Source organism: Sinohyriopsis cumingii, chromosome 17 (genome assembly GCF_028554795.1).
Source record: "Sinohyriopsis cumingii isolate HCF-2022 chromosome 17, ASM2855479v2, whole genome shotgun sequence".
Classification (NCBI taxonomy): Eukaryota; Metazoa; Mollusca; class Bivalvia; order Unionida; family Unionidae; genus Sinohyriopsis; species Sinohyriopsis cumingii.
Window position 1 is genome coordinate 73658388 of NC_142977.1, and position 72089 is coordinate 73730476.

Here is a 72089-nt window from a genome sequence, read left to right on the forward strand (position 1 = left end):
TTGCCGTTTTTTGGGATTGTTACACTGAATTTTGTAAAACTAGCTATAAACATGACCTAATTAATCGACTGAACTGCTAACAGAAACAGTCCAAAGTAATGTATTTCATTTCTATAGTCCGATGGATAAACATTATGTTTTTTCAAAGCTGTGCGCAGAATAGGCCGACATATCGCGAGGCATGAATACACGTGAGTGGTATCCTGCGTGCCCAAAAATATTATTTTGAACAGAATATTCTGGTTATAACTGACTCTTTTCAAATGGTACGCATTACAGTATTTTATTTTCATCAATCGGTCGTATTAAGTATGATTTTTGCTTCCGTGTTGGTGACGAAACTTTAGCTGCTTTTTGCGAAACATAGCAAGCAAAAATATGACATTGCTGTTGCAGAGGGTGCTTTTGCTTTTCATTAAGCCTAAACTCAAGTTTTAAAAAAAATCAATAAACTGCATATCAGTCTTGCTAAAAAAACACGTTCCATGATTCTGAAATTGTAACAACTTTTTCTGTGCAAAGATCAGAACAAATGCTATATATCTAGGTAAACCGAATACCGAAATATGGTGCGACTCTTTTTAGGATGCAAGATTTTTATATAGGTGAGCCGCATTTTAAGGCTGCTCGTCGTCTGGACCCGTGCACAATCTTCACTTTAGTTCGCACTTTCCTAACAAACGCTCTGCTTTTAATAATTAAACTTTAAAATGCCAGTCAAAACGTGGCATTAGTAGTCCTGGCGTCAGCTTTTTTTTATTCAAATAAGAACCCGGGCAGCAGATAAGAGTTTCATTTTGTACAGGATATTTCGCACTTTGTGAAATTTATTGAAATCCGCGAAGATCATCGTATTCGTTATGCATACACCCACCGGCATTACGAAGATTCAGCTCCCCCAAATGCTCTTGTTCAATCTGTATACTGAACATATTACGAATTTTACCTTTGGTTTGCACCAAATATTGCCACATTCGTGCTATGATTGCCATAAATGCATACTTAGTACCGGAACGGACTTGTCAAGAGCTTAGATATATTTATCTGTACAATAATGCTAAAATTATAATACGCCAATTGTTCTAGACACTTTTGCCCATACTTTTGCAACCAGCATGCGTGAACTACTGATGCAATACGTATCACACTCTATCAAAACAAGAAATATTGTCCCTAAAATTATATCCTGGATATAATATTTGAAGCGTGTCTTTACGCAATTTTCATTAACGTACAAACGTAGGTTAGGTTTCATGCGCGTCAGCTTTTATTACTAAAAGAAATATATATATATATATATATATATATATATATATATATATATATATATATATATATATATATATATATATATATACATGTGTGTGTCTGTGTGTTATTTAAATAATATAATTCAAGAAGTGATAATGTATTAAAAGTATATTGTGGGATTTGATCTACGCCGTCAATTTAAAGCAATCATGTTGGCATGATCATTAAAAAAATCACCACTAGAGCAGCAAGATAACTGGTATGTACACGTACATATGCACTCATATGCACTCATGCATACACAATACATACATATTTCCTTGTGTGTGTGTGTCTATATATATATATGCGTGTTCGTGTTTGTGTGTGTATACGCTGTATCACTTATATACTACGAGATGTGCAAATTATTATTAAAAGGAAACGTGGCTTGCCGAGTTGCTTTTGAAAGAAAAATTAAATAACGGGTCGTTTTGTACAACGGGTCATTGTGATTTTAATGGGAATGCTAGCAGAGTCATTAGAATCGTTTCTACCGAAAATAAATACAGTATTTGTTTGACCGTTTGCTACCTGAATCATGCAAAATGTGCAACACTGCTGTAGCTGATAAAAACCGTTTGCTTTTTTACATCATGGTTTATAAAGTGCGACTTTGACCAATGATGATAGACTGAATGTTTTGGACACAAACGTACCATTCAAATTATGAAAATTGACTGTGATGTATTTGATTTTGGTTTGCACGTACACCAGAACCTCTTGGTTCAATAGGAGAAGTACCTGCTAGCATGCCTGAGGAATTTTATTGTAATCTATCTGACTTATTCTAAGCGGATTTTGTATTCAAAACAATATAGTCGGTTAATCTGGTAACAACCAAGTGTATTGCAAGCTACTAATTTAAACCTACAGATGCTTATCTTTATGCCCCCTTTTCTATACATAAGGATAGACTGATTCAGTTTTGTATACAGATCATCTAAGATTATTATCTCTATATGAGACTTGGTTTCTCTGAGGGTACGTAGCTCAGCTAGCAAAAAACTGATTGCACTGTTCGTTTCTTTGATCATTGGTCCACACTGGCATTTTGTATATGAGTGCTGCGAAGCATCAGGATGAACTCTTTATATCCGTACCCAGTGTGTCCGCTATAAAATTCAGTTTTTTTGCTATTCAAAATCCCCTTTGCAAATTGATAAGTGTCTTCCTGCTATTTTTGAAAATTGGTTGTTCGAGTTATTTCATTATTTAATGCAGTTATCACGCTTGGTGCAACCCATTCCCGAGATCTCTTGTCTTGAATGAATTCCTTCGCGTATTGATATCCAAATAACCGTTCAGCAAGTGTTCGATTAAATCGTTCAACAATTGCCTGATCACGATGAATTTCAGTATGTCCTCGTCTGATGGTGACGTTATGTTGTTTCATCAACGATGATACTGCACCCTGAAATTCTTTGCCAGGATCAACTTGTAACAGCTTTGGACATTGCAAGGGTCCACGTTGATAAATTCATTTAAACGCAGAAGCTACTTCAGTTGCTGTCTTTGTTGACAACGGTTCTGCTTCTTTATATCTACTTGCAAGGTCAACTATAGTTAGCACATACTTGTATTTCATTTGACGTCTTTGGATTTTAATGGCATCATGTGGTAAAAATAATATATCAACTTGATGAACTTCATTAGGAACACTAATATCAAAATGTGCAAAGTGAATTTGCTTAGGTGGTGGTAGTTAATTTGCGATATTGCCTGTTTGGATAGCCACTTTTTAGCAGTAACACGCGTAACATGTGCTGCTTCAGCGAGTTTACTAATCGCTGCGATACCCTTTCAGTCTCCTCTTGGGGAATAATAGATCGATTCCATTTATAACTTACCAGCACCTAGCGCTAATTTACCTTTCATTGCGGATTTTATTAACCAACTAGCTAACCTTTCCTTGAAAGATTTATCAGTGATGGAATTTAGTGCATAATTAATTTTACATCTGCGAGATGTCGCTGCTGAAGATCCTTACTTTTATAAGCTACATCATGCGCATGACACGCTTTATCAATAGCGTTTATTGGTTCCTCGCCTAGTTTTGGTTGGTCTTGGTTGTCACGTCTGATATCAAGTCGGGTGCCAGGCCCGCAGTAATTATATCCTGGAAGATGTTTTACTCCTGGATATCTAGCCCACGGAGTTCCAGGTAATTTTCCTAATTTTGCTGCAATATCACCTCCGTGTTGCTTTTTTTTACCTGACTTTGGCTTATTGCCCGAGGAAATAAATTTAAATGTTTTTGTACCACATCGTTCACACTTACCTTTAACCGCTGATATGTTATTTTTTGTTGTAATGGATGTTAAATCACCTGTTGGGGTACGCTCCCTGCATTTCACACAATATAAATCCATATTATTTTATATATTTTCTATATGGAAATCACTGACTTTTCTGCAACAAGGAAACGAGAACCAGCTAAGCATCATGCAGCACTACCAAATTCTGTTCGTATGATTACTATAGGTCCATCTGGAAGTGGTAAGACGCAGTTGTTGCTTAATTTAATAACGAAGTGGATGAAGTGGGATAAGTTGCACTTGGTATCACCTTCAGTTGATGATCAACGATGCTACGATGTAATAAAGGATTTTAATGAAAGCGCAAAATCGTTAAATGAGAACGGAGACGATGTTGTTGAATTTATTACTGATATTTATGAAGCACCAAGTATTGATGATATAGATGGATTTATTAATAATTTAGTTGTTTACGATGATGTAATGTTGGATAAACAATCAAATCCACCTAGGATATTTTCCAGAGGTAGACACAAAAACACAGATGTGATTTATGTAACCCAGCGGTATACACAAATACCAAAAGTGATCAGGGATAATTGCAATATTCTTGCTGTGTTTAACGGAGTTGATACATACACGTTATGAAATATTCATCAGGCCTGGTGTAGCGGTGATATGGATATAAATAAGTTTAGAAACTTCTTTTCACGAGCGCAAGCTACTCCACACGGATTTATAACAATAAACTTACACGATCCTCGAGCACGATACCGAGTCGGTCATGATACAATTTTTGGATAATATCAGCAGAGAGGGCGCGCCTCCATATTGTCACCGACACAATCGCATATTTTTCTTCGGGGTATCGCAAAGAAAAAAAAACATCAGCGATAATCCGGTAAGCCAATTTGTCATCGACGGAGTTGTCTTACGCTGGTTTTCGCGGTTTTGGGTTTTTTTTTGGCGATCTCCAAGGAAGGCGTATTTTGCGAAAATACGGGTGAACCATTTAGAGTCTGTTCGCCCTCTCTGCTGCTTATATATATATATATATATATATATATATATATATATATATATATATATATATATATATATATATATATATATACATGTGTTTGTGTCTGTGTGTTATTTAAATAATATTATTCAGATGACGTTTTTCGTAAGAGGTGATAATATATTAAAAGTATATTGTGGGATTTCGCCGTCAATTTTAAAGCGATGACTTTTCATATCTTTACTTCTTTTTTACACGTGACTATTGGATAAATTATTGCTATTTATAGTAACACGGTTTTCCCATTTACACATATATTATTCCAGGGATTAAGCCTCAAAGCTAAGCTGCAGGACACTGTAATTATTATTACATGTCCTTTGCTAGTCCGATGAACAAGTTTTTAAATATTTGCTTTGTGATTACATGAGTTGTCATAGATGTGTATTGATTACACTTCCTGGTTAATAGTACAGGTACACACATGAGAGTATACAGGTGAGTGATTTTCTACCGTCACTTGATAACACCATTATGTATCTTCCATTGGTATATGTACAGTAATAACGTTTCCTTTGTCAACAATCACACTCTATCACATTTTTATATTCTGGTACGAATATATTGTGTATTGCAATATGTAGTAAAGGAAGTTAACAATTCCGAAAGACTGTTTTTCTTTGCGATAAAACCTCTTGTCTCAAGCATTCACACCAACCCCTTCCACTAATTAGTATTTGTGCCACTATATATATATATATATATATATATATATATATATATATATATATATATATATATATATATATATATATATATATATATATATTACTGAATTATATCTGGCAAAGGATGGCAGTCCTTTCTGTCAGATAAGATGAAAAATATAGCATTTAAAGTACAAAACGTGACAAAAAAGATACCAACACTAACATATCAAACTATTGTTTGTTGTGTCCCTTACGACGGGGACCTATTTACGTGTTAACTTCTTTGTTAGGTAAGTCAGTTTCATTTTGTCGCCGTTCTAACAACTGTGCGAATGTCGATTGAGAATAAACTGCATATGTGCAACGTAATGATCCACAGTGTAGAAGGCTAGAAAAGCTGAGTACAGCACAGTCATAGTGGTCTGCATTGATATGTATCATGTGCACGTTGTTTTTCGTATCAATGGAACAATTATGACAATATACTATGTGTTCATTATTCATTGTGCAGAAATGACTTTACTAATCCGTTGATAATACTGTATTTGCTACACATTTGCGGATAGATAGTAAACATAAAAAGCCACTTGAAAAGCACTTGTCTGTTCTACCAACACTCATAAAAAATCACAGAGAATAGAAGTGTTACCTTAATTCAGAACTTGCATATCAGTACTGTAAGAGACATAACACAAGGTTTGCGTCCACAATATGGGCCAATTTAGAGGCGTTTTCACTAATCAAGCGAACCTATCACGATCTTCTGAATAAAAACAGCAAAAAAGTACAAAAAGTATTATTATTATTATTATCATTATTATTATTATTGTTGTTATTAGTATTAGTAATAGTAGTAGTATTATTCTCTTGTTCAAACAGTTGTATTAACATAAAGATAGGTAAAATGTGTAATATATCATATATAGAAACAGTATTTCAACCACGTTTAAAAATATACGAAATTTAGGCAGTTATTTTAAAATGTGTGGTGTATCTGTCAGATGAGAGGGAAAATATTAAGAAAAGAAATATCGAAATATTGCTTATATAAACATGCACAACAAGTATCAGTGCAAGCATATGTTGGTATATTCATTAAAGAAAAAATCATCACTAGAGCACCAATATAACTGGTATGTACATGTACATATGACAGTGCATATGAACTCATGCATACACAATACATACATATTTATCAATGTATACATAGATATACACGCATATATGCACGTGTACATACATATGCACATGCATACGTATGTATTTTAAAGGCTAATATAAAAATCCAAAGCACTCTCTCCTTATATATATATATATATATATATATATATATATATATATATATATATATATATATATATATTGGCATACTCATTAAAAACATGTGTGTGTGTGTGTGTGTGTGTGTGTACGCTGTATCACTTATATACCACGAGATGTGCGAAGTTTTATTAAAAGGAAACGTGGCTTGCCGAGTTGCTTTTGAATGAAATATTAAATAACGGGTCGTTTATACAACGGGTCATTGTGATTCTAATGGGAATGCTAGCAGAGTCATTAGAACCGTTTATACCGAAAATAAATACAGTATTCGTTTGACCTTTCACTATCTGAATCATGTACAATGTGCAACACTGCTATAGGTCATAAAAGCCGTTTACATATTTACGTCATGATGTATAAAGTGTTACTTTGACCAGTGGTGATAGACTAAATGTTTTGGACACAATGGTACCATTCAAATCGTTTTCAAGGAAGGATTATTACCATTTATATCAGTTGATGAAAATTGACTGTGATGTATTTTGATTTTTGTTTACACGTACACCAGAACCTCTTGGTTCAATAGGAGAAGTACCTGCTAGCATGCCTGAGGAACTATATTGTAATCTATCTGACTTATTCTGAGCGGCATTTGTACTCAAAACGATTGAGTCGATTAATCTGGTAGCAACCAAATGTATTGCAAGCTACTAATTTGAACCTGACAGGTTCTTATCTTTATGTCCCCTTTTCCATACATTAGGATAGATTGATTCAGTTTTGTATACCAGTCATCTTAGATTATTATCTCTATATGAGACTTGGTTTCTCTGAGGGTACGTAGCTCAGCTCGCAAACAACTAATTGCACTGTTCGTTTCTTTGATCATTGGTCCACACTGGCATTTTGTATATGAGTACTGCGAAGCAGCAGGATGAACTCTTTACATCCATACCCAGTGTGTCCGCTATAAAATTCAGTTTTTTGATATTCAGATCCCCCTTTGCAAATTGATAAGTATCTTCCTGCTGTTTTTGGAAATTAGATCATTACAAATAAATGTTTAGCTTCTTGAACACTGAACGTTAAGCCACTCATGTAACGGCGATTGTTATATAAAGAAAGAACAATTACGAATCTATTAGAGGTAAGTCAAACATTTTTATGTATTTACCTGATCAACGTCATTAGTCTGTTTAATTTAACGTTACTACCAATCGTACATTTGTTTTTATCCAACATTTCTCTTTCCCCTTTTCGTTGAACAGTCTGACAACCTTTACCATCATTCATATTTCCATAAATAACATCGCATGACACTAGCGAAAATCCACCACGCTCGCCTTTACACGGATATTAGCCCGTAAGTTGCTACGATTGTCGAGACAGGGAGGGAATCTGATATGCTGACAGACAAACCAACATTGAAAGTGAGAGAGGCGAGAGAGAAAATGCGACAATGTGGTTAAACTGATATGCTGACAGACAAATCAAGAAGGGGAGGGATAATAAAATCAGATATGCTGACAGGCAAACCAACATTGAGGGTTAGGGAGCGAGAGAGACAAGGTGGTAAAACGTATCTTCTGACCGACAGAGACAGACAGACGTTGTTTGAGGGTTGTGGGAGAATTACCATAAGGGCATGCTATTGTTTATATGTTTCTCTGTTGGTCGATTAGTCTGCCAAGTGACCAACTAATACATTGAGAGAACGATGTGTGACTGAGCACCCTTCGAACATTGTTGAAACGTTACTATAGGTTTAAGAAAAGCATACATAAAAAACATGAAATAAATAACAGTATATGTGCCTCGTAGACAAAATATTTACCGTATAGTGTAGACAGGCTTTTGCAACACTGTATCAATGATATTCTGAGCACTGTATATAAATCCCATTGCAAATGTACACATACCTTTACAACGAGCAAATTCTTTTAGGTCACTTGGTGTTAGTTAATTTCAAGCGCTTCTTGACGCGCATTTATTTTCTCACTCCAGATTTTGTTTGCATTTTGTCCCTTATTCATGAGGTAGGGGGATGGGAGGGGGAAAGCGAAAGCAGAAACAATTGCGATGAAATTGTGTAGGATGTGAAGTTCATTTAGAAAATGGGGATTATGAATATTTTTATGATTAATTCCTTAAGTCTCTAATTTCTTAAATCTCTAATAATTCCAGTTTTTATAAATGAAACGGGTTTTCTGCAATACGATTGGCTCTCAACGGTCACTTGATATTGATCTGGTATTTTTTGCACATCGATAAATTCTGGGACTGCTTTCGGTTTTGGTTCTGCTTGCAATATAAATAAACATTAAAGACACATCATTGTGAAACGACTGCTTCATCTTTTAGATTTTGTATACAGCAAATAAGTATAAATTATACTCTTTTTATAGTTTTTCAAATATTCTTTGATTGAAATGCATAGTTTATAATTTGGCATTCGTCTGCTACATAGTCGCGCAAAATGGCCCATTACGAGATTGATACATTCCCTCACTCAGTACCCAATGACCTTAGTCACCTTTGCCATTCACACAAGAACAATAATAGCGTTGGAACTGGGCCAGTAAATTGTAAGGCCGCTGAGGGATATAAAACAACAGTCGAGAAATTATCTGAGGAGGACTTAAAAGCTATTGAAATATATCAATACTCAGAGGCTACTAAACCAAACACAAAATGGAACATTTACGTTTTCAATGGTAATTTTTTTCATTTTAAATGTGTTTGCTTATTAAATAAACGTGTGGGTCTTGGTGGTATGGTGAATATTACCACTTACACAAAAATAAAAACAAATAGTTATGAGACCATTATTCAAAGAATGAATACAGTTTTAAATGGTAAAATTGCCATCTCCACCAATGTGACTTAACACCATTTAAAAAGTATCGAATAATTCATAAAGGTAATTTCTGCCAGTACTCCGTTGCGCACCGTCTAGCAATGCGTTGGGTGGTGGTTTGGGCACTTATAAGGGCAGAAAGCATCCGTTTATTGAAGGATTTTAATTTGTCCTCAATTATTGGTTCCGTCCTTGAAAGGTGTGTGTTGAACCAGTCCTGGCTGGACCGTTCCTTCTTGCTAAACGTTGACATGGCTGTGCTGTAGATGGCACCTTTCATGGCGTTCTACTTGGCTGTGACATCGTGCTCTGGCAGGTCCTGAAGAGCCTGGTCCAGAGCGAACACACATACCTCCACCTTGGAGGAGACCGACATCTGCGCAGAGTTGTGCGAAGGCGACCTTTTGGTTTGGATCAGTGTAATGTGTTTGGCTGTAGGTGCACCCTGCTGCTCAGAAGGGAGTGGTCGGAGTCGCAGTCTGCACTATAGTAGCTTCTGGTGGAGAGGAGGCTGATATGGGCAGAGTGCCTAGTGGTGACCTAGTCGAGCTGGTGCCAGCGATGAGACCTAGGGTGTTTCCAGGATACTTTGTCTTGTGGATTACACTTGAAGAAGATTGTGTAACACACAGGTCATGGTAGGTAAGCAGCTGCAGCCGTCTCTGACCATTTTCGTTTGTTTTTCCAATTACATTGTGACCAAGGCAGGTAGACCATGACTCGTGGTCCACACCGACTATGGTATTAAAATCACCAAGGAGGAATAGTGGCTCGTCTTAAGGGCACCTTTTGATCTAATTGTCTAGTTGCCCATAGAACTGATTATGTTGGTCTTCTAAAAATATAGTGGTAGAGGCGTAGACACTGTGGATGTTGACAGGACCAGCAACAGTGACAAGGCGGATGGACAAGAGGCGATCAGTACCCCCTGACGGAGGCACAACTGAGGCCAGGAGGGTGTTTTAATGGCGAAGCCAACTTCGTACTGATGGGGCTCTTCATGTTCTTGACCCTTCCATAAGAAGGTGTAGTTGTCCTCTCTGAGGGAGCCGCTGAAGGCGAGCCTGATTTACTAGAGGCAGCTATTCTTAGATTTAGTCTGGTGAGCTGTATGTCGATGATGGCGGTCTTCCTGGTGTCGTCCACCTCTCTGAGGTCGTCAGAGATTCCTGTGCACATGGTGCGCACCTTACAACTTGCGAATCGAAGAACTGCAGTCTTCTTTGTTGGTTTATAGTTCACTTTTGTCTGGTGTGAAAATTCCGCCTGCGTGTCATGCTCAGCAGCACACTGAGCTCAAGACACACACTGGAGTAGGCAGACGGTTGCGGGCCAACATCTTACTGACCGGGGTCTGCCCGGCTTGAGGTGAGCGGTAGTTGGCCAGTGGGACGTGATGATCACTCACACCGTCGAAGCTGACCAGTGGCGCCCATTCCCTACGCCAATCGGGTGGGGCTTATAACCCGTAGACTGCCAGCTTCTATGTTGTTTCCAGCGAGGCTGAAGTGAATTCTCCAGGGCGCAAGCCTGGGAGTGGTGTATGTGAGCCTGCGCTGCCCTGACATCAGGTTTCCCTTTTTGTTCCCTGCTGGTGCGGTCCATAGGAATGCTGAGCACCAATTCGGATGCAGAAGCTGCCGGAAGGAAGTTGTAGTTGATACCCAGACTTCTTAGGAGCTCCACTCCGGATTTGCTGTCTGGGTTTACTCCCGTAGCCTTTCCTTCTCCCGAAGATATTCACAAGACCGGGGACCTTTGAATCAGAATTCCTTTCTCATAGACGAATTGCCTGACAAGGCATGGGTTAGGAATCAGATTGTTCCTTTTCTTAGACAGTCTGCCCACCCAGTTATACCGATGGGCACTCGGTCGCACCACACAACAGGCTCAGCTAAAACAGAGAGCCCCGCATAAACGTGCTGCTGTGGACAGTGTAGGAGAGGCCATATGCAAGTAACCTCTTGCCCAGCAGAGCCAAATGCTCACGTGGCACTCGCAGGTGCAGTACCTGGAACGAAGAGGCTTTGAGAGAGGTTTCACTTTTCTCTGGCGTGTGGGACATCAGGCCCAGACCTCGCACATCCCAAAAATCCATCAACTAATACAACTTTACTTATCTGAGATTAACCATCAACAACACTCTCTCGCTCAATGTTGAGCTAGACAGAAGGACTGGAAAGGCAAATAACACCATGGCCCGATTAACGAAGAGGGTCTTCTATATGGAAGTGAGACCTGGAGCACTTACATGAGGCTAGAGCGCCGGCCCAACTCATTATATATCCAGTGCATAAACCACATCCTGAAAATCAGCTGACATGACCGCGCCCAACACACGATATCGTGCAGAGTGCAAGTATCTTCAGCATGTACTCCCTGCCGAACGAACGCCGACTTCGATGACTGAAATACACATGGAGGATGCGAGGCTGCCAAAGGACGTCCTATATGGACAGCTGGCTGCTGACACCAGCAGAGTCGGTCGCCCTGTACTCGTTTCAATGATGTCTGCAAGAGGGACATGAAGGCATGCGACATTTCAATTGACGGCTGGGAAGTGCAGGCCGATGACTGAGGCATCTGGAGACTGACGGTCCGCAAGGGCGTAGCAGTCGCTAATGTGAGGAGAGGGCAGCTGTCAGCAGAGAACCGTGAGAGAAAGAAGAGTACATCTGTACCAACTGCAGTAGGGACTGTCACTCGCGTATAAGCCTGCACATCCATAACAGACGATGTCATAATCCCAGAGACAGACGACACTCCAAGGGCGCTACTCTCATGGTTTCCCGAGACTGGGCTGCCAACGATTATGAATTTTAATATATATTGTGTGCCTAATGTCTACCCGTGATTCTGGGTTGTGGATAGAGTTTTTGTATAATATCTTTGTAAATGATTTTGATTATGGGTTGTGAATGGCGCTTCGTCTACCTGACATATTTTATGTTTTAAATAGCAACCAAGATATTTTACTAGACTTTGAGGTGGCTAGTTTAGTAGAATCCTTAGGATTTAATTCTCAAAACTATAAGTGATGGTAAAATGTTATCTGTGTAACTTACACAAATAAATTATTTGTTTGAGATACTAACCGTGTTGGTTTCGCGTCTCTCTCTTGCAAAAATTATAACTGCGTCCATGAGCAAGCCATGCAACATATTACAATGCTTTGCAAATCAATTTTTACAATATATGATGCTGCTTGAATGTACACATTATTTTTAAGAACGTCAAGAAGTAAAATAACGTCTATGGAATACAACACCATGGACATGTCACAGTAACAACAATAACAGTATGTATCTATATATTTATACTATATCCAGGCCAGAATTCGTTTACGTAATAGTTGTTATATCTAAACATACGTGCTGACCAAAATCAGGTGTGGATTCTTCCAATTATGTAATCGGGACCTATCTTATAATACTATTTAACAGGTTTATGGAATGGCAGGCTTGCTAATCAACCTAGAGGAGAGTGGTCTCGGTGACGAGGATTCGTCGGATGAGATCTTCGAACCCGACGTCAACCATTATAGGAGATCTGTCATGCGTAGAGATGCTCGGGAAATGGAGCAAGAGGTAACATATCTAAGATGTTATTCAAACTGTCAGGAATACTTATATGTTACTGCAAAAATAAGTAAATTGTCCAAATTTGTATTTTCCAACCTCCGCTGTCGGTATACTAGAGTGAGCCGTGCATCAAAACCAAAATTTCGCAGCTGAACCTTGTCATGCAATTTCGATCCTCTACCGACGACCTTGAAGGTTGAACTGTGAGGCTAATTTTAGGCTCATAAATATATGAGATGAGCGTTGGGGGTACGTTTGGTTTAGTACATGTCATGTTGCTGCCGTTGCTGTTTTTGATATTACTCTTTGTATGATGATACACAGATAACTAAAGTTCAATTGTATTATTATTATTATTATCATTATTATTTCAGCTGCCCACATTAAGAGTGGAAGAAATCAGTGGAACTTCCAAGACGATGATGAAAAGATTTAACCTCTTACAGATACCTACCGCGTAAGCAATAATAATAATAATTATAGTAATAATAATATAATAATAATAATAATAAAATGTTTTACTTGAGTGCTAACATGACATGCAAATACAGTGAAAAGTGTCGTAATGGTAACGTCAATTGAAATGCAGTTGCATTTGATGGACAATTATTATATGCCCAGGTATTTCCCTGAAATACTTAACCACCATCATAAAGCAGATGTCCATAGGAAACGATATTTTGTTTAACTATCTGTTTCATGTTTGTCGCCTTATGCAATCCACATATACTAATGTTGTAGGTGAAAGACTGCTTGCAATTGAATTTCTTGTTTTCTAGTGCTTACCTTCAGCAAAATGGTTATATCTTGGACAAGCTATCCAGTGCTATTAGTTTAGGAATACATATCCTATATAACAATTAATACAAATATCGTATATTCAATGCAAGTCGAAACATTAAAGAATGTTTTAATTTCAGGTCAAGAAATACTGACGAGGAACCGATTCCGATTAACGGTCTGTAAACTTCTAAGTATATAATTACAACAACTTCTAATACATTTGCTACACATCACTATTGTAGTTGAAAAAAAACGACGTATGAACTGACTGACAGAAAACGACGCGAAATATTTGGACGATGGATTTATGGTTGATTACACAGATAAGTGTGTTGTGAAATATCGAGTTCAGTCCGTATTTCTTGGCAAATTGTGTAATTATGTTAATATGGAGTTTCATTAATCTGAAAAGGACCATTATATAACGGTTTGGCTACGATATAAATCTCCAAGCAGAGTTTTCTTTTTGGCAGAAGAAACGGTGGTGTACCATGATAAAGTAAGAAATTTATAAGAATTATCAAATTATATGCGACACAATGCATCTCTTTACTCCTCTGCCCAACCCCCTCTTCCTCTCTTCACGATTCATATTTCTGATTGTCGCGTTCTCTGCACACACACACACGCATATATACATATATATATATATATATATATATATATATATATATATATATATATATATATATATATATATATATATATGTGTGTGTGTGTGTGTGTGTGTGTGTGTGTGTGTGTGTGTGTGTGTGTGTATTTGTGCTTGACATTGATTGAGTTTAGATTGTAGCTTCAAATAAATGTTTAAATCATCCTGATGGTAGCAAATGCATATATAGATAGATGGATAAGTTACCCCGTGATAGCGACCAACTTCTAATGCACGCAGATGGAGAGAGAAGTAACCATATTTATAAATAATTCAAGTGAAATCTTGTAAAAACCGAAAATAAAACATAAAGACCATTCCCAACAGGATTAGTATTATTTATGTCTCGGGAAGAAAATGGATATTCATGTTTAGATATATCATCTGGTGTAAAACATCTGCGTATACCTACATGTAGATTATCTTTTGGAAATATATTCTGTAAGTGCAACATCTGTCTCAGTGTACAAAAATTAGAAGATATAAAATATAATTTGAGTTTTGATGATGAATAATGATCGGTTCGCTTACAGGGTCTATTGTCAACAGGAATATGATCAGTGTACATGATTAGACACTAATTTAATTTTTCAAACATATTAGAGACTTATACAAATGGATATGAAGACTTTAAAATTTGTTAATTCAATGTCTACCTAGAATTTCTCTATATCGCAAAGTGATTTTATATTTAAACACGTTACTTATCAGCTTACTAGTGCTGACGAATAAATTTAAAATCGTTATAAAAAAAATCACATTTGTTTTCTTTAAATATTTTTACTGGACTAAATATATGTGTTGCACACTATGTCTGTAAATCTACATATTCATCCAAATTAACATATTATTATAGAGCTTTCGAGAACAGGAGAAATCAGCAAAAGAATGAAAAGAGGAAAGCGATTCAGTTTGGACAACCATAACAATTATGAAAATTATGGCAATGCCTCCGCTCTGGTCGATACTATTAACAAGCTTGCTACTCGTATAGACACTCTTGACCATCAACTGAAAAAAGGACAGTTTCGGTTGTGTGATCATTTATGCTGCCATGAACATTTGAAAGGTGGGAGTGGTTCTGTAAGCTGCATCAACATCCATGAGTTAGCTGGCGACTGTGAATGCAGTGAAATTAAACCTGCACATCAAAGAGCGCGTGAGAAATTTAAGAGAGCTGTGGATAGGGAACCACGAAAAAACAAATCCGATGCCAAAATTGTGGAATCTAATGAATTGTTACCAACTGAAGAACCACATAGCTTAGACGAACAGAAAATGCATGCATCAGACATTGATAAATTGGCAGGAAAACCTCAAAACTTTGATGAAAATCAACCAGCCAAAAATATGAATTTGGTTAAAGTTCCGAAGCAGCTGGATATTAGAGAGGTTCGAAATAGAAAGGATAGTTCTACAGAAGGAAATTCATCTCTTCAGTTTATTCGCATTGATTCATTGGGTTTGAAGAGTGTAAAAACTGACCCACAAGAGGACAATAGACAGAAGAGAATTACGGAAGATGTTAAAAATAAAATATCTGCCCAAATTAATGTTAAGGAGCATAGAAGTACAAATCACAGTCGAAATGCTAATCTAAAGAAAACCGAGCATTTCCAGTCCAAAGGAAACACGACTTGTTCAAACAGACAGAAGAAGGGATTGACACTTTCTTCGAACTTCGTGAAGACCGATGACAAACCCATCACAGATGACAACTTAGTGAAGACCGAGCGCATGGAGGAAAGGAATAGGTTAAAATATATTTTTTTCCACTTGTTAGTTCCTTCATTTATCCTGTTGTTCGGATTTATTCACCTATACATGTATAGATAGCTAGGATTAGCAAGAACGCTGTTTGAAGAAACAAGCGAGTTTTAAAATCCATGCTTTAAAAGGATAACGTAATATATGAATAAAATACCAAACGGACGACACTTTTAATCTCTCAGGCATTTAGGGATAAAGGTGTTTATGAATCTGAGGAGCGACGCGTGACTGGAAGTGAGTAAGAAGCAGAGATGACATTAAATATGAAACATGTTGTAATTTGCAAGATTGCAGGCGATAATATGACCACTGTTATGCATTTGCTTTGAACTTCATCAAGGTCTTTTGTTTTAGATACAGACCAGAGATGTTCTTTACATCGTGGTCGGTCTTCTGACAAGGAAACTTCAATAATGTTTTACAAACACAAACTGTCGCAATTACTTACTAAACTAACCTCAAAGAACCTACCTATTTATCTTTCCTTCTGAATGCTGAATACAGGCATATATATATATATATATATATATATATATATATATATATATATATATATATATATATATATATATATATATATATATATACATGCGCCATTGTTTACGTCTGTATCTGTACGATGGAATGTTGGCCATTTTCAAAGACAACACCAAGAGATGGTTGTGCACAATATAAAACTAATCTCAAATGGGTGTCCGCCGCCAACGTTCTCTGTAAATGTTTCCAGAGATGATACCATGCAAAGTATTCTCTTTATGAATATTTACAGAATTAAACATCTGTTTACGCGTGTCTAAAGCTTAAGCCAGCTTATCCTGATTAGTGACAATGTTAAACGGCCAGATCACATCAATTACATACTAAACTGCAATGTTGTCTTTGGTAGACAAAATTATAAAGAATAAATAAACGCTCACGAACTTCATCAATAATAATATGTATTGTGCGAGTACTTTCAGCCATTCGAAGATGTCTTTAAATAAATGTTTCTTTGCATTTAAGATATGTGATTCGTAAATTAACCTATGTATTACTTTGAGATAGCGACCATATGTGGTCTTTAAGCCTTGATCTATTTTCTTACAAGGAGGCATCAATAACAGTTTATACACAATTATTTTCGTACATACTTGCACAAATAACCTTTAAAAACTTTTCGATCTGCCTTTCTTCATGAATATTGCATAAATGCCTTCATAAATGTTCTGTTGTATATATGTGTATCATTATAATGAAGAGTTGAGACTTTTAAAGGCATCACGAAGAGATGGATGTGCACAATATAACACTAATAGCAAAATTGTAACCGAGGCCAACGTTCAGACGCTAAAGGTCCCACATTATGAATCTCTACAGAACTAAATATATGTTTACGTATATATACACAGCATATACTCAATAGTGACAGCGAGGATTGGTCCGATCGCATCAGTTAGATGCCAAACTTTTAATAATTATGGCATTCAGCCATCACTCGTTTTTGTGTTTTCATTCACGAAGCTTTAGAAGGTTTCGCTTAGGTCTTTTTTAAAGTACTTTGTGCAATATGTTTGTGTGTCAAACCGTGTGGACACTTTTATTGACATATTTTGTCATGCTTTCTGATTTAATTATACAAGCGCACAAGCACAATGACATACATACATGCATACATACATACATACATACATACATACATACATACATACATACATACATACATCATTTAGTAAGAGTAAACGTCTTAAAATATGGTCTTCTCTTATTACAGGAATAAAATCGGAGGTGGTATCATATCTAGACCTGCTGTCTTTGGCGCTTCAAAGACCCTGACACAAGCAAGTTAGTCTCATTTGTATCGCTTGCTAGAATTACACTTAAGGAAATGCTAAAGAGAAATAACAAAAGACTCATGTATGAAAACAAATTGAAAATAGAAACAGGTAATAAATAATTTATTTGACTCACCATGAACTATGAGTCTGTCTCTGATCTAACTTTGCGAGGCGATAAGCTAATGCTCATCGTAAAGTTTACTTTTGGCTTCGCTTGAATCAACATGCTTAAATAAGTCTGAATATTTAAACGAGTATGAAAATTACTTTGATTAATGTGCGATTTACAAGATCATCTAATATTTAATTATATTTGTCTGCAAGCAGCCGAGTATAGACCTGGTGTTTACCTGTTTTCAGACCGTTCATCATATAATTTTTTCTTTTCTTCTATTATGGAAATATTGCTTGGACATTATCCTGTCATTAAATCATGCTAGAGTCCAGATTATCTCTCTACTTTTATTTGTAGATTCAAGCTGTTTTCCCATGACAATGAACGTATTTAGTTTGAGAGAAAGAGAAAATGTGTGTATGTGTTATGATAATATGGTTTTCAGCTAAGTAATAGAATATAGAGACAATCATGGATTGTTGCGAATTTCAACAAATAATTTATTTCTCTAGAATGCGAAATGAACTTTGTAAAGGAACTTACAGTATATGTATGCAGAGCGAGAGACAGAGGGAAATAGAGAGAGAGAGAGAGAGAGAACGGGGGGAGAAAAAGTTATGATTATATGGTTTTAAACTATGTAATTAAACAAAGAGACAATCATGAAATTTTTTGAAACTCAACAAATAATATATTTCCTGGAATGCAAAAAGAAAATTTTAAAGGAACTTAAACTATCGTTAATTTAATCCCCAAACGTCCGACAAATTCTATCACAATTTAAATTCACATTAATCCCAAAAGAGTGATTTAGTCCGAAGTTATTAATGAGCCTTTCGTAATTTCAAAGACTATGTTAAATACATAAATGATCTGATACATATAATTCATAACTTAAAACATAGAACATACGAAATAGTATTAGTTAGACTAAGCGTAATATTAAGATATTGAAATAATTTTAATATTAACAACCTTGATATCAAAATCTAAGACAATTCAAGGACAAGGTTTAGGGTCAAGTTAATGGAATTTTCAATCAAGCAGCAAATATAACTCGTTTGTAGAAACTTCCAAGGTCAAAATCAAAATATACATATATCAGCATTCAGTATGACAAATAGCACGTGCTTGGAATCTCAGTTCATACGTACCGTATGCTCGTTGCGCCAGCGGAGGTTGCAGTTTGTGACGAATTGACTTTTATATGTACGATGTATAATTTGAACACGAGGACTATTGTCGTTGCGGAAGCATGCAGAGAATTAAAACAGTGCTAACCATAATTTGTATATCTTTTAGATGCGTCATCTATAGTACCGACTCATTTACCAAAAGAATATTGGGACTCAGTTGGCCAGGAAACCTATGACAAAGGTATATATATATATATATATATATATATATATATATATATATATATATATATATATATATATATATATATATATATATATATATATATATATATATATATATATGTATGTGTGTGTGTGTGTGTGTGTGTGTGTGTGTGTGTGTGTAGTTCGTTGGATAAATTAGAACACGAATTGCATCTATATAATTCTCATTGTTTAAATATGAAATAAAATGTACATTTATCTTCGTAGTATGCGTATGAAATTTCTGTGGATTATATTGTCTTTCATTAGCAGTTTCTAAAGACCACTGGCACTGTCAATATTTTAAACAACTTATGATATCATTTGTGAATGAATAGACCTTTGTATATATGATAAGTAACGCCACTAGACATTTCACCACTGCTATAGTTATATCCTGTATCCTTAGAAGTCACTTAGGCTAGGTTGTCTGATGCACAGTCTAGTATGATTATGCATCGTGCTTTCATTGAGCAAAAGTCCTTGTGTCACTGCAATTTAAATCTGTTCCAGCAAGTAATAGTCGTGTGGTACATTATATACAGGTGTATATAAAGAAAAGGGTTTGAACGAGAGACGTTTCCGTTTAGAAACAATGTTCTACAGGACAAGATGGTTAAACATAAATTGCAGTGAAGTAGAGATCTGATGACACTGGTTTACAGCGAACATGCTTCCGAATTAAATGTAGTTAAACCTGACTAATTCTGGATCGCTGAGAACGAAAATGATGCTTACAATTGTTGATTGACTCTAGTGTGAGTCAGTATATACGAATATACGACCATTGACAATGAAATGGATGAGAATAAGTCAGTTATAAAAGGAAGGAATCTCCATTTAAACCAGAAATGACTAAAATACATATTTGATTGGGTCAATGAATAAATCTATCACTGGGTTTGGACAGTACTTGCTTTTTAATCAAAACAATGATGCAATCGGAAGTTGGTATTGCGTCATATATGATTTGAATTGCATTATGTTATTCATAGAAGTCTTGGATGATGCAATCATGACGAAGCTTACATCACTCTGCTGAACGAATTTCCTTATATCAGCTCTAGAAATCATACAGTGCCGTACCCTCTTATTTGTCAGTGTCTGATTTTGCAAAGGGAAACATTTCTGTTTAACTAAAGTGAGCAGAGATGCCTCGTACTTGTGTTAGCAATGCAGATAACTTCTGCTATGTTTGCGGTGAAGTGACTTTTGCATCACAAAAGCGCAGGATAACCACTGTGGTTAAGAAAGCCTATACCTTTATATTGGCTGAAACATTGGAGATCAGGGCAAGAGGTGGGCCCCACGCATATGTTGCAACGTTTGTGCAACAAATCTTCGCCATTGGTTGAACAGGAAAAGGAAATCTATGCCTTTTGCAGTGCCGATGATTTGGAGTCGGCCAACAGATCATATCAGCAATCTTTTTTTATTAATGGTGCTTCCATTTGGAAAAGGTGTATTAAAGAAGAAAATGTGGACTGTGCATTATCCAAACATTCCATCAGCTATATGCCCAGTGCCCAACAGAGAAGCAATGTCGGTTCCTGATGCACCAGGATCATTCTCACTTTAGTCAGACGAAGATAAAGAGGATGAAACTTCTAGTTCTGAATCATCAAATGTCAGATGACCCATATTTTCTCCCATCCTCCTCCTCTGAACCATGCCTTATAACACAAAGTGAACTAAATCATTTTGTCAGGGATTTGGAACTATCCAAGAGTAGGAAGGCAGAGCTGTTGGGCCCCAGACTACAACAATTGGATTTCCTGGCAGGTGACATTAGGGTTTCCATGTTCCGTGATCTTGACCCATCCTTCTTTTTGGAATGTGATCTTATAGCCTGAAACAACATCAATGGTTTGATGGCAGCCCTCAACATCATTCCTGTTCCAGATGATTAGCGACTGTTAATTGATTCATCGATGACGAGTCTTAAGCCTGTTTTGCTGCATAATGGCAATGTTTTGCCATCAATTCCTGTTAGTCATGCAGTCCATATAAAGGAAACCTATGAAAACATGAAATAAAGTTTGTGGTGCATACACTATGACCAACATCACTGGCAGGTTTGTGGCGATTTGAAGGTTTTTGCTCTGTTGCTTGGTCTGCGGACTGGATACACAAAGTACTACTAATTTTCCTGCGCATGGGATATTCGTGCGAGAGATTACCACTCCATCAATAGAGAGTGGCCACTCCGACAGTCATTGGAGCCTGGGAGGAAAGGTGTTCAACATCCAGCACTTGTTGAATCAGGGAAGATTTTGTTACCACCCTTCCACACGAGGCTGGGTCGGATGAAGAACTTTGTCAAGGCCATGGACACAACACAAGCAGCTTAAAAGTACCTCTGTGGAAACTTTCCTAGGTTAAGTGAAATTAAGATAAAGGAAGGTGTCTTCGTTGGTCCTCAGATTCGTGAACTTCTTCGAGATGATGCATTTGACCGTATACTGCGTGGTAGGGAAAAAATAGAAACAAGGCTGACAACTACACTAAGTTTGGGGAAAACTTCCTCAAGGCATACAAAACCTTGGCTGCAAAATGTCACTAAAGATACATTTTTGTACTCTCGTCTAGATTTGTCCCACCGAACTGCGGAGCAGTGAGCTACGAGCACTGCGAGCGATTTCACCATGGCATTGCAACAATTGAGAAACTCTATTTGAGCAAATGGAGTCCATGAATGCTTGCTGGACATTGACAAAATATGCTCCATTTGATGAAGCCAGAGACAAGCCATGAAGCACAGAGCAGACGCTGACTAAGGACTAAATTTTGTACTTATATAAATACATAAGAGGATTTTTACCTTTTGTTTCATAATGAATTGTATTTACATAACCCTTTTGCTGTTGTTGCTGTTCGGTTTAACGCCATTTTTCAGCACATGATAGACTATACATGGCGGCCAGTGTTAATGGTGGAGGACGAACCCGGGAAAACCCCGGAAAGAACCACCGACCCACTAGAAGCTACTGGCAAGCTTTTTCACATACTCACATTGGCTGAATCCGAGACTCGAACCCACGCAGACAGAGGTGAGATGGCAGTGATCCGTGACGTACAGCGCTTTCACTCGGCCACACGGGGCCCCCATAACCCTTTTGCTGTTAAAGTGTTACATAACTAGGACACGTGAAATATCACCATGTAAAGCAGCCACAAACACATGAAAAAACCTAGGGTTACAATTTATGAATAAAACTCTACTATCTACGCACACCGCTCCGGTGGCCTAATGATTAGAGCGCCCGCCTTGGATGCAGGAGGTCGTGGGCTCGATCCCCGGTCGAGTCATACACAGACTTATAAAAATGGTACTAACAGCTGCCTCGTTTAGCACTCAACATTAAGAGTGTTAGGACTGGTTGGCCTTGTGTCAGGATAATGTGACTGGGTGGGACATCATGATACGTGTCTGCTGTATGATGATCCAGTGCTAGACATCACTATAAACTGCCACACTGCAGACATCGTAGCGATATGACTGAAACATTGTTAAAACTACGTTAAACATCCAAATCACACATACACACTATTATCTACACAATATACATAGACGTAAAATGTAAAAAATTAAATATCTTGGAAACATTAACCAATCATTTGTTTTAATTGTAATATTTAAATTCAGCACATTGAAAGCCATAATAAATAGCACAACTATCTCTGAAGCAGACGACTTCTATACAAGTAGGGACCAGTGTAATGTTAGATTCACCGTTTGAGTGTATACTCTAATTACGAAATACACGGACGACTGCCTTCAGGCGTCAAATCTAATATGTTCCCTTCAAGCATAACTTGATATTTGTGTATGAAACAATATTGATTAATTGCTGCTAACTGTATTGCATGAAGTAATTCACAGATCAATATACTTTTCTTTCCTTTTGTAAATATACACTGTTTGTTCATATTGATGTTTTGTATAATGAAAAATTCAATTCAATTTTTTAATGCAAACATTCAAACAGAGAAATACATGCATACACGTACGAGCACTAACTCTGTTACAGCTGGTCACGAGCGTGGTGTTGTGTCATCTGCCAATTTAAAATAAATAAACTTTAATTTTGAACTTTATGAACAAAACATTTTATTTTTCAAACTCCTCTTATGGACATTTTGTTAACAATTGACTTCTTTAGTTTGGTTATGTAACTATACATAGACGACACAGCTTTCTGATCAAAAGTTGAATGGTTGGCCGAAACATTAAGAACGTACCTTCATGTATAAAATCTTCCTGCCTGTTCCGTCAAACTCAGCAATATACATATATATATATATATATATATATATATATATATATATATATATATAAAGGTGACAAAGATAGAGAGAATAAGGTTGGCATATTATTTGTGTTTCATCAATTGACCAGAAATTGCTTCAAATAGTAAAGTATTGAATGAAAAAAATATATGTTTATTTGTGACAAGTGCAAGGGGAACTCCATGTTAAGTACACACACACACACGCACACATACACACACACACACACACATCTCTCTCTCTCTCTCTCTCTCTCTCTCTCTCTCTCTCTATATATATATATATATATATATATATATATATATATACATATATATATATATATATATATGCTGTTTTGCTATCCTTACTTTTCTTATCTCATTCTAGTCATCTCAGACCAGTCGTCTCAGTCAAGTGTCCACGCGCTTAGAACTACTTTTTAAAAAAGAAACCCTTGTTTTCTGCTGTGCCTGACGTAGTTGTACTAAGATCATACAACAACAACAACAACAGCAACAAATCTATAACAAAAACATAGTAACTTAAGGTAAATCCATCTTTGAGAACACACCATAAAAAACATTTCGAGAGAGACAAAGACACAAACGCATACGATATGGAATTGTTTGATATTATGCTAGTTCGTGCCAAACAGCATGGTCAGTTTTATCTATATGCAAGCCTAGCTCAGTACGTTTTTCAGGTCAGCGTCATTAAATGTAGCTAAAGCTACCTGACTAGTTGTAAATACTTTGTGTGAAACAAGTTATATACTGTTATCTACATTTAATGACGCTGACCGGAAAAATGACTGTGCTACAGATAGGATAAAATTCTCAATGCTGTGTGAAATGAACTATAACATAAAACACTGATCCATGCACATAGACTATAGACCTATACACTTCATAGCCTCCCAAGTCTAAACAACTACGGAAAACTTAGTAACAGCCAGAAAAGTGTTATATAAAACATGCTATTTTATAATTTTGTTAGGCATTACCATTGTGCCCCGGCTGAATGAAAAATATACCTACACTATTTAATGACAAATAATGCACTTACCAGCCAGAAGGAATTATTTATCCGTCAACACATCAATCCATAAGCAAATTTCACTGTAGAACTTGCCATATTTCTAGGACAAAAAAATAAATGTTCAAAGAATCCCTGAACGTGAAAGTTTAGCACATGGTTATCCGCTAGATTCCGTTTTTGGATGGTCTGTTATACACGGGGGTAATTTTGCAATCAATATTAGGGACAACACAAGCATGTCACACACAGTTTCACCTCCTCTAAATAAAAGAATAGTTATATACGATCTCCAATTACCCATGAATAATCTAAAGAAAGATGTTACTCTTCGTTACAGCTTGTACTAAGTATAACTACAGTAGAGCTGAGTAGCCAATATCGTTTTATTATTTACAAAATAATTTTTCAAAATTGGAACCGATGAAAATAAAACTGTTTCCTGTAATAAATATTAATTATTTATTGTCAATTTTATATAACATCCATATATTAAATGTGATAATATCTCACTATTATGCGACGTTTGATGTTATTACTTTTCTTGGCTTACGCGTATAAACTGTGTACTTCGGACGCAACGGTCACACCACAGCCCTCATTAACATATTTATATTCATGCACCGCATGTAAACATTGGACATGAACACTAGTGAAGAATTCTTTTTACTTTAAAGGAAAATATTGGGTGAGAAAAATATTCTACGTTGGGGTTTGGACGGAGACAAGGAAATCCCAGTCGCGGGTTTATATTATATGTCTCCCTACTCGGGAAGCCTCGTGGGGAGACAAATAATATAAACCCTTGACTCGGATTTCCTTGTGTCGGTCCAAACCCCAACATATATATATATATATATATATATATATATATATATATATATATATATATATATATATATATATATATATATATATATATATATATATATAGACCACTCGCTCACTCTCTTGATTTAGTATATAGGCCTATGTATGTATATGTATGTATATGTACGCGTGCTTTTCATAAGTTTGTTTTTACCGTAAATATATATTTGAATTCTGTGTACTTGCAGCTAAGGAAATCCTGAAGTCAAGGTCCATAGGATTTGACATGACACAATAATATGCCTTGATACCTCAGCGTCAGTGGCTGAATACTGGGGGGATATCCTTGACTTCCTCAGGAACTTCATCAACGGTAGAATTTCTCCAATATAGCTGTTGTTTGATAAAATCTGAAATCGTTTTTTTAATACACGTTCCATATATTCTGAAAATGAATTAGTCAAAAGAAAGTTAAAGTTATAAGAGTGTGATATTGTTTAGTGTTGTAATGTATGGGCTGCTGATGAAGTTGTATGCATATGCAGTACTAAATATCATTATCTATGTAGTGGTTAAATAATCTTTTTCTTTGACCCAATTAGCAAAATATCACATAAAAGAAACGAAAATATTAGTTAATTGTACATTGATCGACTGCCATTTTTTCTATATGAAACTTCGTATCCTTGCCACATTTCTTAATATGCAAGCCTTTTTGGCAACGAATGTTTATCTCTGAAATATATGTGATGTGGAAGCCATTGTTCAAATAATAAGCCATTAAAAGTCAGTTTTACTTAGAAGAAGACAACAATATATAATAGGTGCATACTGTCAATGTCCGTGTTTAATAGAACCACATAATGTGAGGAAAAGATCGTAAAAGACACAAGCCAAGACTTGTAACATAACAGTCGATAATTTATAATTCTTTGTTACATACTTCATACGGAAGACCTCAATTCATATATCTTTAAAGCTAATTGTCAACCTCGAATGAAGTGAGAAATTGAGAAACTAATGTGGTAAACGTAATTACTGAGCCATTATTTTATTAAGCAAGGCCTCGCATATTATACAAATACTCATTAAAGTTGTTATATTGTGAAAAGGAAAACAGGGACTTACGTATTTTAAAAACTCATTGGAGATGGCATTTGATCTGTTTCTTCTAGCTACTAATGACGATAATGATGATGATGATAAGACGACGGCGATGATATTATTATTATTATTATTACAGAAATAGAAACGGTGCAACCGATGGAGAGAGGATTAATGGAACACATTGCTTTGGTGACATTTGGCCATGAGACATCTGTGCTTCAACACTTTACGACAAAATACCAGGAAGTGCTGACACATATACGTAAGTAGAATGAAAACAAGCCAAACATTCTCCTGTTTCTTATTTCTGTATAATACTAGTCCTTCTTTCCTTTCGTATTTGTTTCTTTATTTACTCGTTCTTTATGAAAATTAACGGGAAAATAATAAAAGCCCCACCGAAGGTCTCGCATAAATGTGATGTTTCATTGGAGAGAGGGCGCAAATAGTTGGATTTTAAGATTACACTAAGAACTGTAGGAACTAAGATATTTTAAAGCTTAATTGTAATCATACCTAAACCAGTTTTGCAAACGCTTATGTAATAAAGACGTAAACCCGTCTTTATATGATGTATGTAATAAAGAAATAAATCCGTCTTGCAATGGTGCACGCAGTAAAGACGTAAATCTATATTTCTATGGTGTATGTAAAAAGTGTCCAATTAGAGGTACATATATACTCTCTAATTTCAGATACGATTTATCCAGAAGGTTCCACCCCCATGTACTGGGCAGTTAATTTGTGTCAGGCAATATTGCTAGGAAGTGGTGAGTTTTTTTTATCTAAATATCTAACAAAATAAACTTAATACAGAGTAATAATACTTGTATGGTAATAACATTATACCATATAAATTTAATAATTCGTAACATATATATATATATATATATATATATATATATATATATATATATATATATATATATATATATATATATATATATATATATAGAAAGAGAGAGAGAGATATGTTTGTATGTGTACATATGTGTGTGTAATTGATATATCAATACATAACGTTATCTATTTTGTTTTCTAAGTAAGAACAAAGTCAATATTTAACCTACTTCACTATAGCAGTCACATTTTCTACAGCTGTCATTGGCCACATGGATTAATTTGTTCATGTATGTTATGCTTATATCCACTCCTAATGATGCAATTGTATGCAATCACTCCCAGGCTGTCAATTTCCTATTGTAGCGTATGCACCGAGGTTGAGAGGCTTCAAATTTAGCCCAAGGTTGCTGCTCATCACGGACGGACGACCAACATACAGATTGTTGACCGGGGGTCTAGATGAGTCTGAGAAATATGACGAAGACATGGTTATGTTTTAGTTATTTGTAATCAGTTTGGTTGAATATAGTTTTTAAACAATCTAAAGACATTTTCGGCTTATAAGCAGCAATATTACTAACAAAAGGAACTAGTATGTATTACTGATTATAAGGCTCCATTAGAGAACTGAGCATTAAGAAAGCATTAGTTCTGAAAGAAGGATTCTTGCGCTGCAAGAAATGTTCTCATATGAGTTGCTTTATGTCAAACTACAAATGATTCTGGTTTCCTGCTCATTTTTAATCTTCTACATCAGTCTAATTAGACCTTTAGAACATAATGCTGTTTCAGGAATTAGCTGCATTTTTCATACAATATTTGTTCAAAATGTTCAAGTGATAATATAATTTAATATTAAACTGTATCTCCATTAGAATTATATTTCCAAACGTGCAAGAAAATGTAATTATATTGCATTTAAAATACGTTTTGAGGCCTAAGTGTTAACTGTGTTTACGCACATCAGTATTCTGTTTCTTTAATGTTTCTTCAGTGACATCAATAGACTATTAACATCATGTTCCATAAATTATGCCTTGTAGTAATTAAGATTTCCTGCAAGGCGCTAGAAAATAAAACTGATTTAAAGTCACGAATGACTTTAAATCAGTTTTATTTTCTAAGCGCCTGCAGGAAATCTTAATTACTACAAGGCATAATTTATGGAATGATGTTAATAATGAAGTAGATTGTTATCAAATACAAGTTATCAGAGTTTTGAGATGAGAAGTCAGGCAATAAATCAGTACGACCACCGTTAGACGGTGCATATTTTATTTTGATGTGGTCAGCTAATCTGCCCGTCCGTTTCTTCCCTATTTCTACCACGCACAGCAACTCAAGTTTGTTGCCTTCTACTGCCACCAAACTATATATATATATATATATATATATATATATATATATATATATATATATATATATATATATATATATATATATATATATATATATATATATATGATTTATGTAATCTTGTCTTTTTAGGAAAAAGAAGACATTGCTAGACGACTTATTTCGATTAGCATGCAGATCCCTTTGTTACGAGTTTATACAGTCGCTGTTGGCAACAATTATGATAAGGTAAGACAAATAAAATGGAATACATAATCACTGTTCTAATTGGTTGATGTGCTTGAAGATTCGGCACTAATAACTCTTCTAATTGGTTTGAGTCACTCGCAGATGCTTTTGTTAATTTATAGTCAAATGAAATTACACTTTTAGATACTGATATTCTCTTCCCGAAAGAAATTATATTTATTATGTTTGATAGATCGGGTTGCTGGAAAATTTAGTATCGTTGTCATTTATTACCTTAATATTGAATAACAGGAAATCGTCAACTATTGGAGAAATGAATAGCTTTGCTCAATAATCGTCGGGTATCTTTTCTAGTCATAATTTAAAATATTGCTCAAACAAACAATTTTACTATTGCTACAAATTGTTCTGGCCGTTTCTTCGGCAGGAATGTGAGTCAAACTTTGATTTTGGACTTCGATACACTTCTGTTGACAGCTAACCTCGATTACTGGAATTGTAAAAAAACCTTATGAGCAAATTCCGCGCTCGTTCTGATTGCAGATGTTGTCAGTTTAATGCTCTATCACTCTATCAATAGAATGAAACCTATTGGAAGATATATATATATATATATATATATATATATATATATATATATATATATATATATATATATATATATATATATCTGTGTGTGTGTGTGTGTTGTTATTTTCATTGACTTCCAAGGCTCAAACTCGGCACAAGGTACAATATATGTTTCATGACGTGATAAAGCGGGTTGACTGGTAATTAATTACATGTGCCTGACATCCGTACGGGTGCGTACAGAATATACACTGCCTTTTGGACATTTGTGATTCATATCCGTTTGTAGGGAGTTTATCAGTTACCAGTCTTTCAAAATTAATACAAATTTGATTGAGACGATCTATGAATTATATTATTCGGGCGTGTGAGATCAACATGCTTCGGACTAGATTTTTGGCTTCAACAAAGTCGTAAAATATATATTCCAGCCTTGGAATCTGCTCGTTGACTTATTGGAAGATATATTTCTACGAGGTCGATAGACGATTTTGCATGAGTGTATGTGCCAACTTTCCCGAGCCTTGGCCAAGAAAATGCTGGAACGTTTCGATTCATTTCTTAATGTAAAATTTCATTACATTGTTAGTCATATTGAATAAATGATTTGACGAGCCTGCAGCATAGTTTAGTCATTTTACATTGAACGAGATTCAACTGTCTGACACGTAATAACCTTTGCCTTCAGTTGCGTTACGTCATATTATCTTCAGGTACTATGACACGTGTGGAGCAAGTTATGTTATTTTAATATTAAATTGGTAGCACCCTAGTGATAATATGGTGTAATTGACTTTTTAGGAGGTTACTTTAGCGATTATTCAAACCCAGAAAAAGATTTTAACCCAGGCTGTACTACAAAGGGATTATTGTTTTTTGCGGTTGTATATATTCGTTTATTATATGAATTATAAGCGTTATCTGTTCTGATTGGTTAAATAAATTATAAACTGCTGCCTTTGCTGAAATGTTATAAAATGCATCACGTGCCCAGTCGAGGGTTTATAACAATCCAAAGGATCACTGGACTTCTTATCGCAAGGCATCTAGTTTAATATGCACAGTCGTGCTACCGGCATTACTATTCATGTATGTATGTCGGGTATGCTGTACATCTGTCTCCGTCCCTCCCCTAATTTGCTTGTAATCGTACTTTTAATGACTTCTATTTACGGAGAAAAATTTACATCTATTTTAGAATGTTTCATTTAGTTTGTCATAATACTATATATCGTATATATATATGTCAGTTTTGTTATCTGATGAGAAAACATCATCTTGTGATGTACTTTATTTTTTGGTAATACTTAAAATGGAAAAATAAAACACATTTACCTTTGATTTTGGTTGCTGAAAAGGATTTATACACCCCAGGAAAAACGAATTTACAAAGCGACAACCTCATCAAAACTTTGTATCCAAAATTGAAAGTAAGCAATTGGTTTGTTATAGAACCTTTAATTTTCCTTTGCTCCATTGGCTTAGCTATTAATTCAGAGAGTGATGGAGACATTATTCAACAAAACACAGCGCATGAAAAGTGCAACAAAAGGTGAGCTTCTCAGTTTTGCTATCTAAAGTGCGGAAACAAGTTGAGACAATGACTGTTGGGACAAAACAAGTCTTTAAATTGTTTAAATTGCTGTTTACGAGCACACGTAGGGTGGAATCTTATTGTGTCCTTTCATATGCATATTTTAATGCTACATCATGACAACGTAGCAGAGACCTGGTGGCAATTGATGTTGTGTGCAGCAAAATATGTTGTCAAGTAAAAGTATTGCAGAGCGTGTAATTATTTACGCTTTTATTCAATTTATATGCAGGAGTTTTTAACAGCGATGGCAAATTCTGGTGGAGGAAAAGTAATGACTCTGTCAGACTGGTCGGCAATGGCTCAATATGGGAAGAAAATGGTATGTAGCTCATGTTGAATATTTACACAATTAAAGTTCAATCTGCATATTACGTCATGTGATAAATATGATAATCAAAAGTAATCATACTAAGTTGCGTTGAATATGTTCCTGTAGCAAACAAGTATTTACAGTTGAGGAAACACAAGAATTGAAGTAGGCACAAAGATTTCCTCTTCATCATGCTCTGTAGAAGTATTTCGGGTAACCTGTCATCACGGATGATTACAGCAGTGTATATTGCATCCATTTGCACAAAATCCAATTGTAGTACTTGAAATATATGCATGATTAAACAAATATGCGAACTTAATATATTTTTTATCAGGTATGCATTTTTCAACTTTTAAATGGAACTTCAGTATATGGTGACCAAAACTAAAACGTATCAATCACATCAATACAACAGCTTGTACATGCATCATAGTATGACAAATACATTCACGCTGACAAACCGAACGTGTATTTTATAACGTTTCCTAATCTGTAGCAAAAGAAGATTAATATTTTGAAATGGTTTGCTGATCCACCCTGAGAAGACTTCAAAGAATATTATGAGACGGGTCAAAGATCGAAAGTTTGCTCATGATATGAGTAATATTTGGAAACTCAGCCAAACATATTATTGAAATTAAACATTTGTTTGTGTCAACTATCCAAGAGATAGCTCTGCGTATTGCATTATTCAATGCACTATCAGTAGGACCAACGGCAAAACGCACAGAAATAGTTAATTTTATCGACGACCAGAATATTGACGTCTTTTTCCTGACATAAGCATGGCTAAAACATCAGGCGATGATCCCAGGTGTGCGGACCTAACACCCACTGGTTACTCCATCAAGTCATGCCCCCGTAACTCTAGCGGCGATGGAATTGCTGTCATCACAGAGAACTCCATGATCAAACAACCTAACCACACCACAACATTCAATTTCGATCACACGTCGTTTGAACTAGTCCAAGCCACACTCATATTGGAGCAAAGGTCAGTTCATTTTTTCTGCCTATACCGCCCTCCTCCTAGTAGAAAAAACAAACTGACTGAATCTCTCTTTTCGGAGCAGTTTCCGAATCTCCTGGAGTATGGAAATTCGATAGGTGGCAACCTGATTATTCTTGGAGATTTCAACTTTCACTTTGAATGTCCCGGAAACCCAAACACATCAAAACTTCTAGATTCCATTAATGTTTTCAACCTCAAACAGTCAATTAACCAACCCAACCATAAACATGGTCACATTTTAGAGTGGATTTTTCATAGACCTGATGATAACATTCTACGGTCCTCCCTGGTATCCCATGAACTTGCATCAAATGACCTCTGCATTATATGCCATCTTGAATTATCAGTCCCTAACCGTCCACCTTTATCTGCTACTAAGAGAAATTTCCGTATGATAAATAGAACCAAACTAATGCATGACATCCAAGCAAACCTAACAACTTGCTTACCTCCTACGGCAGAACAACTCGATAACTGCCTGCGTTCATTGTTCGACAAACATGCCCCAGCTACCAAGTGCAGAGTATCAATTCAAAAGTGTTATCCATGGTATAGCAATGTTAGGGAACAGCTTCGGACTGCTAAAAGAAACCGCCGTAAAGCTGAGAGGCTGTGGCTTTCCACCAGACTCACTATTCATAAGCGAATCTATGAAGCCTCTAAGAAGAATGTCACAAATATAGTCCATGCAGCGAAATCAGCCCACCACACTACTAAGATCATGGAAAGTTCCAGATGCAGAAAGCTCTTCGAGATTACTACCAAGCTAATGTCAAGGCACAAATATACACCAATTCCAACTACCTTCTCTCCAGCCGACCTTCCGGATATGTTTGCAAATATTCTCTGTACAAACCATTAGAGATAAGCTAGAAACCACTATTTCAATTGACTCGTCGTCAATACAGTTGGGATACAGAATTTGAGCGGCAACCATTAGCAGCATTTGAACCTGTCTCTATGGATTTCTTACGTACAATCCTGATGATGAGTGCACCAAAGACATATGAACTTGATCCAATTCCAACATCACTGCTGCTTGAGTACTTAGTTCCAGTATTGCCTTTACTAAAATGATGTTTTAAATACCTAACTCTCATCAGGGGAATTCCCATCATTTTTCAAAAATGCCTCTGCCAAAAAAAAACACTCGACTATAACGATTTAGAGAACTACCGCCCAGATCCCAATCACCCATTCATATAAAAAATCTTAGAAAAGGTTGTTCTATCCCAGTTTGTGTCTCATCTGAACAGTCTTTTTAGCAATGTATAATCTGCATATCGTCCTTGCCACAGTACTGAAACTACTCTTCTAAAAGTAGTTAATGACATTCTCTCTGCTTTGGATAGCGGAAAGATTACAATCCTCAGCCTACTTGATTTGTCTGCAGCATTTGACACAATAGACCATGATATATTATTTCACCGTCACCAGCATGTATTTGGCATTCATGATACAGCCTTGCTGTGGTTCAAGTTCTACTTTGTGAACAGGACACAAATTGTGTCTGCAAATGGAATACACTCCAGCTTACTTGATCTATGTTGTGGTGTTCCAAAGGGGTCTGTTCTTGGACCTGTTCTCTTCATTCTTTACACTTGGCCGCTCTCAAGTGTCATCGATCATCATCCAGTCTCTCACCAATTGTACGCTGATGACACCCAAATATACAAATCTAGCCACCCAACTGACGTTGATGCTGCCATCCAAGGTGTAGAGAGGTGCATTTCTGATGTGAAAACATGGATGACATGTAGCAAGCTGCAGATGAATGTTCATAAGACTGGGGCCATTCTCATCACAACACAAACACTTTCTCATTCACATCCTTTACCTCAAACAATAAATATCAGCAACACCAACATTAAATTCGTACAATCAGTACCAAACCTAGGTGTTACTCTGGACAGTACTCTCACATTGCACCAACATGTCATGAACATATGCAAGGCAGCATATCTTGAGCTGAGACGCATCAGCTCCATTTGCAAATATCTCAGCTGATGCTACTAAAACACTTATGTGTTCATTAATAATTGCAAGACTGGACTGTTGTAACTCAATTATGTCTGGTTCATCTTAACATCTACTCCAGAAACTTCAAAACGTTCAAAACACAGCTGCTCGGATCATACTTAGAGTACCACGATCAGAGCACACATGCCCGCTGCTCTGTACCCTACACTGGCTATCTATTCGATCCAAAATCAAACAAAATATTTGTTCTCTGTGCTACTTTTCACTGTCGGACTCTAGTCCAACATACCTATCCGACCTCACCCATGTGTACATATCAGCAAGATACTTACGCTCCTCTTCTGACAATCGTACGTTCATTATTCTCACTATGAAAACAAAGCCATATCGACAGCGTTCATTTGTATACCAGGGCCCAGCAATGTGGAATGAATTGCCCACTGAACTTAGACACAAAGACACAGTGATCCCATTCAAGAATGCTCTCAAAACTCACTTATTTCGACTGCAAGAACAAACTTAAAGACCTAATAATGTTTCCTACCTGAAATATTCTCAGCATTAATTTTGTTTTCTAATTTCATGGTGTTTGTTTCTGTAATCTTATCATTATATATGTTTTTTTTCTTATAGGTGTTGTCTAATGTTCTAAAGCGCTTAGAGCTTCTAAAGATTAGGCGCTATGTAAAGTCCTCATTAATATTATTATTATTTAAATTTAACTAAAAAGAGAAATGTGTGTAACAATGATTTATTAGGTCAAACCGTTCTTTCATTCTTTTTCTTGTAGGAACTTGCTTCAAAATACTTTGGTATTGCCAGCTTGTCACAAGATTTATTGGACAATGTACTTAGGGTATCGAGCGGTTTGCCGAAGGAAGATATAGTAAGCTGGGATTATCATTATTTTAATTGTGATTTCAATTTAACAACAAAAAGCTTCCTGACATTAAAATAATTACTTGTCATGTTAGCACTTAATAAGACAAAAAATTCCAAAGATTTTCAATAATAAATGGTCATCTACCTTCTAAATAATTGCATGGTCTTCAGCGTTATCTACACGGTAAAACTCCAGCGTTATCTACACGGTAAAACTCCAGCGTTATCTACACGGTAAAACTCCAGCTAAAATTGTTATCTTTTATCTTATAATTAGATATTTGAAATATATCAGTGGAAATATCGATGTCGCCGCAGTTCTAGGAGACAGTCAGAAACTTAGGAATCCTGTTATTTAGCTGAGATGCATTTGAGATCCATTTAATAACTACGAAAGCCTGCACGCAGTCAATGAGATTATTGACAGTAAACAAATATACGAAGGAAGTGACGTAAGTTAGATTATTCATGTTCAGTCTATTACAAATGCTGATTATCAAATGTGCTATCATATCTTCGAACATTTATCTAAGTAATCATTTATTCGAATTCACTAATATACCTTACGAAAATTAGAAAAAGTATATTTGGATAATAATGAAATATATTGATTCCATCAAAATATAAGGAGCCATACTTGCGACAAAAAGGTATTCTTGGAAAAGTAAATATACCATAATTCAAATAATATTGTTAACAGGAGTTCGTTACCACTGAGGTTAAAGAACAATTAGAATATCAAAAGGATGAAGGAACGACATCAGACGAGGGAGAGGTACATGGTTCTTACAAGCTTCCTCCAGTGGGGTCCCGTGTTCGAAGAGGGCCGGATTGGAACCGAAATGATGAGGACAATGCCGGTCCTGGGACGATAACTGCTTATTCAAAAGGTCAAGGTAAGAAAGGCTTCTAATTGCCAAAATATGCATTTTCATATTAACAGATTTGCTTTCCTGTACGTACCAAACAATGACATAAAACTTTAAACCTTCATTGTCACCAGAGGTTGTTACAATACTATTATATAGATATCTGATGTCGAGACCTGAATATATCTTAAAATTTAGTTTGCACTGCGTTGTATTAAATATTGGTGCAACATTCTGCATGGCTTGATTATAAAATGTATATCTAGAGTAACAGAGACATTCAGTTTGAATAATGTATTCTTTCCGACAGGAACTGGGACCTGCAAATATCATTCGAATAGTTTACACTAAATATAATGTTGATCATTATGCGTAAAGTCATTAAACACATTAATGTCAAACGTAATGCCAGCCTATAGCAAAAGCAATGGTTGCTACACGGAAAATGATTTATTACGGTTGGATACAGTTAATTTTAGCTTCGAATCCGGATTGTGATGTACCCATAACTAACTTAACTTAAACAGAGCATAGACTTATATGCTTTGTTCTACATTATTCCTGATATTAAGCTGTATATTGACATTCGCGTCAACAAATGTGATAAATTGACATTTTAATGGGATTCAAAATGAATTACCAATAAAGGATTACATCATCTAAATGCTCATTTTTGTCCAGTTATTGTCAATAAAGTTCATAGCACTAACATAAGACTTCTACAACAGGTTGGAATATAGACTGCTCTGGAGTTAGGAGTATGTAACCTTGAAGTCATATACTGAGTACTTATATCTTATTTAACTTGGAATACTTAATACATTTATGCTGTGGTAAATATAATGAATGAAGCAAATATTAAACCCGGAAGAACGGTTTATGATTCTATCAATCTTATGTGTAATTTTTTTTCTCACATATCAGCTTTCTCTGGCTGGATAATTGTTGAATGGGACAAACCAAAGAAATATGGCCGATGGAGATTCCGCTACCGGTATGGCGCAGAAAATGCATATGACGTAAAAATACAGGAGCACGAAAGACCGAGAGTAATGGAAAATCCACTGATTATGAGAATTGGTTGTGAGGTTATAAGAGGTAATAGTTTGTCTGAGATATTTATCTACAAAATTAACATCGATGTTATTAATATATTCAACCACTCATGCACCACTGTTCGGATTCATTTGTACATACTTTCAGGGAGATATAATAGGCCCGATATGCCCTCGAGCAGGTGGTAGAGGCATTGCATGCCGGCTGGAACCACAACCATAGAGGTTTGTGTACCGTATACGCAATCTAATGGATAGGGCGTTGTCTCGAATCCAACCATTTCATCATCATTGTCCGTTACCGAAGAATATACTTTGGACATGCAGTTTACCCCAATCGACCCAGAAATATGTAAACTACATTGCTGTTGTGCTTCAGAAGACGAAACCAAGCTAAATAAAGCATCATCTGTTAATTGGAAGAGGCGAATTACTAGGAAATGCTGGCTCCTCAGAATTTGATTATGATTACTATCCTGTACAAACTGCATGCAACTACATGTCCCCACTATTTAGTTTCGAAATTGTATTATCTTACAATTGTTAAAATACGACAATTTTGCCTTGCCGGCGAAAGGGTTAACTTCAAAGATGGAATTTGGTGCTGACACAAAACCCCAACAAAATATTCTAATACTGCTCAAACGGCCTATTTGCACATGCATAGTCGGCATTTCTAGATTCCATCTGTAAGCATCACCTTTGGAACGGATACAATCTGTCTATGTACCCATAATATAATGGAACTTCTGCCACTAGACATTGCGTCAGCAAGACCAAATATTACCAACAAAAAGAAAGGTTCCATCCAACATACACTCTGATATATATATATATATATATATATATATATATATATATATATATATATATATATATATATATATATATATATATATATATATATATATATATATATATATATATATATATATCCAACACATATATCAGGTAAGGCCTCTGGTGAGTTGAAGACAGGCAATAGAAAGAAGATGGATACACAAGTTTAGAGGAAATCAAGTGGTTTCGTTTGCCAGGAACGGGAATCTGCTCATCGACTATGTATATAACATTATCAGTAGTACTAGGTTCTGGAAGTATACCCATTTTCCAAACAATCTTTAGACAAGCGCATGTTGAGCAGAATTTATTCATGATCTTGAAGAAACAAATCAGGACTTTGCTTTATTCATTGCTTTCTCAAAGATCGCTAATTAAGGATAAGATTCACATAACTACCATCAGTCTGTGCAAGAACTCATTTTTTCAGCACCGTGTAAATTGTAACAAAGTTTGTAAAGGGCATTTTTTTCTTCTTACATTAAAATGCGTTTGAAGCATATGTGGACGGGATATATGAATGGGGCAAAACTAGATGCCTCAGCATCGGATTTCGAACGTATTTATGCATGGTTCTATTGCTATAATTATCATTTCTTCAGACTGCTACGAAAATAAAATATACGTATATCGTGTGTTTTGGAATAAGTATGTAATCATGATATAGTCTCACATTTAGACCTGAACGGAAGGTAATTAAGAAATATATGTTAACATTTTTTATTATTATCCGAGTGTTAACAACGATTACAAGGGGTAACAGTTGTATCGATATAATTCGTTAATGTCGTATCAAGAAAACTTACAGAAATACGTCTTCTACGCGTTTATTAATGTAACTTTGTTATCTCTCTCTAACTCTGTCTGCATATTTCTCCCTCCCTCCCTCCCTCCCTCCCTCCCTCTCTCTCTCTCTCTATCTCTCTCTCTCTGTGAATCCATGGTTGCAGTGTTCAACGTGCTGCAGTTGCAATCATAATGGAGCACGTTTCAATCCTAACCAGACTAGGCTCGATTGGCAACCATAGTATTTCGTTTGCCAAGGGAATTGACTCTTATTGGTATGGTACTATGAAACACTTTATTAAGGTAATCACTGTCTGCGCGTGTCGTTCTTTCTTTCTCTCTATGCATATATATATATATATATATATATATATATATATATATATATATATATATATATATATATATATATATATATATATATATATATATATATATATATATATATATATATATATTACTTGATTTGACTATCTAATTTTTTGCAAGTGAGTACCAAAATCCTGTGATGATGGAATCGAAGAAGGAACCTTAGGCATAGTGTATAATACAAACATGGGCGGTGAAAATGCTGTCAGGGTAACACTTTGTTTCTGACATTCATCTTATAAACGTATACACGTGATATGGAAATACTTCACTCATCGTAAACTTGCAATTATGTGATTCAGATCTTCCTTTTCGTATCTAACTTTTGAATTAATGAAACAATGAAATGTGATCCGAGCCATGAACTTCTTGTATTAAGTTTTACAATAGTTATAATAAAATACTAATGTACTTCAATCAGTTAATATCAAGACATTTTTAACAGGTCATTTGATTTACCGATAAATATAGCGGAGTAGAAAATGTGTGGAAAAACAATATATACTGAAAATGAGTAGTGCAAAACTTGACAAAGACTGTATAATGAGTTATGATCTAAAATCCCATTTCGATCAGTGACAGTAACTGACTGCCAGTTAGTGTTCATGGTATTGCAACACTTGACAAAGACTTATAATGAGGCTACGATCTAATGCATCACATTTAGATCAGTTTCATTAACTGACTGCCTGTTAGTGTTTATGGTTTTGATAATTACTTTTAGAATAATGTGATCTGTTCTATTATTCTTCAACAATATTTTCCACCGCAGGTTCCGAACAAATGAAATTTACGTGTGTTCTTTCATATATCAGTACCTAGGGTTTAAAAAATGCGTTTGATATAGTCTGACGGTGTGAAGTACTGTTGCAGATACCTGCGTATGATAACAGTGGTTATTTAAAACATTTCGTTTTACATTATTGTTTATGTTATCATCGCTGTTAATATTTACTCAGTACAGGAAAGAAGGAATAAAATAATTGCTATCTCAAAATAGGTCATTTGTCTTGGCAGATTAATAAACTTTCTGAGGCATTAATTCTGGCTTCGAAATAGTAATGGTATTTACGCAAATGAACTCACAAACGAAAGGTCTATTTTCTTGCTAAAACATACGCGAGAACATATAATTCCAACTCTTTTATCACATTATACTCAAAGTTCTATATTTGTCCTTGCATTTATAGGTTGTTTAAGTTAAAGTTCATTATTGTACTCTAATGTGTACATCATTATAACACTTGTAGGTTCGCTGGAAAAATGGGAAACAATGGATGTACGACAACGAAGCTCTTCTCTCTGGAGTGATAGAATTAAGGTTTTTAATCACTGAGTTCCATTTTGCCTTCTCACAATATCTGGAACGTGTCATACTTTTCTACAGCTAACGAATTAAGCATTAATTGATATTTTTTTGTCGTTATAACAGTTGAATGTTTAAAAACACACTTGATAAAACAATTCCTATGTGAAGCTTTTGAAAGTCCGAATAAAAGTCATTGAACATCTAAACGTTAGTCACACGTGGAAGTGTTGAAGATACTGATCCATCTGTAGCTTTCCATTCATATTTTGTCCGACTAACTTAACTGACTTCCAAATGACCTACTTTAAACACTTGGCTCAGGAATATATATATATATATATATATATATATATATATATATATATATATATATATATATATATATATATATATATATATATATATATATATATCTTCTGCACCTAAAGATTTTGATTACTTCAAGTCATCAGTATACAGTTAATGTTTTAATTCGCAGTCGTAGAAAAAGAAACATTTCCCCATTCATTATTGACTATATTAGAACGTAAAGATATTTTGGATACTATTTGGATGATTATCTCTGTAGATTAATATATCAGTGCATAAATCGCCAGTTGATTGTTTTAATGTGAATGTGACAGCATGGTTTCTTTCTTTATAAGCATAAGCTGATATTTTTACCCTTTTAGTAGTTCCTGTTTCTGGGTCAGATCAATAGCCATCCAAATGTATCTAAGGCCAGGATATAGTTTTGTCATTTTTAGGCATGTTGAGATAATACCTCAAAGTAGATGTTACTTCCGTCTTCAAAACAAATAACACAGATACGTTTCATTTCCGGGCGAAATTCACGAGCACTTACCTGTACATGTCTTTTGAAGTTTCTTTCTTACTGAGCTACTTTAGGATCTTTGTTTCAGATTCCTCAAAGCTTCCAGACGGCCTTCTTCACATTTTATCATAATTACATCTCTTATGATAATCGTTATGCGGTATCACAGTCCCTTAAGTGCTTTAATTTGTTCTTCAATCAAAATATAATTAAGATGCCCAAAAGAAACCGCACTGCTCGTGAGTAATAAGTTCATAAGTTTGCTTGAAGCAGCACTTGGAAAATATTAACCTGTGAGGCAACACGTATTTTTTATTATCAGGCATCGATAAAATTATCCAATAATGTTTTAGTGATTTATGTCTTTTTTTCACAAACAATCAGAAGTACACATACATGGAGATGATACACACATACCATTAAAGCACGTACGAATCATATTATATACACTAAAAGCCATCCAACATAATGTCTAATTCAAAAGTTAAGCTATAGTTAGGCAAGGATATGGTAGACAAAACTCAAATATACCAGTGCTATATCTGCCACATAACATTTCACGGCAATTGTATTATACCGTTTCTCGCCCTTTTTCAGTCCGCGCAGCAGTCCACTTCACGAGATGTTGCCGTTCGATCCATCACAATTTTTACGCAATCTACGCCCATCCATAAGCCAAAGGGGTACGGAAGTATCCGGAGGACAACCACTGAGACAAGAAGCTTTGCCACCATATAGAGGCCATAAATCAACAAGAGAGCTGAAAAATCCTAGTAGTGACAGGGATTTTATGGCGAACAGGGAAGCGTTGACAATAGAGAATGTTGAAAGGAGTGGAATGCCTTCCGTAGACGATATGAACATCAGGAATAAAATCCGCGCAAGAAATAAAGAGAAGGCGAGCTATGAGCAAGAGGAAGTAATAATGATCTCAGATACCCAAACAGCTCCAAATGCAGCTAGCTCTTCCGATAATGCGAAAAGGGGAAATATGAAAAGGACTAACAAGAACGCTGATGTCTGATCAATTTAGTACTGAAAACCATGCCCTTCCAAGTGTTTAGTTGTCCTTTCTGTACAAAATAATACTTCTGTGGCGATACATACCTATCCATCTTGATAGAAGTATTACTTCGTGAATGCCAAGCAGTCAACATTACTATCATTACCATGAGGTCTGGATTCTATTCATCAGCACAAATATCTCAAAATGTTGGTCCATATTGTTCATTCATCATTGTGTTCTAAACTCAAGGAGCCCCACGTGTTGATTATCAAGGAGATTGACGGATATTATGAAACTGCTGTTCACCTAAGCATGCAGAATGCACATTTCATCGCGTACCAAAATAAGATTGAAGATATTGATCAGAAGTTTGATAAGCGTTTGCGAGATTTGAAAGATAAATTTGTTTACTTTAAAGCACCCATGCTGTCTGAAATAGTAACAATAAACAAGGAGGATTGCCGTAGAGAAAACGTTCAAATTTATACAAATGAGTTCGATGTATTTATTTTGTGAGTAGAGGTCTTAGCTAAAATCGTCATAAATACCGATTCTGCTAAAGACATTAGAGTAAACAACTGAAAATACATCACATATCAGTATGCCAGCGACACTTACCTCGCCTTGGATTGGAGAGATGAATATGCAATATGTGCATTAGAATTTTCATCTTACGTGTTAATGTTCTCCACTTTAAGCACTGCTACTGAAGAGACACAAATTGTTTGGTTTAAAAGTAAAACTGGCAATAAGGAGAGAATACTGGTAGGTTGTCAAGTGAATAGCGATATGCATGAGTTGACTTTATAAATAAGAACATTCTAAACATATATCACAGCAATGATGCGAATGAACTACCACAGTAAAATTACGGCAGTGAAAACTGGTTTGAGACAAAGTTGAGTGCGGCATCGTACATCTTTTGCTATAATTACTATTGCTTGAAGAATGACACTGCCTAAAGTAACCCATATATTATCATAGTCTCCAACAATTTTAATTTGTTTTATTGAAACTACCCCCTTCGTTATAAGTTTATTTCGATCGACGATACATGGAATGCAGCGAGATATCAGTGACCAAGATTTCTGTTTAAGGAGGATTATAGGTGTTAAATATTGCATTACTTGCTGACGAAAGAAAGATGATTTGGTTAAAAAGCCTGAAAAGCTGCAATGCGAAATGGCACGACTTATTGCAGGTAACCTGTCATCTTTTAGATTAATACTTCTCTTTCAAATCTTAATTTGTTCCTAAGAAAATATATGAAAACCGAGTTTTGTTTATGCTTTCAAGGAAAGAACTATATTTTCTTACATATTTTTCATTCAAAAAAATAAGGAGGTGATAAAAAAATGCAGCATATATAATTTAGATAAGAATCTTTATCATTAATCTTTATTTTATAAGAATATATTTAGGAAAGAAAGGATTAATACAAATATAGAGAACAAACAAATTCACACCTGCTATGGCAATATACTTATGCATGATAACATGTTTTTTGTTAGATTCTTATAGGGAATTTTAAAAAAAGTAAACTTAAACTTGCTATTTGAATGTAAGTATGAATATTTATCTGTTAACACAATTGTAATAATGATAAATTGCGAATGTACACATGTACGCGGGTTTGGTCTCTCAAAAGAAAATAATGCGCATTTTAGTGTAAATAATAACAAACAACAAATAATGTCATGAATAGATTTTTGTCTAATAATAAATATATAATATACACGTTAAAAGTTTGATCGGAGCAGAGGACCACTTCTCTTGTAAAAGGTCTATTATATATGAATGATTTGCAGAAAAGAATCTTGCTTTCAAAGCTTTTGTATGAAATGACTTTACGAGAAGATGGATGTCATTAAGGAAATGTTGTGGAAGTGTTACTATTTCTATACTAATATATGACAACGCATACATGAATATATAAATGTCATTTTGTATTAAATGGTGTCCAAAATTAATTTCTCACCAGTCTTTTGTTCTCTTTCTACCTTTCGTTTTCGCTCCAACAATATACACTTTAAATTCTAGGCAGGAGCATTTATTTTAACTGTGCTTCGTACAAGTAAATCCCTATTTTCTGTGTGAAAAATGTATTGTTTCTCGCTTTCTGTATATTCACAAATAAAAAGGGATGGATGGATGGATGAATGGATGAATGAATTCATGGATGTATATTATGCACACGTAAAATTGAACACCTCTGCTTTTTACCTCATGCATTTCTTTAAAAAAAGGAACAGGACTCGACGAGCAAACGTATTTAACACACATACAATGTATATTAATGATAAATCAGTACATGTCGCTTTAATATTAGATGTGGAAAATATGAAGACAAAGGAATATTTTTCATCATTATAAATGGCTCAGAGGGATAGCGTTGATAGCAGCGCAAATACCAAGAGCAAAAGCGGCACCACCACTCCCTCCTTGCCACAGTTTGTAAAGAGTTAATCAGCCCCAGTTCTTAGAAAGGTACCCAATCACATGATATAGTAGTTTTAATTCCTTAAACTATTCATGTCTATGAATTCTTTGTTTGCAGATAACGGCACTCAAATCTATGTAACAGACAAACCTAATACAGACAATGAAGTCATGTGTACATTGGTTCAATTTGCTATCAAGGTTTAATTAAATTATAAATATAGCGATTAAAAACGAGGGACTATGACGTTTGGACACATACAATTATATAATGACTCGATTATATACCTATACTCGTAGAATATGACAACATATATGATGACCCAGGTTTTAAAAAAATGCTGTCCAATAGGTCGGGTGTCTTCTAACACAATCGTACCGAAAATTAAGAATTAGCTCCGGAGAACTGTTATAACTTGAACGTCAGCTTGCTGCCCTCTTATATGATGTTACGTTGAATATTTTATCAATCCTAAAATATGACTTTAAAAATTATCAAATAAAACAACATTTTTTCTACTAGAACATTGAATAAAGCAACCGTTTATGACGCTAGATCGCTCAGTGTGAGCTACGTGCTTAATGGACGAATAAAGAGTCCAAGAAAGGTGATGCTGTAAAAATGTAAGGCACCCTCCAAAGATCCTAAAACCTTACTTACATAATATAGATTTACCAAGATTTTTGCGCAGGTAATTTTGCATGCCATATTAACTTTACTCGTACATTTAGCTGTTGCTTAATTTTGTATCAAATTAAGTTTAACCCCTTCAAATAAGTACCTTTTCTACATAGCGAAGATTTGTTCAGTCTTATCGGTGCACATATGTAACAATTTACCTATTTAACATGCAAAGAATACAGTAGATACGAAGAGAATCGAATAAAACAAGAAATATTAACAAGAACTGAACGAAACGAAAAATAATTTCAATGCTTGAAAACTATTATGTGAATGCCTTTAAAATTTGCAACATGATTCTTTGGATGAATACGACGTACATTAAGAAGGGGCAATCTGCTTTTCCCCTGCATATTAATATTCTGGTTCGGCCTTGTAAATAGTATTATCATATTATATTACATTATATTATATTATATTATGTTATATTATATTATATTATTATATTATATTATATTATATTATATTATATTATATTATATTATATTATATTATATTATATTATAGTATAGTATAGTATAGTATAGTATAGTATAGTATACTATATTATATTGTATTGTACTGTATTGTATTACATTACGTTACGTTACGTTACGTTGCATTACATTACATTTTGTTATATTATATTATATTATATTATATTATATTATATTATATTATATTATATTATATTATATTATATTATTAGCTTGGATCGATATATTTTAGTTACTAATTGTTTGATTACTAAGGACAAGCGTTTGGAGAATATTTATCAAACTGAGTAAGTTGCCAATGAATTATGCAGTCTTTTTTTCTGAATAATTTCCATGTGACTTTCTAGTAGGATTATTTTGTTGTGTAAATTGGTTCCACTGAAATTTCTGAGCTTTAGGATATTTAGCGATTTTGTCGCCAAGAGGATTTTAGATGTTGGAGATATAAATAAATATTGTTTATTTTGGTTCTTGTGGTACGTTGCAAGAAATAATGAATATTAGCTTAAACTTGCTACAATAACCCGTTTAAGGAAAAACTGATTGTTGATTGATGGAGAAAGGTGGAAAAAGGGGGATAAGTGTACGTGTGATTTTGTCGCAGAGTCGCAGAAAAGATAGACTGTCTAAATAGGTGTAGAAATTCAGTTGGAATAAGTGATGCAATCGATTTAGAATTTGCAAGAATACGAAATGCACTGGCACCAAAATGCAGTTATGATGTATTTCGAAAGCATTCGGGAAAATATAATGCATTCAACTCTTAACGTTTAGCATCGACATTGCTAAGAATGCATTTTGCAGCTATTTACCAATCTTTAATCTGAATGCTAATGAATTAGATTCGTTAGTATTCCTCTTACCTCATGATATACAAGCGCAGCGATAATACTATAGATTGCATGATGACACGGTTCAGGTAGAAAGATTCCCCTTGAACTGGAAAGCAGTGACATCCAAAAATACTAGAGGAAAAACTGTCGGTACGATACAAATTAAAAGGATGGTAGGCCACGTTAATTTTTTCAAGTACGAATAGTTGTATATTGAAGTAATTCAATAACGAAAACTTAACAAGGTATGCCAAGATAGTCCATGACTCTTCTGTACGTCACTATGCAGGAAAATTGTCTGAGACCTGATACTGATAGCTATTGATAAGGCTGACCTTGGTAGCATTGTTTATGTCCTAAGGCTTCTAGATTATGGATGCATAGCAAACAGTAAATGGCATGTTGATACCACCAACGACTATTTATCTTTATTTCAATTCTTACATTTTATTTAATATGAAATATATTTGAATATGTATTCTTATCGATGTCATGGGAGACCATTAGGCTGATTGTTCAGAGGATGAGGAAGGAGAAAAAGAAAACCAAACGGAGTAATTAAGGGAAGGTGCTTTACTAAGCTTGATGTCCCGCTAGTTTAGTACTGGAAATAAATTGAAATGATATCCTTAAAACAACGGACGTTATCCTTAAAAGATACCAAAGATGTGATTTCACTATGTTTTTGGTTGTCACAAAGAATTCAAAAGCCCCATCATAATTCATCTTGGGGAACAACTTTAGTTGATAGGATATGATTTTGACATGTTATCTAAGTGACATACTGGAATGTTTAGACTCTTTGTTTATCAAATTAACTATTTCTCAGAACATTAAATCACAAACAGAAATAAACATTTCACAAAACCACAAAAGTTTGGAAAATAAAAATTAATAAATCACAACTAAAGCCAACATATATACTTTAAAGAGTGCTTAATAAAAGTATGTCGATACCTTTATTCCACAACCTTAAATTGAGTAAATATAATGTAAGAATTAATTTTTTTCCAGAATATCTAAATTGGATTTAGTTGATGGCATGGTATTCATTTTGTGATCAGATTCATTGTTTTCTTCAGATTTATATTTTTTATATGTACCTGTTTATTTGTTTCAAAGAAATCCGTTTTTATGGCAGTGAAGTAGTTCTAATATTGTGTCACTCATTACAAAATGCAGTGAAAGTATTACAGTGTTTTAAAAATACAAACGTGAATATTTCCATCAGAAAAAAAATGTTGTCACGGAAGTAGTTATTTATATAATCATTGGTTTATGTTTATTAGTTTGCGGTTTACGATGTTTATACAATAAGTACGTTCTTCCGGTTTTTATTTGCCCATAGTGCATTGGGACATGAATACCTTTGCAAGAAATATAATGCAGTTTTGAAATTTAACAATTTCATATAAAAAATTAAATTGGGTTGAAATTTGTTTATGCAACTTAAATGCAAGTACAGAAACATTGCGCGACACTAGCTTAATATTTTTCTGGATTTTCTGAAAGAAATTGTTACTAAACATCTTTCACATAAACCTGTTTATAGAACAGTTAGTTATCAAATGTTTAAAATGTCAGTCATTGAAATGGTGTCATATCTATATTCAAGACCTGTATTTTAGTAGCTGCTTTTAGTGTGCTTAAACGTACCACCTCTCATATTTATCAGTCTGCTGCAGTTTTTGGACTTAAGGGAAAAATCTAGTTAGTATGAAGATACAGAAAATTTAAATTTTAATTCCATTGTATCCAGTACTCAGAATATAGTCTGAAGGCGGTATCCAGGTGCAGGTTGTCGCAAGATTCTTGATTTTATTTAATAATGACATTAAAGTTGACCGAAATGATTTTCGATAAGTTGCTGCTTTTATATTAAACATGTTTTCGTAGATGTTGAGTATGCAGCCAATCTCTATATGTAGTGAAATATGAGTCATGTTGTTGCATGTGTATCTCGCTGGCTTTATTAAACATAGAATGTAATTCAAGTATTGTTTTCTCAACATCCTAATGTTATATGCTTTAACTACATTGGTTCAAGCATTATTGTGCAGGGACCTAAAGAAGCACAATTTTTGGGTATATAACTGTTTCATAATCCAAGTGTCACGAGTTCGCTACAGTCAAGAGGAACAATAACAAAGCTGTAATCTTGTCCCTGAATAAGAACACCTTCAGACTGTGCGTTAGAAATTGGAAATGGATGTTAATCACACACACACATATATATACATTCGGGATGGGCGAACACTTGAACCCGATTAGCGTTTACACAATCTGGAAATGAATGGCCCTGCTATTATATAAAAAAGACAACATTTTATATAGTCGGGGAGCGTCTCACCGCAGTATTATTTGTGCAGATAATATAATTTAAAAAAACAAAATAAACTAATTTGTTGTGGTTGAAAATAATTCAAAATGTGGGGTAACTGGACGAAATTGGTGTTGATCGAACGGACCCGTTCAAAACCCAGCCCTGCTTGTTATCCGAACCAGGTACCTGGTAGAATTTTCCTACCTACCCATTCTTATATATTCATTAAATACTCTGTACACGTGACAAACGGACAACTTATTTATATTTATAATAACACGTATTTTCCAATTACATGCAATATAAATCCATGGAGTAGGCCTCAAAACCAACCTGCAGCGCAATTTCGTTAAGGGTAATTGCATTTAACTTGTCCCATGAAGTTTTGAAATATTTGCTTTATTGTGATTACACGATCTGTCATAGATGTGTATTGATTACACTTTCCATGTACACACATTTGAGTATATACTATATATCATTATCTTCAGGACACACGGTACTAATTATACGGAAGAACTGTGAACCAGTCTAGAAATGGGTGAAGAAATAATAGAGTATTTACAGATTTGGTGGTCCATAATTGGTTAATAATGAAAATAAAAATTTTAGGAAAAATATCTTTTGAGAGCTTATCCTATATGTAATGTAAAAAAAATATTGACAAATTTCTACTGATGCAATTTTAGCATTTTTACAGGCTTGACTCAGGAGTACTCAATACTGAAAGTAGCACCTGATTCATTTGGTGCAAAATCAATAACACGTGTTTCATGCACATGTATGTAAACAAATTGCCGCGGGACATATGGTCTTCTCCACACATAAGCTTGCACCAAGGTTAGATGTGCACGAAAAATTATAGGTGTCATTATCAGCACCCATAAATTTTAAGTTATTGAATTTTGAATATGATAGTGTTTCCATATGTTTACCATTGAAGTTGAATTAGTACCGTGAGTCCTATATGCGACCTACATCATAATAGGAGTTTGTTGTTTCCATGGTTATCACGTGCATACAGGGTATCAGTTTGGTGGTTTTTACATATGACAATCATAATGGAGTCGTTTTAATCATGGTTTGCATGTGATTTTGGAGAAAAATTCTATACAAAAGACAGATGAGGGTGGTTTTATACACTGGAGAGTGGAAGTAGATAGCTCGGGCCATAGGGAAAAGAGCATAGTATGGCCTGATGGCAGAATTTCATATGATGGTACCCATAGATTGGCCTATATGGTTAAATACCATTTAACACATGCAACAATTCCCCAAAAGGGGGTGGGGGTGGGGGAGATTTTATATGTAAGCCACTTATGTCACAACCACTTATGCATCAGTACTGATCATTTAACTTTAGAGGCACACTCAGCAGATCAAAGCAGAGAACATTGTAAAAATAAGGACTGTGCACAAAACTGCACATGCTGCATTGCCTCAACCTGTAAATTGAATTATTATATGTCGAGTCACATTGAATGTCAATTATACCGGTCTTATTTCTTATCCTAGAATTAAACACCTTGACACCTATTCTATGTTCAGCATGTTTCTCATATTGGTAAATTACATTTTTGGGCAAACAGTATTGGAACTTTTCTGCATTCCTTTTGTTGAGGGAGCAGGGAGGGATATTTTCACTTAAAATAATAGTTTTCAACCCTTCATTCCCAATATAAGTCAGCAAAAGTCCTGTCTGTATTGCATTCTTTACACAGGCAGTTTTTCTTCCCCAACCTCTCTTCATACAGTTGAAACATTCTTGATGTATAACTGCATGGTGAACATACTGCTCTCTCCCACCAAACCAGATCTCTTTTTTCTTCATGTACCAAGTCCCATGACAGAAAACCTTTATACTCAGGGTGTTGCAACTTGTGGTCTCAGAACACTTTATTCCAAATCTCAGCATTTGATTACTGCGTGCAATAAGCGATATGTGTTTTGTTCACCATATATGTTGTTGTGAATAAATGAAAACAAGCTTCATGTCAGAAATATGGTTTCATATTTGAAACAAAAGTTATTTATAAAACCTACATTGCTCTGTTCTTACCATCAAGTAATAGTAAGGAATCATTTAGCTGTAAATTAGAGCTTGCTATTTGGTTTAACAAATCAAGGTGTATTACCTCCCCTTTGACTGTAATTGAGTGATTGCAATGTTTGCTTTGTTTCTCTTTTGTTCAATAATGTATGCATTTTTTCAGCTTTATATTAAAAAGTAAGTAATTTAACACTGCTTATAGTGGAAAGTAGCCACAGTAATGATTTTGAGACTTTTTCTTAACTTTTTATGAGCTTTGGGTAAATGTAGGTATATATGTATGTATTAGACAACTTCAATATGCAATTCAATTATATTACTTAAATTTAACAAGTAGTGTTTTCAGTGGCAATTTTTATCAGTGTCTGCGTATTGCATAGAGACATGAACTTGTCTTGGCATAGCAAAGTTTTTCACACATTTCTCCACCTCCAGCATACTTAATAGCTTGATTCATAACAGTTTGTGCATACACTTTCTGTCTCCAACATCAATGTCAGCATTATAGGAACTTTGGATAGATTTTTCAAATTTGTCTCTTGATGTCCTTATGTAACATACCTCATGTTGATGTGTTATTTGGGTTGATACACATTTCCCCCCCCCCCTTGTTGTGGGGAACATTACCAGGCTTGAAGAAATTACTCTGTCTATTCTTTGCTTATTCACCCTTCCCCATAGTTTTATACTAAAAAGTAGCACTATGTTATTCAATTATTCAGTATAATAAAGCTTATGGAACTCTCCCTTGGCTTTTATACCTTTTTATTAACATTTGGGTGTCATGAATCACATGTGATGATAGTTTAAATAAGTTTGGAATATCAACATCTCTTGATGCTTCATGGGTGTGTGTATTTGTTTTAGTCACAAAAGGGCAATGACCTCTTATCATTTTGACCTGTCATGTGGCACACTTATTTGTTTTGTTTGATTGATGTGAATAGGGATGCATTGTATCTTATTTCTGTGAGAGTCAGCAAGAAAAGAAATGCAATTGTGAAACTTAAAACATTTAAAACTTGTCTTATGGCCAGTGAGAGATGAAAATACAATGTGTCATGTAATTTGATACCCTGTGATGTCATAATGCTGATGTCAGCATGCTTGTGTTTCTTTTGTGTAGCATGCATGCCATAGAAAGATAACATGAAGATACAAAGGCAGAAAACAATTATTTTAATAACAAGAATAAGCCATTAATAAGTACAATACAACATAGCAACATGTAATGCGGATGCAATTTCACTATAGATATTGGTATCACATAAAATGCTATTGCACTATTATCCATGCACAAGCATGGCCAATTCTTCCTTACAATTATGCTCTAATATCAAGGAGTAAAATGCAACTTTTTCAAAAAAATTAAATCTGGTTATAGGACACACGTACTAATTATACGGAAGAACTGTGAACCAGTCTAGAAATGGGTGAAGAAATAATAGAATATTTACAGGTTTGGTGGTCCATAATTGGTTAATAATGAAAATTAAAATTTTAGGAAAAATGTCTTTTGAGAGCTTATCCTATATGTAATGTAAAAAAAAATTGACAAATTTCTACTGATGCAATTTTAGCATTCTTACAGGCTTGACTCAGGAGTACTCAATACTGAAAGTAGCACCTGATTCATTTGGTGCAGAATCAATAACACGTGTTTCATGCACATGTATGTAAACAAATTGCCGCGGGTCATATGGTCTTCTCCACACATAAGCTTGCACCAAGGTTAGATGTGCACGAAATATTATATGTGTCATTATGAGCACCCATAAATTTTAAGTTATTGAATTTTGAATATGATAGTGTTTCCATATGTTTACCATTGGAGTGGAATTAGTACCGTGAGTCCTTCAGGGTTCTTCAAGAACGTAACGTTTTCTTGATGTAAATAGCAAATTATCACACAAGCGAATGAACCAAAAGTAAAACAAAATCTACACATTAGATATCTGTGCGGCCAGTAGGGATAATTGAATCTTAGTATCATTGCCATTGTCCCTGAAACGAAGGTCCTGACGGCAAAGAATATTTTTGTTCTTAAATGTATTTCATAGGAAATTTTTTTCTACCATGGAAGAGCCTAATCATGATCGTTGCATCTACGTATTTCGAGAACGGCAAGGTTTCAGTGGTTTGAACAGTTAATCAAACGCAGTTTGCCTTGTATGAAGTCACTGATTACCGATATATAACGGAATCACACAATGCAGTGAAAAGATTGTAGGAGAGAATGGTAAAGAAATATAACATAAAATTCGCTGCCAAATACGAATGTTTTTATTGAACATTTTAATTGTGGAAACCAATTCACTATACACCTTAAGCAAAAACATTGTTTCACCTTGGTGTGCTTTATGCAACACGATAATTTGTAAATCTGTACAGAATCTCATTTGCACACTTCTGTAAAACTAGATATAATCTCTAAATGAAATCAGGTATTAATTACTTTGGAAATGTCACTACAGAGACATTATGTTATTAAGAGATATCCAAAGCCTTTAAAGAAAAAACATTTTTCCTGACGGAAGTCTAGGTCTCACTGAGGACGATAACCATGATGAGAAAAAAGAAGACGGCGAAGATGGTGATTATTTTTTGTTGCAGAAATAGAGATGGCGCAACCAACGGAAGGAGGACTGATGGAACACATTGCTTTTGCGACATTTGACCATGATACATGTGCGCTCCACATTTTATGACAAAACTACAAGGAACTTCTTGCAAAACTACGAGAGTAGGATCAAAAGAAGGATGTCTTGATTTTTATTTGTGTATTATTTCTTCCTTTTTATTGGATTGTGTTTCTTTATTTTGATAATTTTTGCCACAAGAGACTCTAAGGTAACAAATACCCTGAAGTTTTCCTATGAATGTAGTTTGTAGGTCAAATGTTGGATTATACCCCTTGTTCTTTCAAAGATAATGTTTGTTAATGCCCATAAACAATGCATGACAATACATTTTGCAGTCACGTTTTACGTTTTAAGTTTTCTTTTTAAGTTTCCTTTTTCTTTTCATCTCATCGGTTCAGCACAGCTTCAGCACGATCGCAATATATTACAGTGTCTCGATAGAGATACTTACCATCTCTGGTACATGAAATATAACATTAATACTACTTCGATACTTACAATTTTTAGTACATGAATTTTAACAATAACTCTGCGTCGATACTTACTATCGATGTTTCGTGAAATATATTATTACGCCATTATTTGTCATCTCTGGTAGATGAATATTTAGACTGAGCCGATGCTTACATGTCTTGTTCGTGAACTATTTAAATTACTGTGCCTGTTCTTCCCATCTACGTGACGTGAAATTTAACATTGCACTTACACTTACTGTCTATGGTAAGGAAAGTGTAATACAGCCTTGATGTTTGACATTGGTAGTGTGTTTTGCACTACATTTACTTTGACAGTTATCAGCGAAAATGACCCGGTATATGTTATATTATTGGTTTATTAGGGTTAACACAAATACTGTATAAGAAAAGAATAACGCATAAATATTTAGTCATTTTGATTCTTTTACGAGAAGAATATTTGTAAACAAGTAACTCGAATTTCCAGTGGAGAGAAGAAGGCACAAGCACGCACTTCATTACAATAAAATATCAATGTTTGAAAATAGAAGAATTTTAAAGCTAAATAATAGTCAGACCTAAACCCCTCTTGCTACGGTGTATTTAACAAAGACGTAAATCCCTTTTCGTGTTCGTAATAAAGGCGTAAATCCGTTTTGCTATGGTAATAGAGATTTACAACCGTTTTGCAATTGAATATGTAATAAAGACGTAAATACGTCTTGCTATGTGGTACGTAATACAGATAGTTTCCAATAGGCGCATGTAAATATTTATAATTTCAGATTATATATATCCACAGAGCTCCACCCCGTTGTTCGGTGCAATGAAATTTTATCAAGTAATATTGGCAAGGAGTATTGAGTTTTTCCTAGTCAATACCATCTATGGACAGGAGTAAAAACAAAGTAGTAACGCTTGTTTGGTAATATATTATTACATAAAAGGTATGCGGATATTGAAAGATTTTGAGCATTATTTAAATGGAGATATTTTATTCTTATCTAAACTTTTTCCGGACCATTTATCTTCCTATCGTCCGATAGGTTCAATATTTGGTATTTCAAAGATGTCGTTTCTCTCCGCGGATCACAATTTGTTGCCATTATGTTGTTGAAAAATTTCACACTTGGGATAAAAAAAAACCAACATAAACGCCGATAATTCTGTGCAACTAGTTTCGCATCTACTGTATGCTTCTTCAGGCACACAATGTTTTGTGCCTGGAGGAACATACAATAAAAGCAAAACTAGTTGCACAGAATTATCAGTTTTTGTGTTGGTTTTCTTTAAATCCCAATTCAAATAATAATAATAATAATAATAATAATAATAATGAGGACTTTGTATAGCGCATAATCTTTAGAAGATCTAAGCGCTTTACAACTTTAGACAACATCTATAAGATAAGAAACATAATAATATTATTACAAAAAGAAACAACATTAAATTAGAAAAACATTAAAAAAATATTAAAAAACATGCTGAGAATATTTCAGGTAGGAGACATTATTAGGTCTTTAAGTTTGCTCTTGCTGTCGCAATAAGTGAGTTTTGAGAGACCTCTTGAATGTGATCACTGTGTCTTTGTGTCTAAGTTCAGTGGGCAATTAATTCCACATTGCTGGGCCCTGATATGCAAAAGAACGCTGTCCATATGACTTTGTTTTCATACTTGGAATAATGAGTATACGATTGTCAGAAGAGGAGCATAAGTATCTTGCTGGTGTGTACACATGAGTGAGGTCAGATAGGTATGTTTGACTAGAGTCCGACAGTGCAATATAGCACAGAGAACAAATTTTGTGTTTGATTCTGGATTGACTGGGTCGCCAGTGTAGGGTACAGAGCAGCGGGGAGGTGTGCTCTGATCGTGGTACTCTAAGTATGATATGAGCAGCTTGTTTTGAACGTTTTAAAGTTTCTGGAGCAGATATTGAGATGAACCAGACAGAACTGAGTTACAAAGTCCAGTCTTGAAAGTACTAATGAACACACAAGTGTTTTAGTGGCATCAACTGAAAGATATTTGCGAATTGAACTGATGCGTCTCAGCTCAAGATATGCAGCCTTGCATATGTTCATGACATGTTGGTGCAATGTGAGAGTACTGTCCAGAGTAACACCTAGGTTTCGTACTGATTGTGTGAATTTAATGTTGGCGTTGCTGATATTTATTGTTTGAGATAAAGGATGTGAATGAGAAAGTCTTTGTTTTGTGATCAGAATGGCCTCAGTTTTATCATCATTCATCTGCAGCTTGTTACAAGTCATCCATGATTTCACATCAGAAATGCACCTCTCTACACCTTGGATGGTAGCATCAACTTCAGTTGGGTGGCTAGTTTTGTATATTTGGGTGTCATCAGCGTACAATTGATGAGATACTGAATGATGATCTATGACACTTGAGAGCGACTGAGTGTACATAATGAAGAGAACACGTCCAAGAACAGACCCCTGTGGAACACCACAACATAGATCAACTGGGTTGGAATGTATTCCATTTGCAGACACAATTTGTGTCCTTTTGACCAAGTAGGACTTGAACCACAGTAAGGCTGTATCATGAATGCCAAATACATGCTGGAGACGGTGAAGTAATATATCATGGTCTATTGTGTCAAATGCTGCAAACAAATCAAGGAGGGTGAGGACTGTAATCTTTCCACTATCCAATGCAGAGAGAATGTCATTAACTACTTTTAAAAGAGTAGTTTCAGTACTGTGGCAAGGGCGATATGCAGATTGTACATTGCTAAAAAGACTGTTTGAATTTAGATGAGATACAAGCTGAGATAGAACAACCTTTTCTAAGATTTTTGAAATGAATGGGAGATTAGAAACTGGGCGGTAGTTCTTTAAATCGTAATGATCTAGTGTTGGTTTCTTCATCAGACGCTTTACAATGGCAGTTTTGAAAAATGATGGGAATTCCCCAGATGAGAGAGAGGTATTAATAAAATCAGTTAGTGAAGGCAATGCTGGATCTAAGCACTCAAGCAGCAGTGATGTTGGAATTCGATCAAGTTCACATGACTTTGGTGCACTCTTCAACACGATTGTACGTACGAAATCCATAGAGACAGGTTCAAATGCTGCTAATGGTTGCCGCTCAAATTCTGTATCCCAACTGTATGGTGACGACGAGTCAATTGAAATTGTGGTGTCAAGCTTATCTCTAATGGTTTTTACTTTGTTACGGAAAAAATTTGCAAACATGTCCGGAAGGTCGACTGGAGAGGAGGTAGTTGGAAGTGGTGTTGATTTGTTCCTTGACATTAGCTTGTTAGTAATCTCGAAGAGCTCTTTGCAGCTGGAACTTTCCGTGATGTTAATAGTGTAGTGGGCTGATTTCGCTGCATGGACTATATTTGCGACGTTCTTCTTAGCGGCTTCATAGATTCGCTTATGAATAGTGAGTCTGGTTTAAAGCCAAAGCCTCTCAGCTTTACGGCGGTCTCTTTTAGCATTGCGAAGCTGGTCCCTAACACTGCTATACCATGGAGAACACTTTTTAATTGATACCCTGCACTTGGTAGCTGGGGCATGTTTGTCAAGTAATGAACGCAGACAGTTATCGACTCATTCTTGAACATGAATAATTTGGTTTTTCGCATACAATAAATACCATATGATGTGTCTCGTTTTGCAATTAAGTGGGTCTATCCCTTTTGCAAACAAACCTGGTCTCTGATGACAGGTATTTCGTCATCAGAAAATATTCCTTTAACAAATGCTGTGTTCTTTAAAAGAAGGTGCTCTCTCATCAGGAACATTCTCTTCTGCTAACAATGAAGTCTCATAAGAGACTATCCATTCCACCAACAAAATGGTTCCCGAAGATAGGTAGTTTCTCAGAGACCACCTCTACTGCCAACAAAAGGGCTCTAAAGAAAGACAGACTGGTACAGTCTGCCAACTATGAAGTTTCTGATGAAATGTGGTTTCTCATCAGAAACCATTCATTCTGTCAGCAGAAAAGGTCTCTAATGACAGGTAGTCTCTTATTAGAGGTCATTATATTAGTCAGCGTATTTGATATCTGCATGAAAATGTCATTTTAGCAAGTATCCTTATGTGGCATAATGCAATTAACTTTTTTTTTAAAAAAGATTTTTTAACATTAACTGTATTTGCCGGCCAATAAGTTGATGCGGAATATAAGTCGAATCAGCAAATATGGCAAATGTTCCATCCTTCGTCCTTAAATAAGACAATGCTGAGTATAAGACGAGGACAGATCAACCTGGATTGTGTTTTTCACTTCGTTCCACACTGCATCGCCAATTTTATCATACCTGTAAGTCAGTAACCTTTCCAGTCAGAATCGTTAAATATAAATAAAAGTACCTAATTTGTTTCACAAGAAATATTTTAAATGTATTATGTACTTGTAGCTTCATATAATGACACTGACCCGAAAATCTATTGAGTTACATATAGGATAAAACTTGCGATGCTGTGTGGAATTAAATCATAATAACTTCCGGTTTCATAAATGTTAAACGTATCATTGTATGCTACTTCAGATTAATCCTAAATGCATTTTACAGGGGTAGGGTGGGGAGGCGAAAAGAGATACAGAAATAAGGATGAATATATATTCCGTCGCATTTTTCTTGTTACACCTCGTGATCAAAATCAAATATGGTCCGATATATGAAAGAGAGAGAAAGAGAGAGTTGAGCTCTTTGTTGCTTTTTAATTAGTTATTGTTTTTAACTTGCTGCCCCCGTGTTGATGAAGCTTTTGTCAAAGAGAGAAAATATTGATAAATGAAAGAATAAATGTAAACCATACCATACTCCTTCAGGGTTTAAATACTCACAATAGTGACATCCATCTGGCCTCCATTAGGTTAAATCCCAAGAATGACGATTTTGCATGCTGTCTACTTTTCTTTGCATGTATAATGACCTCTTCATTCCCAACAATTAAGATTTCGTTGAAAGTGAATGTACTCCTCCTGTACGTAGAGGGCAACTGCGTTTTGATCTTTTGATCATACTAGAAGTACTTTAAATTGCTGTCGGTTACGTAGGCAAGTTCAAAGATATCACAGGCTGAGACATTTACAATAGTAACCACCTGCCATTTCCTTTAACCATATGGCACGGTATTAATAATACCCATGGGTAGCCTCATGTCCCTATTAGTAGCCTTGCTAATCTGACCTCAGACAGGTGTTATCTTGGAATGACTGAATACAGCCATATCATATTTAATTAGCATGTAAACACCACTACAAAGCCACATGATTCTTGTAATAATGGAAGTGGAAACCAAACTTAGAAGGAATCGCTTAACTAGTGGCATTAAGTGGTGATGGAATATGGTACTGCACTTGTACACAGGTAAAATTAGTCATCAGGTAAGTGAACAATACATATTTACAATCGTGAAGACATCTGTCTGTCTGTCTCGCAATGGGACATACAAATTATTTCATCATTAGATGCATGAAGAAAATTGTGACGGAATATTTCTTTGTCATGGTTGTTCATCTTCTCACTTGTAAATTTTAATGCACATATAATGTATTAAATTTAATCAACGGATATTACAAACAACTTACATTACTGGTGCATGCTGCTTTAGCGCATCTGATTATGTTAATTTTTAAAATTGACGTTCATGTAGTTGTTTAAAATGCTCACTGTGGGATCCTATATCTATTCATACATGACCTCTTCCACGAGATGAAATATTTTTTGGCACATTATAGTTCGTACTCTTGGAGAATTTATTTTCATAGGAAAGATATGATAAAGCAATTCGGATGACATAATCCATATATAAGTCAATTCGGAGTACAAGACGAATCTTAGATTTTCTGGTCAAAATGTATCGTCTTATAGGCCAGCAAATACGGTACTGGAAAATCAGCTAAACAATGAACATTCCATCCAAATCCAGATTACCTTTTGTAAATATCAAAAGTGTCACTGCATATTTCAGTTTATAAACCCTGGTATTTCATTTTTTAAACAGTTATATTTATAATTCATACAAAGAATTAGCATTAATTATGATAATAAGCAGACAATTTGTTAGTAAGCAGATAAATGCTTTTTCCTATAAGACTCTTCTACCAATGTTTATTTATTAATAATTCAACTTAAAAACTGGCCTTTATGTAAGTACGTAGGTGTTAGGTTAGCCACTTGTCAGCACTAATATTTATGGTGTGCTGAATTTACATAGCATATCGCTGGACCATTTCCAGGCCATCATCTCTCAATAAGCCTTTTACCAGTACAACGTTTGCAAAATACGAATATTCTGGCCAAGATTGTCAGGTGTGTTTCATATATTAACTTAATGCATGACATAATGGGCTATTTACGAACAATACATATCAAATAAATGGTTTATAAAGTTTGTTACTAAATTGTGGTTCCAAGTGTAATATGAGTTTTGGTTACATGATTTTGTTTTGTTGTAATTTTAGTGTAAAGTTCAAATTTGAGCAGAAAATTTGTTTTGGTTTTAAGGGGGTGGGGGGATCAATTTATTTGGAACAAAATTATAACACTGAACAAGGAAATATTCAGGACCAAATAAACTTTCTGATCTTGCTAGGATTTCAGTATACCAGGAGTTTGGTTTTCAGCAATTTCACTGTATTTTGTATAACAATTAAAATATGTCCTAATGGTCATCTGCTTTCAGCAGTCACCTCGTCACAATAGTCACTCTAATTTCCCTTTTGGCAAATTTCCTATATAAATGTCATGTAATTAGCAGTAACCTGTTTTCTACAGTCAGTGCCCAGGTGTTTATATACCAATCAGTTGTTTAACCCTGCCTTCCTCAGCCACTGAAGCATATCAGCAGTGACCACTCCTAGTATGGAAATTAAATTTCTTGTATTTGATGATCAAGGTATGGTAAATATAAAGTTATATTACATGAACTGATGTAAATGTTTCAGACTTTGCTTGTACTTACTGTAATCCAGTTGAACTCAGAAGTGCCTGACAAAGCAAAATTTATCAAGCAGAGACTATAGTAGTAGTCACTGCTAATATTAACACATGTAAAGTAATATTAATCATAATACCACTAACACAAAAATATGTGTTTCAGCTGACCATCCTTGTTTTTCATTTACAACATTAGCGAGTTTTTCCCCAGGTAAAAAAGAATATTCCAAAAATTGATTTGTGCATTTAATTAGCCGGTTTTGAGCAGTACTTGAAGCAATATATATATATATATATATATATATATATATATATATATATATATATATATATATATATATATACAAATTATTATAATAATGTTCTAAAATATAAAAAATATAAAAACAGCTCCCTACCAACCCTAATTTTAAAACCAGGGCAATAGGAAACATAAATATCCATGTTTTGCTTAATAATAAATGATACTAATAATGCAGTTTGGTTTATAGTACATACAATATCACGAACAAAATCTGACAGGTAAACCTGCATTCGGGGTTAACCTGTCTACAAAAAAATCAATTTGCAGTTAATTTATGTTTGCATTTCATCTCGTAACTATTCATTTATGATTTAAGTTTTGGGTTTATTGATAACATTCATCTTTTCCTTTACAGTCTGTTCATACTGAATTCGCGTATTTAAGTTGGCCAAAGAAGTCATTTAAAGGCTTTATTTTGCTAGTGGTCAGCATGATCTAGGCAAGCTTGAAGGAACTTTAGGTCAAGATGCTCTGTGCTACGTTGGTATAAACTGGTCTAGCATTTGCTAAGAAATTGGAAATAACAATTACTGGTGGATCATGGATGATGCATAAACGGTCATACCGTTTTGATGCAAGTTGCTCACAGGGTCATATGGCTTGTGTGATGAGCTAGAAAGGAACCTTTTCAGCACTGACACTCCATAGCTTTAATTGGCTATAATAAACTTTGTTAACAAGATTAGCTAAATTTATTATCACGATTGTTTTTAAAAGTTCTGCTATGAATTATCCTTTGATATTTAGTTTCTTTACTTAGGCTCCATGAAACTTATGATAAACATATTACATTTCCTCTGAACCTATGTGGCAATCTGGCTGAAACACTAAAAGATAAAAAGCATTTAAACATTATAACTGCAGTATCTACTTTAAATGTATTTGAACAGTTAAACCTGTCATAAAGGTTATGTCTCTCTTTAACCATCATCTGAAGCTCCTACATTTAAACTAGTAATAAAGGTCATCTCTGTTTAGCAATAATCTGTCCTAAATAGCCAAAATTCTCAAGATCCCAAAACCGAACAGTTAAAACCTTCATCTGTCGTTCAGAACCACATTCTCAAGGTACCAATCATCAAAGATACTACGAAATCATCATGTATTAAGCAACCATCTGTCTTGAGCAGTCAGAGGTAACAAATTAACCTTACTATATAACCTGTGAATCCTGGCCATCACTGACATATTTAGCCATGAAGAAACCAAACGTATGGGCCAGAATGGACGAAAACTTGATAGAATATGCCTAATTCATATGGTAAATCAAAATGTAGACTCCTTGAAATATACAATACATCACACCGTGGAAACTGATCAATTCCTTAAAATATACAATAAATCACACTGTGTAAACAGGTATATTCCTTGAAATATACAATAAATCACACCATGCAAATAGGTTTATTCCTTGAAGTAATTAACAAATCACACCGCGTTGACAAGTTTTTTACCTTGAAACATAAATATCATACCATTTAAACGAATATTTTCTTTGAAACATACTATAAATCAGTCCATGTAAACAGATATATTCCTTGAAACATACTATAAATCAGTCCAAGTTGACATATATATTCCTTGAAACATGTTATAAATCAGTCCATGTAAACATATATATTCCTTGAAACATACTATAAATCAGTCCATGTAAACAGATACATTCCTTGAAACATGCTATAAATCAGTCCTAGTTAACAAATATATTCCTTGAAACATGCTATAAATCAGTCCATGTAAACATATATATTCCTTGAAAAATACTATAAATCAGTCCATGTAAACAGATATATTCCTTGAAATATGCTATAAATCAGTCCAAGTTAACAGATATATTCCTTGAAACATACTATAAATCAGTCCATGTAAACAGATATATTCCTTGAAACATACTATAATTCAGTCCATGTAAACAGATATATTCCTTGAAACATGCTATAAATCAGTCCTAGTTAACAGATATATTCCTTGAAACATACTATAAATCAGTCCATGTAAACATATATATTCCTTGAAACATGCTATAAATCAGTCCAAGTTAACATATATATTCATTGAAACATATTATAAATAAGTCCATGTAAACAGATATATTCCTTGAAACATACTATAAATCAGTCCATGTAAACAGATACATTCCTTGAAACATCCTATAAATCAGTCAATGTAAAGAGGACTATTCATGGAAACATACAATAAATCAGTCCATGGAAACATTGGTCTTTTCCTTGAAACATATAACTATAAAGTATACAATGCGATTAGGAATATGCTGTGAAAAATATAAACAGGTCTAATCCTTGAAACATACTATACTCAGTCTTTGTAAACAGGTATAATCCTTGAAACATACTATAAATCAGTCCATATAAACAGGTCTATGCTTTGAAACATAATATAAATAAAAACAGGGCTATGTCTTCAAACACACAATAAATTAAACATATGAATATGTATACAGAAGCAATCAATAAATTATCCCATGTTCTTAAACTTTTCAACCAGTATGTCTGAGACTTTCTTAATCTTTATTAACCTTTCTAGAAGAATACCATCTATCAAATTGTCGTTCTTTTCCCAAGCTAATTTGACATAGGTCTAGTCAGCTTCTATTTTATAGTTTCTAAATTTTTACCGATACGCCTCAGGGACTAAATCATAACCCATAAAGATATAGTCCTTAGCAACATCATAGTCAGCATTCTGCTCTAGTGACAGTGAAATGTAAATATCACGAGCTTTACCAGTCAGTACACACTGCAATAATAGAGTCCATTACTCTCTTGGCCACTTCAAATTCTCAACAATTTTCAGAATAAGGAAAATATCTGTCTACTTTTTCTTCCAGAAAAGGAGGTAATAACTTGATATTTCTTAAAACATCAAAAGTAGTGGAGTGATTTCGCTCTGACCGCTCTAATTCTTTCAACCAAGTTTGAAATTATCTTTCATCATTCTCTCACTGTAAATGCATTTGCCTTTCTCTCTGATTACTCTCTTGATGCAACTCCATCTGTCTTACTACCATCTCTCATTCCATATGTATCTTTTCGATCTGAAACTGGATCTGTCTATTCTCTAATTCCAATTTTTTTAGATGCAATTTCTTTTTCAAAATGTCCTAACACGCCTGAGCAAAATTAAAAACAATTGTCTACGTTTGATGATATTTTAGATAAAGCCTGCCGATTTCAATAAAGATTTCAAAAACATGGAGCATTCAAATTTCAAAAAACAAAGTTTTCTGAAATATTCTATCCAAAATTCAAATATGCGGGACGAGCAACCCAATTTTTATGCTACGTGTTTAGGCTCGAATAAACAGTAACAAGAGAAAGAGTGAAAACGACAAGCTTTGAAGAATTTAACAAATACTTTATTTCCCAGGAAAATACTGTAAAAAAAACTATAAGAACCTACTGTTTTAAGAATTAAATCTAAACATAATCCAAGAATAATCCACGAATACAATTTTAGAAGTCCTAATAATCAAATGTTCTAATAAGTTCGAGTCCCAACGAAGAATCCAGGATGGAAGGCGATGACTTATGATGTATCCTGTACAGTGTTGGTGTCTACAGTTACTTGTAAAAACACAAGAAAAACAATCCTGTGTTGGAAATCTGAATACAATTTTTAAGTAATGTCTTTGTTCAAGAATTATGTATGAGCAGTCAAATATTTCCAGAGAAACGAATTATTCTTTTAGAATCCAAACAATCTGAAGAAAAATTAACATATATTTCAAAAACTAGCTACAACAGAAAAAAACGACTTGACATCAAGTATTTTAAGCCCAGACTGAGAGATATCTCTCTCAAAACCAGCACTATTAAAACTAACTAATGCACATTTTCGGAAATCCCAGAATTGCGAAATCCAGGATGTCTACCTATAAAGCAAATCAAGTGGCCCCAGTATGACCTTGATAAAAACCAATCATTTTACTCCAAGAATAAAATAAAAACGTTGCTTACTTCTCTCATTGATTTCTAATTCAAGGTCCGGAACTAGGTCAGCTTTACGCGTTTACAAATGAAGAGTCAAGGTTAAACTATTTCTGAAAAAATATTAGATCCCAGAACACAAAACTAAATTACACTGACATGTAATGAAATTTTTAACAAAATATTTTAAAACTTACAAACAATTAAATCAAATATACATAACAACCGTTTCACCTAATTTGACCTAATATTCAATAACTTTTCAATTACTGCAAGTGCGCTGTTCAGTTGATGTTCATGTCTGTCATCAAGTTTTTAATGGAGACATCAATAATGAGATGACAAGAAATATGAGATAGATGATAAAAATAAGAATTGATTAGAAGGCAAAATTAAGTGGAATCTAAGGTCCATAATTGCTATTAGTACTGCCTTACACCGAGTAATTCAGGAGGAAAACCCAAAGGTTTAGGGTCTGATAGGCTGGTTTAAAGAAAGCATTGTAATGTTGAAAATACATATTAACTACGTGCCTTCACGTCTGTCCACTCCAGATGCCTAGTGTTTTGAGCATCCACCTCAGATGCAGATGGAGAGGGGTTCGAACCCCGGCTGAGTAATACCAAAGACTTACAAAAATGTACTGACAGCTGCCTCATTAGGCACTCAGCGTTAAGAGGTTAGTAGTAGGACTGGTCGGCTTGGTATCAGGATAATGTGACTGGATGGGACATGATGTAACATGTTTGTGATATAACGCCCAAACGCTAGACATCACTATAAACTGCCTCACTGAAGACACCATAGCAATATGACTGAAAAGCTTTTAAAGCTACATTAAAATTCCAGATCACACACACACACACACACACACACACACACACACACACACACACACACACGCCTTCACTCCTGGATTTAGTCCAAGTCCATATCCACTTGATTAATGCAGTTTTTAAAAAATATCTGGAGAAAAAAAAATCAGTTATCTCATGTGGATGCATATCTTAAATGCAACAACTGGACTTGTATCTGAATCAAATATTCAGTGGACAGTTGGTGTGAATACATGAAGGACCCATCAACCAATTTGATGCAGCAGGAGGAAACAAGAGAACTGCTATCCCAAAAAAAGAGCAGATGACTGTCTGGATTTAATGAACAAAACAGAAAGGATCATTAGCAGTCTCAAAGCAACAGGACTTTCACCTGCAATCAATGTCAGAAGGAACCACTCTATAAGGAATGATGATGCAACTCTGCTTGAAAGTTTCTCTGGTAACAATAAGTTTAAATGGCATTTAACTGGGATACATGGTTGAACTATTGAACATGCAGAAGGTTCCATCTTTAATATTCTGCTAATTTAGTGCACACAAATTGTATAAATAACTGCCTGGAATTATAGTTCGTCTTGTTTACTCATTCACTAACTCATATAGTATTTGCTCAATTTGACCGTGAAAATGCATTTTTACATCCACGTTTAATTTAATGGCAAAATCACTTTTTTCATCTCATATTATTTCTTCATCTCTCTGCTGAGTATACCACCAATAGGGTACCATCTGTGAGACTCATACACCAATCCAGTATAGCATAGAACTATATTGACAGAAAATTCCCCCAAAAAGGTCCTGACTTCACTCCCTAATAATACAATTAATAAGTGACCTTTACTCAGTACATCACTATGATATATACCACTCTTCTTACAATCTTTTTCATCTGATTGATTCAATCAATCATCAGTATATTTTATTCCCATTCTAATGCTAATAAATATCCATGTTCCTCTTGTGACTGTTATAGTTTAAACAAGAGCAGTTATGCATTTAGAAGTGTTAATTGACAATGAAATACATTAGTGCCTTTGTAATGTGTGTTCCTGAGGAGGATCAAAACTGTAAAATTACACCGAAGAATAAAGATTTAAAAACAATTGTAATCTTATTCTTTTATTCGCTCCAACAGCCATATAACATTATGCACTAAATACATACAGTCGTAAAGAAGGACACACCACAGTTTGATCCATCACTTTCACACAAACATTCACTAAGGAAAGGAAAGTCTGAAGAGGGGTCTAACATGACTGGCCGTATACATATATATATATATATATATATATATATATATATATATATATATATATATATATATATATATATAGCATCATTAATGTGTTTACCTTTTCATATTTACTCTGATTGGTAAAATTCCTAACCTTCAACCCACATCTGTTTATTTTCGCTTAGGCTATTTCATCCTATCCGCATGTATGGGCCTATTACTTCAATGCAGCCCAGGAACAGAGACAGGAAAACTCAGATAAAATTCTGGTGGCCCACCGCAATTAAAATTTGTAATTCATAAGGGCCTACCGGTTACATTTTCCTAGTGCCAACAAATCTTGTCCGAAACCCTGATCCAAACCTAGAACAGAATTAACATGGATATAAATGTTACCTGACAGCGACACGAAAATACCACTATGAAAACAGACTTTCTAACACAACACAATGCAGTTCTTTCTCTCTCTCTCTCTCTCTCTCTCTCTCTCTCTCTCTCTCTCAGACACACACTCACACACAGACACAAACACACACACACACACACAGAGGAATCCCCAAGGAACTAACACTTGTCTCATCAAAAGGACTATCTTGGAATTCAGGATAACACTACTGTCTATTTTTTAAGTATAAAACCATGACTAATATTTTCAAGCAATAACATGACAATTTCAAAGTATAATCTGTATAAACCTTATTGTAAGAAACCGATCTTAGATTGTCACAATTTTTATTTATACTTAGATGTATTTCTGATGAAAACCACTAGTGAATATAATCATCCATTCCGGTGGGATACCAAGATCAAAGTTTTCAAATGTGGTTACTATGGTGACAATACTTGATGTAAGATCTGCATCATTCTTTTAGGATTACATATGTAAACATGATAGAACTCTTGGTAAACCTGATGGGAATACTACCATCCAACTAGGAAGAATAGCAATCACAGGTGTCAGATCTGCAACAATTTCATTTACCATTGGTTGAAATGTATATCACAAGATGTCTTTTGGCGAAAACGCCACGTCATTATGGCCATCCATCTAATACGAATAGTGATAATACGATTTAAAGATGGCTGCTATAGTATCCGGTATGGTGGTCAAATCCGCACCATTTTCTTTGGGACTAACACAGGATTCATATTGAATTCTGAATACTAAATTCAGATAATTTTCTCAAACTTTCAAAGACCACAAATATAGATTTCCAAGACCAGTTTTCACTAACGTGATGTAAATTGCTTTGCTGTTTTGAATAAACTGAATAACATCTTTACTGCTGACTATTGCCTTAGGCAGATTTCGATTCATCAGCAGACAGAACTGTCCAATTTTGATTATTATGGATACCAGTTCACCACACATTGTAAATGATTAATAATATTATCAGTTCACGGCACAAGTTCAATGGTTACTGAGAGTACTAATTCACTGCAAAAGGTCAATGATTACTAATAATACCAATGCACTGCACATGATCAATGATGACTGATAGTACCATTTCACTGCACATGATTACCATTAGTACAAGATTACTTACAGTAGCAATTCTCCAAATATGGTCAATGATTACTGATAATACCAATTCACTGCACAAGGTCAATGATTACAGATAGCGCTAATTCACCGCACATAGTCACTGATTATTGATAGAAAAATTACACCTCTTCTGTTTTTATTTCCAAAGTGTAGGAAAGGAAGAGAAATTAGAGACTCAAATCTCCAAAGTAAATTCTAGATGGGAATGGCTATCCAAGCAGGAGACATGCAAATCCAGTACATAAGCTTCATTTGGAGAGGGTATGGATTAGGATTGGAGGCTGACAATAATCACAGGTTCTTGGATGGTGAATTTATTAATTTCTGCAATAAACATCAACTTTTTTTAAACATTATATAATTGTATCTGCCATTCTTTAACATACTCTGGCAGGGTTTGCTAAAACATCAATGTCCCATAACATAGCTGTCATGAATAGATACTGTGAAGTCACTATCTTTCATAGGATATTAATTTTCATAGATTTTGTGGCTATTAAACAACATATGAATTTTAACATTTCAAAACAACTATGATCCTTTCATGGAAACAATACCAACCCTCCCTAACCCATTAATTAATGTACCCGCATAATGTCATTTTTCCTATTTCATGAAAATTGATTCCGATAACAATGAATAAAACTTCACTTATTGTTGAGCAACATCAATTACTTATGACTGATAGGACCAGTTTGTGATGGAGGTGAGGAAACATTAGGCACCTATCCCGAAATAAAAAGGCACATTCCATTTATAGCTGAAATGTAAATAGCACAATAAAGCCTCAACATAACTCCAACATCACTCAGATGCCTGGCACAACTCAATGTACAAACTTCCATGTGATCCAACCTTCAAAAATTCAAAACAACTGGAAAATTAAACAAACGTTTTTTCCCTCACGTTTACGACCTTAGCTTGACATGTTTTCATTGTATGAAATCTACTTCTCCATCATCAGAAATAAACTGAACAGGAAATTGAAAACAAATGTCAAACGTGTAAAAGTAATCCACATCTTCGTGTTTAGGTGAACCATGGGAGCAAATGTGACAGTGACACACCTGATACATTTTCAGAGTCCTAGACATTGAGATTTGAAACAAGAGTCCCTTGAACGCCCTGACGCTTTACTGACCCAAAACGATTTGCCAGGAATTCAAGCTAAGATCATTTTTTTAATTGCTAAGTGTTGAAACCACACATGATGTTCTTAAATGATAAGATTTTTAAATGCCACCCTGGCAGCCATCCTGAATGTAGGATCAGCAGCTCTTTCATTTAGGACAAACTGGACACCATTAGAACTTTTGAAACAACCAGCATATTGATATCATCATCTATTTAGGAGAATTTGTGACAATACTTCAACACGTTCATTGTAGCAGAGATATCAGACTTATCAATAATCATTCATTTTAAAATTAAGTACCTGTTTATTAAAAACTTCAACTATCTCTTTGAATCAGCCAATTAAATTTCTAAATTTTAATTCATGTTTGTCATAATCATTGATATACCTAGCATGCATTCCTTAGCTCACATGTATTTTTCAGCAGTCTTTGTGTTGCATGACTTCATCACTAATGGAATATGAGAGGAAGGACCCACTAGCATAGTTCTTTAAACATCTACCTGGCCGATACCTTGCCAGGTGAACTTGATACAACTGTACAAATCCATAAATATACTGTAGCTACAAGAATATATAACGCAGTTGCTTTTGTCAATGATGGCTCGCTGTAGCTCTATTATTCAGCACAACTTTATTAAATGCTCTACTCATTACAACAATCATGTAATTTATTCTTAAGCAATTTTTATGAATAAAAGTAACCAGGACTGACACAGTTAGATGGGCAATTCACACAGCTCTTGGCTTTTGATTAAACAATACAAAATAAATCTAACACAATATGATAGCAAGGTTTGAATAATGACCACAATGATTCTTAATTTCAAATATTAATGCAGTTTTAAAATGCAAATCAAGCAAAATGGTAACAGTCCACAAAAGATAAGTAATACTTTGTGATGACTGGTTCAGTTATATGTCAAATGTACAGTAGACAACAGCAGACATGGCAATTCCTGTAGATACTTGCCATTTTTTGGAAGTCACTGTGGGTGTCTGTCTGGAAGACATGAAGGATATGGCTGGTATTATTCGTTCTAACATCTGTTTTGGTACAGGTGAAGGAGTGTGTCATGTTGTGGGGGAAACCTGATGATTCATGCTTCGTGTATACACATATTTTCTTACAGTTAATTCATATAAGAGCACGTACAATAATGTCAATACGTAGAATTTAAGATTCCGGACAAGGAAACTGTATGTTGTTTAGCCATTATGCAACGACCCATTCAAGGTTAATTTAAATGGGAATTCTACGACCGGGTAGAGACGCCTTTGTTTGTTTTGCATTCAGTCAGTGATGTCACGACCAGGTTGAAGCAAATTCGGGCTAGGAGCAAGTTCAGAATTTTTGGGACTAGAAATCCGAAAGTAACAGAAGTGCTAAATTACCAGAGTGCATTTTTTAATGAGACAAGCAAGACCATATCCATCGAAAACGATAGATTCATAGCAAGAGTACAGTCTCAATAACCAATTTGTTCGGACTAAGCCCATTTTTCTGTTAATACATGTCTGACCATCGCTAGAGGTGCATCATAGAGAAGTTGGGAGATATTAGGCTGTACTCTGAGTGCCGATGTTGTGCGCTCGTTAAAAGGCGGGAAGGAATTATACTGAAATTATATGATTGGATTGCAAACAAAGGTTTATTGAGGAAGCTTTCCAGGTAGGTGTAGAGTTGACACCCGAGGATCGGAGAGAGGGAAGACATGTGGAGAGTACAGGTGCTCGATGCGAGCTTGATGTCAAGAACAAAA

General features: G+C 34.9%; 2 protein-coding genes across 3 annotated transcripts; both read left to right on the top strand.

Annotated features, from left to right (window-relative positions):
• Nucleotides 1-4884: 4884 nt before the first annotated feature.
• Nucleotides 4885-38147, top strand: LOC149779239 (uncharacterized). Of its 2 annotated transcripts, none has more exons than XM_089939822.1 (9): nt 4885-5049; nt 12825-12968; nt 13337-13419; nt 13883-13920; nt 15254-16151; nt 17918-17988; nt 19399-19473; nt 25844-25968; nt 26839-26964. In XM_089939822.1, exons 2-8 carry the CDS (start codon nt 12834-12836, stop codon nt 25891-25893), a joined length of 1350 nt encoding a protein of 449 aa, XP_089795948.1. In that variant the 5' UTR covers nt 4885-5049; nt 12825-12833; the 3' UTR covers nt 25894-25968; nt 26839-26964. The 2 variants fall into 2 exon arrangements, with proteins under 2 accessions (XP_089795948.1, XP_089795949.1); XM_089939823.1 differs by lacking the exons at nt 4885-5049; nt 12825-12968; nt 13337-13419; ... (2 more) ...; nt 17918-17988; nt 19399-19473 and adding exons at nt 27398-27472; nt 27909-28033; nt 29034-29129; ... (2 more) ...; nt 36145-36340; nt 37238-38147 and having other exon boundaries at nt 25852-25968.
• A 1348-nt stretch (nt 38148-39495) lies between these two features.
• On the top strand, nt 39496-44462 carry LOC149779240 (uncharacterized). Its single transcript, XM_089939824.1, has 3 exons — nt 39496-39573; nt 40614-40684; nt 42084-44462. Exons 1-3 carry the CDS (start codon nt 39550-39552, stop codon nt 42508-42510), a joined length of 522 nt encoding a protein of 173 aa, XP_089795950.1. The 5' UTR covers nt 39496-39549; the 3' UTR covers nt 42511-44462.
• The last annotated feature ends 27627 nt before the right edge of the window (nt 44463-72089 follow it).

What these genes read in the sequence shown, in the direction of transcription:
- LOC149779240 (XM_089939824.1), top strand. Translation starts at nt 39,550, where the DNA reads ATGGGCGGTGAAAATGCTGTCAGG. An exon ending in GCGGTGAAAATGCTGTCAGG is followed by an intron (nt 39,574 to 40,613) that starts GTAACACTTTGT and finishes TAACACTTGTAG; the next exon opens with GTTCGCTGGAAAAATGGGAA. An exon ending in TCTGGAGTGATAGAATTAAG is followed by an intron (nt 40,685 to 42,083) that starts GTTTTTAATCAC and finishes GCCCTTTTTCAG; the next exon opens with TCCGCGCAGCAGTCCACTTC.
- LOC149779239 (XM_089939822.1), top strand. Translation starts at nt 12,834, where the DNA reads ATGGCAGGCTTGCTAATCAACCTAGAGGAGAGTGGTCTCGGTGACGAG. An exon ending in CTCGGGAAATGGAGCAAGAG is followed by an intron (nt 12,969 to 13,336) that starts GTAACATATCTA and finishes TTATTATTTCAG; the next exon opens with CTGCCCACATTAAGAGTGGA. An exon ending in CTCTTACAGATACCTACCGC is followed by an intron (nt 13,420 to 13,882) that starts GTAAGCAATAAT and finishes TTTTAATTTCAG; the next exon opens with GTCAAGAAATACTGACGAGG.